The sequence below is a fragment of the Mustela erminea genome, chromosome 6 (assembly GCF_009829155.1).
Source record: "Mustela erminea isolate mMusErm1 chromosome 6, mMusErm1.Pri, whole genome shotgun sequence".
NCBI lineage: Eukaryota > Metazoa > Chordata > Mammalia > Carnivora > Mustelidae > Mustela > Mustela erminea.
The window spans coordinates 31,523,858-31,595,946 of NC_045619.1; positions in this window are offsets into that span (position 1 = coordinate 31,523,858).

The following is a 72,089-nucleotide window of genomic DNA, read 5'->3' on the forward strand; positions in this document are numbered from 1 at the left end:
AAGTTTTCTTACATGTTTCTGGCCCCAGCGACTTTGGTTTCAGGTTAACTGATATTGGCTGTGTTTGTTTATTTTACCTATATTCCCAGATTTTGGGGTGATGTTTTACCATGTAACGTGTATTCTCTAATGGTAAAAGAAGGGCCACTGATTTGCAGTTTGTTTAGCTTCGTCTTTTTGTAGGGAACAAAGTGATGACTTCTGAGCTCTTTACAAATCAGAAGTCTGAGAATCTGAATTTTACCTTTTACCTTTGGAAGCCATGACTCATAATATTGGAAATTCCAACTTTATAGGTATATAAAAATATAAAAAATTATAGGAATCAACAAGTACAGGATGAGTATTCGAAACATGTAAAACTACCACAGATATCCTTGGTGTTTAGTAGACTGCGCAAATCAGCAAAAAAAAAAAAAAAAAAAGAGTTAGAAGTGATGTATGTGTTTAATAAAGTTCATCTTAGCTAGTTTCACACAGGTATTGCTACTGAGACAGAATATTCAAAGTCTGTTGTCTAATGTTCTCTAGATAGTGTTTAAAAGGGCAAAGACGGTATTTTCACGGTGACTTCTTTTTCTAGACTTCTATTGCTGACCAGGTGCCTACTTCTCTGTTCCTTTGATTGACATATTCTTTCTTAGTTAAATTTAGATATTTTGGTAATAGAAAATCCTGGAAGCTATTTTTATAAGGAGAATATTTCCTTGTTTCTGATCTGGCTTATAATATGCGTTATTATATTTTAACAATAAGTACATCGTCTTATTACTTTATTTGCCTTTACTCAGTGTATATGTTACCTTATTATAAATACTGAAAATAGACTAATTTCCCAGTTGATAATATATCCTTAATGCCATTTTCCATTTTGGGCCACTTTTATTTGGAATCTTCTGGAAGAAGAAAAGAAACTTACATAGTCAAACCTGTCCAATATTTGGTTAGGAAAGTATTATGAAGCTCTTGATTTAATGAGGTTTGAAGTTTATCCTAAATTCCATTTCTTCATGCTGTCTTTGCTGCCCCATTATATGGATGAATGTAACCCAAGGGTGGACTGCAAGTACTTGTGACTGACTGAAGCACAAATGTTAGTTGCCACAAAATAAAGTTGCCTACTAGGAGGCAACAGGGTCAAAGCTTTTTACCCTAAACGAAATATTTTTTGACAGTTTTGCTTATAAAAGAAGTTAATAATTTTAACAGGAGCTACAGTAATATTGTTGGCTTTTTCACAGTATGTACAGTATTATTGAAATATGTAAATGTAAGAAGTCTATTTTAATAAGCTCTTTTTAAAGGTATGAATGTGCCCTTTTGATGGGAAGAATAAAAATAAAAGATAATTAGGTTGACTGCTATGAAAGACTCACAGTTCTACCTTGGGCGATAGTGAAACATTCTGCCTGAGTTACACAGCTTGATTTATCCATGAAAATTGCATTTATAGTACTCCTAGAGCAAGGAAGTACAGAAACTAATGTCATGACCTTAAATAAGAATTCTAAATCTAATAAGAGCCTATTTTAATGTAAGGAAGTGATTTAGAAGATGCATTTTAATAGCACTTATTAAACGTAATATATAAGAAAATTTGTACTTGGACTATGTTGTTGAAGCTCTTGAAAATAGGTAGAGAGCTTTGACTTCTAAGGCAGAATATTAACATGAGAAGACATAGTAGTTTCTTGTTCTCCCTTAGATTCTTATCCCTCTGCATAGTCTCTGCCTGTGGTTTGAGCTTCAGGTATGGCCGGATAGGAAACCAGTCAGACCTTTGGAAAAGGAAGCTTCACACTAAATTTGTGGCTGACTCCGCCCTGGTCATGATAACTTAGTTGCCTATAACCAGGACTCTGTGTCTTCTGATGAAGGATCTCCCTCAGTACTCTGGCATCACAAGTAACATTTATAGTTTCCAGTTCTGTAGCAGCTGAGCTGCTGTCATGACATATCACATCTCCAAATGATTGGGTTCCTGCCCACATATTTTTGTCTCTTCTTTTGCTTGATGCTTCTGAATTTCCAATGTCCTGTTTTCATCTTTACTTATATAGAGAGCCTGACTCTAGGATTCATCTTACAGATTTGCTTTCAATACTCAATTTGGGGTTGTAAATGAATCTGGACCCTATAATTTTTAAGAGAGTCCCAATCATAAGAAAAAAAACCCCTATCTTTTATAAAATAGAAGGTAATTTCAAAAATATGAGGTTTGAATATATCTTTAGGGTGACTTTTAGGAGACAAAATGATAAGTTTTGTTTGTCTGCAATAAAACAAATAAAGAACACACAATGTTTGTGGCCCTCAAAGTTACGTAAATGCAAATTAAATATCCTCAACTAAAACAGATATTTGAAGCTGGAAATGTTCAGTCAGTTAAGCTACTTTGTGTGTTTATAGAGACATGAGCTGATAACAGTTTTGTTAGTTTCAACTTTAAAGATTGTTTCTGTTAAAAATATTTAGAAGTGCGAGTTTAAAGTATTCTGTGACTTTACTATTTTTATTATTAGTTAGTTTTGCTCTTGAGAAAGATAAGTTTTATGCATTTTTACCACATTGCTCACAGTGGCTTGGGAACAGAAACTCCAAGGGCGAGGGAAAGTCTAGTTCTGCAACTTTGAATGAAAGGAGAAACTGAAGAGTTCAATGGCAGTCTGTCATCTTAACATAAACTATACCCTAAATTCCCTAGATTCAGACCAAATAGCAAAACATGCTCTGGTATTGGGTTATTAAACTCTGTCTACTTCAGCTTTCCCTATGGAACTTTCCCTATGGAAGGTAAGATGAATCCCTTTATAGGGAGGATCTGCTTTTCCCTAAAGGCAGTGGCTATTTCTAAAGTCAGTTCTTCTGGGGAAAGATTGCTCTCGGGACTATTTTGCAGAATTGGGAAGGGGTTATTAAAGGAGAGTAGCTAACATCGTCAGGAGGTAGTTGCACCCATAATCCCCTATTGTGGGAGACTTGTGTCCCCCCAGTGGCGATAGGTTATAGAAACAGTATTATAGGAACTGGACTAGAATAGGAGAAATTTTGAGGTTATTTAATTAGGGGGAACATTTGCTGGTAGAGGAAGTAGTGGTGAAACTAAGTTCTGGAAATCAAGACTATGGGAGCTGAGTCAGTATAATTTGAGTACTTAATGAAACTGTAGTATTCTTTTGGAATCACATCTTTAAACCAATTTTTTTCTGGACTGATGATCTTGTTTTAGTTTAAGTTTCAGACCATGCCTCAAGGTCAGAGTCCTTCTGAGACTTATTTATGAGCTATTACTTCTAATTATTTTTATTTTTTATTTTTATTCTAGCTATATTAGTGAGGTGACATGATCTTTTTTTTTTTTTTAAATTTTTGTTTTCAGAATACACAGATGACACAGTCGGTTAAGTGTCCAACTCTTGGTGTCAGTTCAGGTCATGATCTCAGGGTCCTGGGATCAAGTCCCGTGTCAGGCTCTGTGCTCAGCGAGGAGTCTGCTTGAGATTTTCTTTCCTTCTCCCTTTGCATCTCCAGCTTGTGCGCTTTCTCTCTCTCTTTCAAATAAATAAATAATATCTTTTAAAAAAATAAATAAAAGTTTTGTTATCTAGTGAAGTTTGTGGAAATTCTTTACATTGCTGCTTGAGTTCATTCTCAAATTTGAGGATCTAGTGTGACTTTGGTTCTATGCAAGAATATGCTGAAATGCTACTCATATGAAATATTCTGTGGCTCCTCTCAGGGAAAATAATTCTATCTTTTGACGGTACCTGTTTTTTTTTGTATCTGTTTTAAGCTTAATTTTTACAAGGGTCTATATTACTGTTAGTTTTGTGCATATCCTATATGTCCTGGGTACTCTACCCTTCTCTAGAGCAGGTATAAAGTAGTTTATTTACTCAGAAAATATTAATTACTTGCTATGTTCTTGTTCTTCTCCAAGCAGTTAACACAGTATAGAGCACCCATACAGTAAGTGCCTAATAAATGTTGGCAAGAAACTTACAAAAGATAATATTTTCATTTTCTCAAGCTCCTTGGAATAGCTTCCCTCAATGTCCTTAATGGTCAGAATGGAAGACTGATACAGTGATATCTCTGTGTGTATATTTTTGGTAATTAAAAAAACTCCCACACCTTGAAAATATCATTTAGATATGTCTGGTTTTTGCTAATGTGGGATAAAACTTTTTACTGAATTACATATGGAAAACCACTCTACTAATTAATAGTTATGAGACAGAGGCAGAATGTATTTATTTGTTCCTTTCAAAGAGATCCCAAGGGGACTTGATGGTAATGCTTAAGAATATTAAAAAAGGAATGAGGGGTGCCTGGGTGGCTCAGTGGGTTAAGCCACTGCCTTCAGCTCAGGTCATGATCTCAGGGTCCTGGGATCAAGTCCCGCATTGGGCTCTCTGCTCAGCAGGGAGCCTGCTTCTCTCTCTCTCTCTCTCTCTCTCTGCCAGCCTCTCTACCTACCTGTGATCTCTCTCTGTCAAATAAATAAAATAAAATCTTTAAAAAAAAAATAAAAAATAAAATAAAAAATAAAAAAGGAATGAAATGTGTCTACTTAGTTATGACTTTAGTAGCCTATAGCTCATTTGGACGAAACACGGATGCACTTCTCAGAGCTCACAATTACACTGTTGACATTGCAAGAACATTCAGTTTTTCATAGAAGAAATAAGTACATGATCTCAGTGCAATACAGACAACTGACAACATTGCAAAGGAAATGGAAGAAATGGGGAAAATGACAACAAAATAGAACTTTTAAAAACTGCGTAAACTTGTCGCAAATTTTGAGTTTCCCATATTAACTGAAGTTGCGTCTATGCTTTCTACAATTCTAATTTCTTCTGCAAAGTATAAAATGAAGTTTATGGGTTGAAGCAAAAAACCTTGGCCAATTGTATATTTAAAATATGTTTCTCCTTTTCTAGGTTACAAATCCCTTGATGACAGGGATTATTGTGTTTTTTCTTTCATTTTGGAATTCCCAGCATTTCTATAATCCATGGTAAGTAATAAATACTGAATATTCACTGAATGCAGTAATTAATTTGATACTTCCTTATTGATCTCTTCACTCCAAGCTTTGTTATTTCTATTAATATGAAGTATTTTATTGCTTGCTATATTTTAAAAAAACTCCTGAAAGTAAATTAAGAATAAACAACATGCAGTTTTTTTCATTTTATTTATTTATGTTTTTTACATCATGCTAAGTGCACTCTTTAATCTCCATCCCCTATTTCCCAGATGCTCTCACCATCTTCCCATCTGGTAACATCTAATAACCAGTTTGTTCTATATAGTTAAGAGTCTGTTTCTTGGTCTCTCTCTGTCTCTCCATTTTTTCCCCCTTTTACTCATTTGTTTGTTTCTTATCCAGATATGAGTGCAATCGTATGGTATTTGCCTATCTCTGACTGGCTTATTTCTCTAGCTCTATCCCTGTTGTTGCAAATAGCAGGATTTCTTTCTTTCTTATGTCTGAGCAATATTTCCGTTTATGTGTATATATGTGTGTGTGTGTGTGTATGTATATATCTCATCTTCTTTATCCGTTCATCTATGGATGAATACTTGGGCTGCCGCCATAGTTCGACTATTGTAAGTAATACTGTAATAAACATAGGTGTGCATATATCCCTTTGAATTAGTGATTTTTGCATTTTTTTTGGTAAATACTAAGTAGTGTGATTCCTGGATCGTAGAATAGTTCTACTTTTAATTTTCTGAGGGACTGCCCACATTGTTTTCTACAGTGGATGCACCATTTTGCATTCCCACCAGCAGTGCAAGGCAGTTCCTTTTTCTCCATATCCTCGCCAATATATGTTGTTTCCTGTGTTATTAATTTTAGCCATACTAGCAGGTGTGAGGTGATAGCTCATGGTTTTGGTTTGCATTTTCCTGATGGTAAGTGCTGTTGAGCATCTTTTCACGTGTTTGTTGGACATCTGGATGTCTTTTTTGGAGAAATGTCAGTTTATGTCTTCTGGCCATTTTTAAATTGAATCATTTGTTTTTTGGGTATTGAGTTGTATCAGTTCTTATGTATTCTGGGTACTAACTCTTTAATGGATATGTTGTTTGCAAATATCTTCTCCTATTCAGGAGGTTGCCTTTTAGTTTTGTTAATTTTGCTTCCTTCATTGTGCAGAAACTTATTTTGATGCAGTCCCAATAGTTTATTTTTGCTTTTATTTCCCTTGCCTCAGGAACTCTGTTTAGAAAAATGTTGCTATGGGTGATGTTAGAGAACTTACTGCTTGTGTTCTCTTTAAGGATTTTGATGATTTGAGGTCTCACATTTAGGTCTTTAATCCATTTTGAGTTTATTTTTGTGTATGACAAAAGAATGTGGTCCAGGAACACCTGGGACACCTGGGTGACTCAGCTTATTGAGTTTCTGATTCGTGATTTCAGCTCAGGTCATGATGTTGGGGTTGTGAGATGGAACCCTGCATTGGGCTTTGAGCTCAGCGGCAAGTCTGCTTGAAATTTTTTTCCCTCTGTCCCTCCTCTGCTCTCTCTTTCTCTCTCTCTCCGTTGAATAAATAAATATGTATTCAAAAAAAAAAAAAAAAAAGAAAAGTGGTCCAGGGGTACCTGGATGGTTCAGTCGTTGAATGTATGCCTTCAGCTCAGGTCATGATCCCATGGTCCTGGGATTGAGCCCTGCATTGGGCTTCCTGGTCAGCAGGAAGCCTGCTTCTCCCTCTCCTACTCCCCCTGCTTGTGTTCACTTTCTCACTGTGTCTCTCTGTTTCAAATAAATAAATATACTCTTTTTTAAAAGAAAGGTCAGTTTCATTCTTTTGCATATAGCTGTCCAGTTTTCCCAATACCATTTGTTGAAGAAACTTTTTCCTATTGTATATTCACTCCTCCTCTGTCGAAGATTAATTGACCATATAATTTGTTTCTGGGTTTTCTGTTCTGTTCTATTGATCTGTGTGTATTTTTATGCCACTACTATACTGTTTTAATTACTATTGCTTTGTAATGTAACTTGAAATCTGGAATTGTGATAGCTCCAGTTTTATTTTTCTTTTTCAATATTTCTTTGACTATTTTAGGCATTTTGAGGTTATATATAAATTTTAGGATTGGTTGTTTTAGTTCAGTGAGAAATGCTGTTAGTATTTTGATAGGGATTGCATTAAATGTGTAAATTGCTTTGGCTAGTTTTGACATTTTAACAATATTTTTTCTTCCAACCCATGAGCATGGAATGTGTTTCTATCATTATTATTGTGACATTATTTAATTGAAAATTGAGGCCAACCTTCATGTACTGTGAGATTATGGATATGTGAACTTTTAAACATTATTTTTCTTTTTAACAAATATATTGAGAGGGGATTCACAGAAAAACCTTCAATCATTGGAAACCTCACTGTGTGGGAAGATACTGAGTGACTGAAAAAATTTTAAAGAATGAAGGTATTATCTTTCCTCTGAAAGATAATTGATGATATCAATGAAAGGAGTTAATTTAAATTATTTAGATGAGATATCTATATTGAGGACAGTTATACAATAAAAAAAAATAATGTGCAATTAGAAGAAGGTAGCATTGTAAAAGCAGAGCACCTATAATACAGAGAAGGGAAGTAGACTCTTTTTTTTTTTTAAAGATTTTATTTATTTATTTGACAGAGAGAAATCACAGGTAGATGGAAAGGCAGGCAGAGAGAGAGGGAAGCAGGCTCCCTGCTGAGCAGAGAACCCAATGCGGGACTCGATCCCAGGACCCTGAGATTATGACCTGAGCTGAAGGCAGTGGCTTAACCCACTGAGCCACCCAGGCGCCCCGGGAAGTAGACTCTTAAAATAGACTCTTAAAGGGCAACATAAAGGCTCCTGATTCAATAAGTAAGACTTATAGTTTAGCTTCCATCTTCCAGTATGATGATTGTGTCTTGTTGAAGGGATGAAAGCTCCACACTGAGAAGGGACAGTTTCATGGACCCTAGAATCTTTAATCTCATTCAGAAGGTGGGAAGACACAGGAATGATATTAGCATATTAGAGAGTTACAAGTTTTGTTTGTTTGTTTATTTTGGTGGGTTTTTTTTTTCTTTCTTTTTTTCTGTGTTTAGTATTAACTGTGGAAAACATACAAGTGATGTGCAGAAACTGGGACCTACTGGCCTCTGAGAGTGATTTGTGCCATGTTTGATCTTGTGATGTTGAAATTGGCCATAGTTGGTATATTTATTTACATGTTAAAAAAGTGACAGTTGCTACATGTCAAGGTTTTTTTGGTTTTTTGTTTTTTAAAAGCTGGTTTATCAGGATGCTACTGATGAAGTCCCAGAACCTAAGTCAGGTTTGGTGGGGTGAGGAGGTTCGGAGCCGACGACTAAAGAAAGAATTCTTAAGACGTCGTTGGTGCAAAATGGTGGTTTATTAAAGCACGGGGACAGGACCCGTGGGCAGGAAGAGCTGCTGCTCTGGGTTGTGAGGGTGGGCATGTTATATACCCCACGGTTGGGGGGATGGTGAAGGGATGGGAGGTTTCAACAGAGTTCTCACATGTTAGGGAGGGCCTACAAGGTGCCGGGGGGAGTCCTTGCCCTTATGGCCTGATCAATGTCGTCTTTAGGTCAGGCACTAACATCAAGATAATTGGGGGATTCTTGGTGGGGTATTATGATCCTGCTGTCATTTACATTCCTTTCTACTCCAGTCTCCTCCAGTTTATGGTGGGAGGGAGACATTAGGGCTTCAGGAACCAAGAGTTATTTGCCTCTGGAAATTTGTGCTATTGATAAGGTAACCTCCCTGTTTAGGTCTCTAGGACATCTGTAGAGCAAGGGAGATTCCTGTTCTGCAGGATTGTGATCCCTGCAAGTTAACTATTATCGTTTTATGGCAGTCAGGGGTGCCTGAGGAATGCTACACATATGGAGGGGAGCAGGTGAAGAGGGGGTGCAAGGTGCCAGCTTTTACTTTGTCCTCAGCCAGCCTCCTGCTCCCTCATCACTACTGCAACAGATTTGGAAAGTTAATCAGAAATTTTAAATTAAAAACAATTACTCGTTATACTTCTTAATAATTTTTTGAACTCATCCTCTTCTTTCTATCCTTGCTCCTCTCTGCCTACCAGATAAAATGCACCCACCCCAGGTTAAGGCACAGGGCAAACTCTGTATTGGTCCCTGCATATTTCCCCAGTGCTTTAGTCACATTTATAAGCAGTCCTTGCTTTCTGCCTCTATGAACTTTTGCGTATGGTGGTCCTTCCGTTTAAAATAACTTTCTCCTAAGTTTGTTTCTCACTAAATTCTCATTCCTTGAAACTAGGCTACAGTATTCATCACTCCTTAAGGAAATCTTTCTTGATATGCCTGACCACTATCATGAGCTAAATTAAGCATCCTGCTTTGTAATCCCATTGTAGGCTCTGATTACCCTTATTATGCCATATTTAGTTATAGAGTCTGCATTAGTTTTCTGTTGCTGCTATAACAAATTACCTCAAATTTAGTGTATTAAAAATAACAAAAATTTATTCTTAAATGGGTCACTGTAGGGAAAAATGGGGCTGTATTCTTTTCCCAAAGCTCTAGGGGACAGTTTATTTCCTTGCCTTTTCCAGCTTATAGAAACTGCCTTTATCTGTGACTCAGTGGGTGTCTTTTATCATAAAACCCAATGACGGCTGGTCAGTCTTTCTCACATATCACTCTGGCACAGACTCTTCTCTCTCTCTTCCATATTTGAGGACTCTTGTGATTATATTTACCCATCTGGATGATCCAGGAAAACCTCTCTATTTTAAAATAAGCTGATTTGCAACTTCAGTTACACCTTATTTATTTATTTATTTTGTAACGTAACAGGATATATTCATAAATTTTGGGGGTTAGAATATGGACCTCTTTGGGAGGCCATTTTTCTGCCTACCACAGAATTACAAATATTATTTAACTTGCGTGTGTGTAGATACAGTTCCAAACCCTGTATAAGTGCTCAATACATACTTTTTCAGTAAATTAGTATTTACAAAATCATCGATGAATTTTTCATAGAACTGTATAGGTTTAAAATTAGAACAACTTTTTTTAAGGTTTTGCTCTTTTACATTTCTTGAGCTGTGATAACAGTTTAAGAAGTGAATGGGTTATACATCCTTGTTTAAGTTTTAGTCCCTGCTCTTGTACTCCCATTCTAACTCTGCTGCATAACAAATTATTGAATACATCACAATGATGACAACATATTTAGAAGAGCTCAACTTTAATAAAAAATCCATTGGGCAAACTTCCTGAACTCCTATTTAAACATTCTCATGAACTGCAGGTATTTTTGAATATTTTAAGAATCTACTCACCACCATTCTCTACAGTTTTTCAACATTTATAAAAAATGTACCATTTTGTAAACAGAAATCTGATCTACTTAGACTCTAGCATATATAATAATCTATAATAGATGTTTGTGTCTTGTTAACATGTAAATAAAAAGTATGCCATGTTTAAATCCGCAGAGAAAATTTCTATCTTTAAGTTCCCAGGTTTTAAGTAGATAATGAAAAGCTGGCTTTTTTGTTTGTTTGTTTGTTTGTTTTTCCCCACAATGAGATATGGGTTGGCAGTTTAATTTGGGCTGATATCCCAAAGGTATTGGAAGGTCACTTCAAAATAAAGAAAATGTAAAGAAATATCTTAATCAGTGGCCCCATGACAAAATATATATTCTCTATCTGTCCAAATGAGAAAGGTAATATTCTCATCTTTATATAAATTATTACTCAACAAAAGTTGTTGCTTAACCCTAGAGTCCTCCATAACTACTGTGATTTTGTGGAATGCTATATTGGAGAAGCTGATTGTAGTGTGAATATATGGATTAATGTAATTTAACATCAGAGTGTTACTATTCAAAAAGACTTCTTACACAATATTTTAAAATTATATTATTCAATACTAGTGTATTGATTTCGATAATGCCTACAGTATGGTTCTAGAAAGGCAAATGGAAAGAGGACATAAAAATTCAAAGGAACTTAATTCTGTTTACAAAGACATGGGGTTCTAATATTGGCAAAATCAGTCAATTATATTAATGAAGCTAGGTAAATAGTCAGCCACCAGATAATTTCTAAGCTTTTTCATATCTAGTTCAAAGTAACTTATTATACTGGATTTCCCTTCCCTCCTCTTTTAGGTATTGGTATCTGTGAAAGCTGTATCTTTCTGTTTGTGTGATAGGATATTTTTTGCAAGTAATCTTTTTTCGTTTGTTTCTCCAGGTTATTGTCATTAAATTGTTCTTATAAAACACAAAATATGCAAAGTACTGTGTTGCATTATGTAAAGAACATTCAGCAGACATGGTCCAGCACTCTCATTTCTGTAATCTTCACAGTTCTGGTACAGAGTTCCTGATTGTATAATTTTGTCCTTTATTTGTTTGGTTTTAATGCTTGTGGAATTGCTGATGCAATTACAGATCGTGGGCAAAATTGTAGACTTGATCATAGGCAGCATAATGAACCAGGGAATTACAAGTCTGAAATTCAGGGGAAGTTACTGAACTCCGAGCTCCAATTTAAAAAAGATAATATATATAAATATTTCTATTTTCAATATATATTTCAAGAAATATGTATTTATGTAAGCATAAAAATTTTTACATAAGATGTATAACAGTACTATAATATCAGTAGATATTAATATAGTATATAAAACATAATTATTAATATGTAATAATAAACACTTCAACATATATATATTATATAATATATAGTATGAATTAATAGATTATCTTTCTCTCAGAGAGAGTGAGAGAGAAAGAGAGAGAGATTTTCTTGCAGGATTAAATGAAATGAAGTAAAATAGCTAGCACAGTTCTAGCACTTGCTAGTGATCAAAACATAACAAACTTTCCTCTCTGGAATGACTGTAAAGTACAACAGTAGTACTTTTTGAAGCACCAAAGCAAAGGTGGGTCCCTGAGGAAAAGTCAAGCATTAAAATAACAGTTGTAAAAGGTAAGGATACATATGAATATTCATTAATGTATTTACTGTTGTACTCAAAGTTAGGAAGAGAATGCCCTGAAGACAAAGGTTAATGGTAATGTTGTAAACAGAAATCCTCAAATATTTTATCCTGTTACACTTTACAGAAAGAAAAATTGGGATAATTAATGACTAACCTACCATTAGCCATCCCAAAGGATGATAAGTATTTTTTTCTGATTGTAATTCTTAAGCATGATTAAAGATGATGATTGTATAAAAATCCATTTTTCTTATGGAATTCTTTAGCCCCTTTATGCCTTTAATTTTAACTATAAAATAAATAGTTTATTTCTATGGTAGCTTTCTCTTTAATATAAAGGAGTTATGTGGTCAACTTTTGATTGAATACATAGAACTGGTCCCAAATCACTTTGTTTTTCTAGCTCAATTAAATCTTTGGTTGAATGCCAAGTCATGCATAGTTTCAAGTTGAAGCTAAAATTCTGGATAGAATTTATGTGTCCCATGTTTCAAGGCTCACCTTGGTATCAATAATCTGAGTAATAGCTCCTGTTTATTGAGCACCTACTCTGAGTAAGAAACTGCACTCAGTGGTTTATTTCCATGATCTCATTTAATGATTACAGTAGGGCTACTAAATGCATAGTGTTAGACTTTGAGAACAGACAAAGAAATAGTCTCAGAAAAGTTTAAGTGACTTTTTCAAAGAAGTCACACAGAAGTCTCTCTCTGTCAAATAAATAAAATCTTTAAAAACACAAAACAAAACAAAACAAAAAAATAAATGAAGCTGTTCTATTTCTGATTCCTTTATTAGTTCTTATTACCAGGTGAGTGGGCCTCTGATGTCAAGGATACATGTCTCAGTTTCTTCACAAATGTGGTGACTCATGAAATGTAAACAAAGGGTAGAAATAAGGGAAATAGAAGCACATATTAGATGCTTGTCAGTTCTATTTCTTCCTTCATTTTAGATCATAGGAGATAATGATCAGTTCTATAGCTGACATTATATAGGTCCATATGCATGGACAATACAAAAATCTTGAATGAAATACTAAATTAAGCTACTTCTGTGCAATCTGAAGGGGGAAAGAGAAGACATATTAATTTAGTAAATAGATTCTAAATATTTTAAAGTCAGTTTCGATCAAGACTTAAGTCATTTCTTGTACTATTAAAGGCAGGGTAATTATTAATAATGCAGCCACTGAATAGGGGCATAAGTAATTAAGTAATTACAAGCCAATCACCTTAATTAATACAAAACACAAAACACTCAATAGCAAAGATTAGAATTGATCCTATGCAAATTACTTTGGATTACTTAGGTGAGATTTAAAGTAAAGAGTCACCGAGTAATACAAACTGGTATTTTGGTCTCAGGCTTGTAAATTTAAGCATTTAAATCATACTGGGACTCTAATAGTTGTTCAGTAGAATAGCTTTAGAGAGATTATTTTAGCTTTTGAAATCACTCACTTTTAAACAAGGCAAAAAATGATTTTAACCTGTAATTTAACAGAGATAGTTTATAGTTTGCTTCAGAGATAACACTGTTACAATTTTTCAGAAATTATCTACCATGACCATTGCAAGAACTGTTGTACAGGTATGGCAGTCATGGTTTTACCAGGTGGGCAGAACCACTAGGGGTATTACAGAACTGATATATTTTAAAGAGTAAGCACTGTCCAGTTTGTGGCTGCTGGTAAAGAACTCTACAGAAGGTTGTTTCTTTCCCATTTAGGAGTGGCCCTAAAGTTACTAGAGGGAAGCAGGGCCAGGAGAAACGAAGAAAAGCTGATGAAGAAGGGGAAAGTCGGAAAAATCTGGCACCCTGAAGAAAAACTGAAACATAAGGGGAAGCAAGGCAAACAGGACCTACTACTTTGTAGATCTGGGTGATGGGCAGAAGCAGCCTTCACCACAGACCTGTCCCCTTACCTGGCCCAGGACTCAGAAAAGATCAAAGTTGCTGAGAGTCTGGTGGCTGTCCCACAACAACGCAATCCAGCATATTAGCCCAGCTAGGTGATCTTTGAGATGCCTGTTTAACTCAATACTGACTTTCAGAGCACAATGGCTGTTGCTCTTCCTTTGCCTTCCACATTTTGTACAACTTCCCTTGTGGTTAACCCTAACTCAGAACTATGCAGAGGAGGAAGTTCTGGGAAATGTAATTTCAGCTTAACTACATGACAGTACAAAACTTCCTTCCCAAATAAAGGAGTGCCTGAAGCTAAAAATAGGCGTAAAGTGATACAGCTTCCACTCAAGTCAGATGGATGGACCAGCACTGGAACCTCAACACCAACGTTTTCTGGTTGTGTGACTTGTTTGTTTTTTGTTTTTTAAGATTTTATTTATTTATATGACACAGAGAGAGAGAGAGAGACAGCAGGAGAGGGAACACAAGCAGGAAAGCAGGAGAGGGAGAGGGAGAAGGAGAAGCAGGCTTCCTGCTGATTGGAGAGCCCGATGCGGGGCTTGATCCCAGGACCCTGGGATCATGACCTGAGCTGAAGACAGACACTTAACTACTGATGCCACCCAGGCATCCCAAGAACAGCTTTATTTGTGTCCTCTTTGATGTTTAATACCTTCTATGTGCATTAACTTAATATTCATAAGAAATGTGTGGAATAAGCAAATATTATCAGACTTATTTCTAAGATGAGGAAATTAAGACTCAGTGATTTTAATGACAAAATCACAGATCTAAGAAGTGATTGAGATGTTTTTGATTGTGTTATTTTTTTGTTTAATGGAAAGCAAATAGAATAGGTAATAGAAAGGCTACATATTTTAGTGTTTTATGACTCTTTCTGAATCAAAGATCTGCAACTTTGACCAAGTCACTTAATTTTCCTCATCTACTTTTTCTGATTTATGAATGAGAGTCATAGCATTGATCTTGCAATTTTATTATGAAAAACCTCCCAGTTTGTTTTGCAGTATGGAATTGTTGCTTATTAAATTTGTTTAATTAGAAGATTATTATTGGCCTTTTAATGAATATTTATTTTATCTGGCAGTATTTACTCCCTATGTAATTATATTACTTTTTAAGGTTATTTTTATCCTTAGGAGTATATATTTAATATTATAGGATAATAGTTCTCAAATTTTAGCATAGAGTTAGAATTACTTTTTAAAACCTAAATTATTGCAACATCAGAGTTTGTGATTCAATAGATCTGAAGTGGGCTCCAAGAATTTGAAATTATAGTAAGTTCTCAGTTGATATTACTGCTGCTGGCTCAAAGGTTCTCAAGGAACCTTTGTTACTGGTGAAAATATCAAAGAAAATAGAATATGATGAGAACTTTATTTTTCAAAAAGAAGCAAGCAAGCAAACAAAAAACTCAAAACCTGTGCAAAGAGAACACCTGACTAAAAATGCACTTTTAAATATACTTCTTTAAAAAATCATTTTAGATTTATTGATGTATTGAGAATATAGTATAGAATTAACCATATCGTACACATCAAGTTTTTTTTAACATTTTTTATTAGTAAGATACATTGTTATAAGTAATAAACCAATGATGATAGGTCATTAATTAACTAAGGTCAATAGTTTATTTAGATTTTCTTAGTTTTACCCAATGCCTTTTTTTTTTTTTTTTTTTTTTGGTTCTAGAAAAACATTTTTGTCTGTTTTTGAGTATTTCCTTTCTGGTTTTGTTTGTGTGATTGTTTTTGAGTATTTCCATATTTTCTGTTATGTTAGTCCATATTCATTTATATTATTTCCTTCCTTAGTCTTAGGCTCAGCCTTTTCTCCAAGGATCCCTCGTTACTTTTTCTAACAACGTTAGAAACCAAGTTCTGGGACTAGGTGTGCTCTTTGCTGCTGAGTTGTTTCTCTTAGACTAGCTCATCTGACAGAGGAAAAAAATACATGCATCTGTACTAACTGTATTTATGTATGTCTTAGCTAGAGCTGATATAACAATAATATAGAGTAGATGTCTTAAAAATTGAATTTTATTTTTTCATAGTGCTGGAGGCTAGAAGTTTGAGATCAAGGTGCCAGCTTGGTCAGGTCTTGATGAAGGCTTTTTTTCCTGCTTTGCAGATGGCCACCTTCCTGCTATGTCCTCATATGGTCTTTACTCAGTGTGTTCACATGTAGAAAGAGACAGAGACATCTCTTTCCCTTTTCTTAGAAGGCCACTGATTCATCACAGGTGGCACATTCTTGTGACCTAATCTAACCCTAATTACTTCCCAAAGTCCCCTTCTTTAAATACTGTCATACTGGAGGTTAGACCTCAACATAAAAATTTGGAGGAAAGGACAAACATCTAGTCTGTTGCATTCTACATGTGTGGGAATGGATGCTTAGGTTGTAGGATAATGAAAAGCTGTAAAGAAGGGCTATATAGTTGGATCAGGTTGACTGTATTGATATGGGCTCACTAAACAGAGATTCTGCATTTAATATTATAGCTGAAGGAGTTAGAGTTCTAACAGTTTGGTGAGTTAGCTAGCTGAGAAATGGACCAAAAGGTGGCTCATAGTGAGTGAGTTGGAAGTGCTGGACCTGGTTTGGTTTAATGTAGGTGAAGAAATTAAAAAGCTTAAGTAGATTGGAATATTAGATATGTCATTTAAGACCTACTCACCTATGTTGGCAATGTCCAGAAGATGTACTTTTTACCAGTACTGTAATCAGTAAATTTATGAAGAGAGCACCAGCATCTGTAAAGCGCTTTTTGATTGCTCTTTTCCAGAAGCCAGACCTGCAGCAGGAATTGCAGTCACTGTATTAGGAAACCTGTATGCAATGGGAATAATTGGTTTTTAGGATGCTAGGAGCCAAGTGGCCACACTCAACCACCAAAGGCAGGATGAGCTTGGTTACTATAATGGAAAGCAGCATCAAAACAGCAATCAGAATAGTCTGACTTGCATAGACCTGTAGTGATGGCTCATGGTGTTCATCAAGGTGTTCCTGGAAGTGAAATACATGGGAAATCTATTGAATTCTTAGTTAATCTGTATAAACAGAAAAGTTCTAAGTGAAGTGAACAGAATTCTAACCTGAATCATAAAAACAGAGAGTCATGGCCCTTCCATCAGTTTTCAGACGTGAGCCAATTTATAGACTTAGAACCCTTTGAATGAAAGGAAAGCTGTGTTCTCCTGAGCAAGGACCCTGATGCACTGACAAAATTTTTTAGTTAATCTTTCTTTCCATCTTTCTAAAAGTATCCTATGGCCTGTGGAAATGAGGACTGAATAGAACATATGAGTCAAATATGTAATAATAGGATATTTATTGATTGTTGATTTGATGGAGTTAATAAACTCATTAAAATGCTATTAGGTATGGAGGTCTTAATGGATAGGACCACAACACTGAAGTGGTGCTAACCCACTATGAGGCACCATTTATTCTTTCAGTTTAAGACTGGGCAAAAGTGGGCTGTCAAATGGAAAAGTAGTTAGGAGAGCTATTCATTAATTAGATCTTATGTATAATAAGTTTGAATTCTTGAAGGTCAAGTTTTGGCATTCATTGGGCTACATTAAGTATTTTAACTGGGAATCTGGAACTTCTACTCCCCCTAAAAATTTCCTCAATATTTAAATTATAAGGGTTAGATAATTAATTTGGGCTTTGCCTCTGGTATCCTACAAGAAGCTAAAATTAGTGCCCCAGAGCATTTCCACAGATAGTATGGACTACCAAGAAGATGAACAGAAAACTGCTTAGTAAATTAAAGCACACTTAGAGATAATAATGAAATCAATAGTATATCTTGTATGATGAAATTTGATAACTTGTCCTTGGTAAGGAAAATCAACATCAGCCAGGAAAAGACTGTCACATATATCTATACATCATCCTATTGGCTAGTTAGTCTTTTTACTCTTGGTCTGGGTGCTTTCATTAGTTGGTGATCTCAAAGCCCAAACGCTCCCAATAAGCCATTGTTTCAGACAAGCATGGTAAATACTGAGGCCCTCATGTCATTGAGTGGCTAAATATAAGCCCTGCAGCACAAGGACCTTGCTGGCTTGCCTGTCTCCAGCTGCACTGACAACCTAGGCAAAGGACTGGTGATGATTAGTTAAATTGGGGGAGCCTGAGTATAAGCTAATATGAAAGGGGCCATCTCAACTGCTGATATTTTAGTTAACAAACAATCTGATAGGCTATTAACAACATATGACTGCAAACCTATTTTTAGCACAATCCCTATCATCTCTTCTCTGAGCAAAACCTTGGATTGTTGAGAGCTTTTAGACTCAGCTACCCTTAACTGGAGTTTTAATTGTGCTGGTCAAGTTCCAGCACTTTAGTCTAATGGTTAGAGTGTCACAGGTGACAGTGTCCTAGATTATGGCGGTGGCACATCACCTTTGCTATCTATGCAACCATAAAATTTCTTAAATTAAAAGATATTTGTAAATCAAGCTCACAGGCCCTATGTTGCCTTAAAATTCCAAATGTAGCTCAGACTTGTTATAATTCCATTATACAAAAACATGATCCACATCATCCTGTGTGGATATCCACTTGGGAAGAGTATCTAGTTCTGTATCCCAGATGGCATCAGCCTGGACTTGGAACTTTCCACTAGAGATGACACTGCATCAAGCAGCAGTGCCCAGCTCAAGTCATCACTGTTGGAGATGACTGCCCCCTATATAGAAATTGACTTCACCCCAGAGAGTTGGACCACTGCCCAGCAAAACTCATGGGCTGCCTCTCCTAAGGGCTGACAAATTGGACATGGGACATTTTGGTTATTTTTCCTCCTCAATAAGGATTCTGTTACATTTCTTGAACTCACTATTTGCCTGGCCCATGATCTAGAATATTCCTTGTTCCCTGTCAAAACATCTACCCCTATACTCCCATGCCTAAAGGAAGATCTTGAGATGGGTGCTACTATCTGTGTCACTTCAAAAAAAAAAAAAAAAAAAGAGAGAGAGAGAGATTATTGCTTTCCCCAAGGGCAGTTGCCTCATGTATGTCCATTCCTCAAGCCTTTGGAGAGGGGTTTCTCACTCTCCAGCACCTTCTCATATTCCATCTTTCCACTGTGGACCTCCCACCCATGTTTTTGATCATGATCATCACAATTACCCCTTCTCTTTGGTTACATAAATAAATAAATAGATTCCAGTAACCTTTGCATGTACATTGCTGAATTATCACTTTATGTCCTCCTACACTATGATTGCTGGACCTACCAACTTGACCCACGGAATACAAAAATACATTATTGTCATGAAAACCTTAGCTGATACCTTTCCACACTTTACAGCTACACCAAGATATTGTAAGATATCCTAGAAATCTGTTTTCTTGACTACTTCCATGTATATGGAACTTGGTTGTAGGCTGCTGTGTAAAAGACTCCTTATATTTCTTATTGTTTTTCTCCTTTTTTTTTTTTCTCATAATAAAATGTTAACCTCTACTTATAGAACATCTTATAACCCTATTCTCTGGAAGCCTCCTCTATTATTCAGGCTACTCAAATACTCAAAATAATTGAGTTCAAAACTTGTGTCAAGACATCAGTGGGTCAATTTCTAATATAGATTTTTTTGAAATGCTGTCTTGACCCAGTTTTGAGGTCCTGGCTAGAGGCCAGTCAGTTCTTTTTTGTGCAGCTGACTAACTCTACATACCAACCACTCCCTTTATGGGGCTCTCACACTCAGGGGCTACTATGTACCTGCCCTAACTGCTTCTAAAACCAGGTTCAGACAACTAGGGACAGCCCCTATGACCTGGAGCCTGGAGAATGACTCAGATTAGCCAGTCCACAGGGAGCTTTAGAAACCTAGCTAACCCAACTCTAAACGTTATATATAAGCTGCCCTCTCTACAGCCCCAGCTTGCTGTTACCCTGTTCCCAGCTGCAACCTCCTATTTGACCCTACTTGGCAGCCTTCTCCTGTTTGAATCTATAAATAATAAAGTTTGACCTTTCATCTCTCTGAGTGTCTTTGTATTGTGTCCTGCCACCAAAAGAATCATTACGTTTTGTAAAATAAATTGCAGGGTTCCAAACCAACTCAAGATGTGACACATTAAACCTGTACACCTGTAATAATACCACCAGAGTTGTAATTCTTTTTAATGGATCCCACATTTACTTTTCTGTTTGTACCAACAAAGAAACAAAGGGAGTTTTAGGAAACTTAGCAGCAAAGTAAATGTAAGCCTACAAAAGGAACTAGGAACACCAGAATATTGACTGAAAGATCCACTTAGGAGGTAATAAATACAAAAGTTTTGATTTTTGACGGCATATTAGGCCTTGGTCATCAACTCTGTCAGCCAATTAGAACCATCAAGAAGATTTTATTAAATACTGTCCCCAGGCCCTTCTTCCAGACTCTGATTCAGTCCACATATTGGTATTCATTAAAGTTTCCCAAGTGATTCTAACATGATGACAAGTGAAGGAATCATTACTAAATCACAAGAAGCTAATTCTGGGAAGCAAGGATGCAAGTGGAGGTGGATGCTAGGCTAAATAAAACAATATAGCAATAACCAGTCAAACACAGCTGGCAGCCACCTAGAGCTAAATAAATACATGATGTGTTTGTCTAGTGATAATATTTTTTTTTCTCCCATCTTATAGAGTCATTGCCTGGTAATGTCGTAATGTCTAGACAATGATTATATTTCCCAATTCTTTGCATTTGGGACTTGTGTCTTGTTCTAAAGGAACACTACAAAATGACATATGACACTCTTAGGCCAAGGTAGTAAACAAGAAGGATGTATCTTCTCCAAACACTTTCTTTTCTCCTTTGTTGGCTGGATGTCAATGTGCAGCATAACCTTTGATCATGTGTTAAATGTGACATTGTCCGTGTCATCCGGAGTCTACAACAGAAGCCTCTCCCGCCTCCAACCTGGAACACATGCAGTAGATTTTTGCATACAGAAGATACGTAGTTCTGTCAAGCCTCTGACATTTCATATGCGTGTATTACAGCAAATAGTATTACCTTAATATACAAAATTGTATTAATAGGGTGCTACTATAACAAGTCTTAAATATGTGGCCATAGCTTGTGATTGGGTAATTGTCAGTGAAGCAAAAAACTAAAGCAGGAAGTCCAGGCTGTCCCCTGATGTCTCCTGATGCTGTGGGGAAGCTGTTGCCTGTGGGAACCTTGAAGGCAGCCGTGTGCCTAATGAACCTCATGATTGAGGAAAAATTGTTGTGAATAGCCAGAATGTCATGGCCTGTGTTGGCTATTATTGGTTGTCTGTAGCACGGTATTGAGAGAAAGATGTGTGTTCAGGAAAGAATCAATTCATTTTCAAACAAGAAAAATTATGTGATTATAGCTAAAACATTCATATTATTGTGTCATTAGTTTATAAGCTTAATATTATAGATTTTAAGAAACAGTTTCATGTATTGTAGAACAGATTTCAAAATATGGAACTCAAATAGTAAATTTTTGTAATTTCTTCTTTTCACATTTTGACCCATCAGTTTATATTGCTGAAAAGGATTATGGTGAAAGTTATCTTTACCTATAATGGGAAAAATACACACTGTGAAATTTGTGGCAGGAAATATCACACCTTGCTGTTTTCTTTGACCCAGAGAAATGACTGCCATGGAATGTGGAAAGGAGTATTTACTGATTTTTATAAGCCAACTATTTTTGCATTGGACTTTGAAGTTTATGAAGTATTTTTATGAACTCATTTGATATTCTAATCCAACATATGAAAAAGGACAGAAATGACACTAATTGGAAAAAAGGTTCATGCTAGGATTAAAAATATGAAATTTCGTACTGGACTGCCTGGATTCTAATCTTTGTTCTTCTAGCTCTGTGACTTCAAATGAATTACTTAACCTTTCTGAATGTCGTCAACTGTAAAATGAGGGTACTTAATAGAACATCGGGATTGTTGTAAGGATTAAATGGACTATATACACAAAACATTTAGAAGAATGCCTGACACAGGGAATACACTTAAAACATTTTAACAATTATTATCTTATTATATTATCATATTATCTGATAATTATTAAACATAACAATTATTATCTGTTTTATTATAATATTATCATATTATCTGTTTTATTATCATCATTATTATCATATCTGTTCAGAATAATGAAATTGTGACCCAAATAATTTACTCAAGATTACATAATGATTAAATGTATGCTCCTAGAATAAACTCAGAATTCCCAGGCCTCTAATTTAAGGATTTTCTTTCTTCCACAATCACCTGTGTTTTGGATAAATTAGTATAAATACTTATTTGCTGATTTTTAAACTATGCTTCTAAATATGGGCTTGAGAAAGATTTATGTACCACATGAAGAACTATTACTTGTACTCATCACTATATGTTTCTCCTTATTTCCTGGGTATATGGAAACTTTCATTTCCTAGCGTTCTTGATAACTGACCACATGACTGGCTCTGTTAATGGACCAAGAGCAGAAGGGATCTGTGCTGTTAAGAGGTGGCCTGTGATTTCCTCGTTATGTCTCTTACAACAGAAATAGTGGATGCACATGTTGAGATGGAGGCTTTACTATGGACACAGCTTGAATTTCTCAGCACTTTAAGGAAGCAGGTTGGCCTGAAATATCACCCAGATCCTCAGCCAACTTTGTATGAAGAAGAAGTAAACTGTAGCTAGATTAAAACATTGAATTTTGGAGGCTACTTGTAATATAACCTAATCAATCTTATCTGTTACATTATATTTTCTTTTTTTTTTTTTTTTAAGATTTTATTTATTTATTTGACAGAGATCCCAAGTAGGCAGAGAGGCAGGCAGAGAGAGAAGAAGGGAGGCAGGCTCCCTGCTGAGCAAAGAGCCTGATGCAAGGCTTAATCCCAGGACTCTGGGATCATGACCTGAGCCCAAGGCAGAGGCTTTAACCCACTGAGCCACCCAGGCGCCCCTGTTACATTATATTTTCATAAAGCTCTTTGATTAGCCAACTTAGATATTTTTTCAGCTCAGAAAATCTTTTCCCTTAATTTCTTTCTTTTTTTTTTTTTGGTAATTATTTTTGTTTATCTTTTTTTTACAAGATAGTAGAGAATAGAATTATGTTTTGATTTCTAGTATATTTAGATTCCCTTTTCTGAATTTTGTCATCTTTTAACTCATACTATTTTAAAAGTTTCACTTCATATCCTTTATTTTTAGAGGTATCTAATTTCTGTAGTTCATATTGTTAATTTCTTCCCCCTGCTACATAGTATTACATAGTGTGTATCTCTTATATAGCCATTTGCTTAATGCTGAACACCAACTACATGTTGCTAAGAGATATTCCTGCTCATCTCCTGTCGACCAGTGGGGAAATTACTCAGCTGCCTATACCTATGAGTAGGATTCTTGGTTTGCATATATGTTAAATTTCACTACAGTATTACCAGAATCCTCATGAAAATGGTCATCCCAAGTTGATACATCTCCCAGTAATTCATGAAGATTCTACTTCTCATTTTGCTGAAAACTGATGTTACCTATTTTCAAATATTCAGCACTATGATGTATGTAAAGCAAGACATCATTTACCTTTCATTTTGCATTTCTATGCAAAAATTGATCTCCTCTATATGTTCTTGTTAGCTATTTGCTTGTTCTGTAAATTGCTGTTTCGTATCTTTTGTCCCTTCTTGTTGATTTGAAAACATATGCATTAGTTTTACGCATTGCATTATCTCCCAGTTAGCATTAGTGTGGATTTCTTTAATTTAAAAGTTTTAAAAAATCTTAACTTTAATTTTTAGGAGTCTTTTTGGCCTTTTTCTTTGAACTTTGCTGATGTGATTTTCACAATATTTTCCCTAGCTGCTTTCATCATGGTTTATAATTTGGCAATGAACTTCCTTAAATTTAAACAATCTCTGCAGGATTTCAGCTGCTTTTCTCTTGATGATTATCTTTGCCATATTTTTAGATACACCGTCGTCTATAATTCAGTTGAAAAATGCTAACTGAAAATCTTCTCTAACATTTATTCTGTTTCCGGAAATATTTTTTTGTAGGTGAGGTATTTTCTTTGATTTTAAAAGTTAATCCACTATCTTGGATGCCAGTTTTTTTTTTTTTTTAATGGTTCTAATTATTTTTCTTTTTGAAATGCTTACAAATAAAAAAGGAAGTTCTTTCTTCTCTAATTCTGAAAATGTATGTTAAAATTTTGAGTCAAAATATCCCGCTTTTTAAACTTACTTCCTCCTATCTTTATATTTCCTTTGTAAGGTGAAACTCTCTGATTTTATCACTTCCTCTTTATATTAATTTTCATCATCTACTACTCTTGACAGTAGTTTCTAATTCTTTCTCTTTAATCAGAACATACGTATTACTACAACTTCTGTCCAATGATCTGCCCTATACTGTTGTACTGAAATTGTGATTTCCTAAATATCATGTTTCAGCCTCTTCATTTTATATAATTGTTGGCCCTTTTCATTCTTTAGCATGCCTATGTCCCCACTTCTTGGTCCTTTTTCTCATTTGGGAAGCTTTTTTCTTTTTCTTTTTTTTTTTTTAAACCTCTTCTAATGTGGCTACCTCTCTTACTTTGTTATGTAGCTTCCTGACTCTACTCTCTCTTTAACATTTGTTTCATTATAACTGTTCGTTATCATAAATAATGGTTTGTTACTTACCTATTACCACTGTTAATCGTGGAAGCTCTTTGAAAAAAAGACTGACTTTTTCTTCATTCATCAATGTATCACCCTTAAGACCTATCTTATTGCGGGACATGTAATATTTGTTGAATGAGCACATAATGATTGGATGAGTATAGGCATACAAGCTTCAAAATGCCTTTTGATTTGCATTGCTTTAAGTCTCTTTCTGTCCTTATTTCGTAAGCTAGGAAGAAATCACACTATTCATTGTGAATTTTTTTCTAGACATGTGAATGTCACATTTAGAAACCAAATATTCCAAGTGGAAAAACATAGTGCTGATTAATAAAGTCTTTTTAGAACACAGACATAGACATACACACACACCCTATTGTTATAACTAACATATTATAACATAAATGTTGTAACTAACATCCTGTTTTAAGTCTTAATTATTAATTTATTTTTGAAATTTCTCTGATGTAATAGATTTCCCCCCTTTATAATCTATGTGGCTATACAGTGGTGTGTAAAAAGCATTACGCCCTAATGTTTTAAATATAAGTATAATTCTTATGAGATATTTTTTAAAAAATTTAAGAAATAGAAGCCAATATATAAAGCAAAATAGGACTCCAGATCTTGTGTTACAAAAGTTTATATCTCTTTAAAAGCTATAACCTTTTGAAGCTAAATCTAAAAACAGTGTTTCTTGAATCTTTTCAGATAAAAATAGAGAGTTGTATGTTTTAGAAAGAACTCTTTTAAAATCAATGCAATATGATACCTAATTTGAAAATATATAGTGTATAATGCTTGTCGGCATAAATTCCTCCCAAGAATGCTCACAGTTCAAAGGAATCCCTTAGGGGAAGAATGTAGTAATTGGTAAAAAGACTTGGTAGAGATATATCTCTGATATTAAAGAACATTTTTTCTAGTATGAAAAGGAAGCAACTAATTGAAAAAAAAAAGTGCTGTGGATTAAATCACAGATATCCTGGGATAACAAAATTTAGACTGGCAGATAAACTGGAAAGTGATTTTCAATTTGCTATATATTACAACTTAGATTTAAAGTGTGTTAAGCAGTGAACCGAGTTTGACTGTCTCCTAGAAAGAGATGCTGCTACCCTCTCTACATTTTAAGTGAGCAAATGCCCAATTTCCCCAGATTTATGAAATCTGGTTTTACTATATAATTATATATGTGAGTGCTGTTCTCCACTTAATCATATGATTTGGGGCCAATGAAATATTCAGTTTAAACCTCTTGACATGATACAGCCAGAGGCAATGGAAACAACTCTAGAATTATAGTAAAAATATTTATGTCTAAATTCCCCATTAGATCCTTCAATTATTAGGTTCTTAGTATATCACATAATCTGTGTTAACTCCGGTTTCATCCTGTGAAATTATACTAGAAATGATACTAGAAATACTGCCTGGCTTTATCAAGGAGATAAAAGTTTTAAGAAACTATAAAATATTTTAGAAATATCATTATCAATAATTGTCAATAATTCACTTGGTTTTATATTTGCACTAATTTGAGTTAGCTAAATAAAACATTTCTTTTGTATTTTATATACAGATTAATTAATTGTGGGAATGAAAATCAACAAATAATAGAGCATGCTTGAGAATTTTAAAATATATCTGGGAGCATTTGTTGGTCTGAAACTCTATTATTTGATTTCCAGACATGAATTTCCTGAGCTAGGAAATTGTGGTTGTTGTTTGTTTGTTTATTAGTTTTTGTTTTTATTTGGCAAGCAGAGACATTAAAAAGCAACTGTCATCCCTTGTATACAATTATATACGATTAAAAAAAATCAAGACCATTTGAATATCTTCCTCCTCTCTCAAATAGGAATATAATCTCAAATTAAAGGAGAATCTGGACAGCATGGTATAGTGTATTTGAGAAAGAGAAAAGGAAAAAAGGAGACTATGACTCAGAGAGAATAGTAAATTTTAGGAGACATTGTGGCACAAGAAGATTGAGAGTTTTGTAACAGGAAGAGAGCAGGTATCAGAAAAGAGAAAAGCTTCCCACTATTACATTGATGAAGGGATTCTTTTTAAGATAGGGAACAAAGTGGGTGAGGCCTGAATTGCTTTCAGTAGTTTATAACCCAGTTCCTAACTGTGACTGGCAGGACAATTTAGATTCTACATAGATAGGATCCCAGAGATCCAACTAAATGTAGGAGTTTGATTACATTTCTGGTTAAATTGGGGAATTTTCTTCACCTCATTTCCTCTAAAAAGCTCTTTTCAAAATAAGATTATATTGAATAGCTGACTCTCTTGCAATATATTAAAATTCATTTTTGTTTACTATATAATACATAATTATAACTTGTCAGAGATAGATGTTTTGTCATTATTTGGGATGGTTACCTCGTCTGATAGAAAGGGTACTGAAATGGCAATCAGGAAACTTATTTTCTATTCTCAACTACTAATTGATTGACTTTATATAAGTTATTTGATCTATCCAGAATAGAATTTTGATAATACAAGCATGATATACTTCACAGTGGATATTTTTTAATAATTTTCTATTAACGTGAACTTAGTCAAATCAAGAAACTCTGAAAATTGGATTTGATTTTTAAAATTCCTACTATATCGAAATTTCTGTGATGACTCATTCATTCAGTACCTGTAGTTTGCTTTCACTGTATTATATAAAAAATTCCGTTTGTTTCTTTCACTTATGTACTAACAACAGACTGGCCAATTTCTTACCACTCCTAGAGATAGTTATATCAGAACATTTGTCAAAAATTTTTACTGTCCTTATCTCTTTATCTGTCTGTACTAATTATAGACTCACATATATTTGGGGCTTTCTAAGATGGTTGGAAAATATGACCTACCTACTTAATTATCTTAGGGACACTGACATGTTTTCTGACTGAGCTCCATTGAGAGCTGTTTTTCCAAGGGCTTTTAAAAATAAATACAATGTTGGGTGGTAGAGTCAGCTAAACATCCAACTCTTGGCTTCTGCTTAGGTCATGATCTCAGGGTTGTGAGATGGAGCCCCAACCTGGGGTCTCTGCTTAGCATGGAGTCTGCTTCAGAATCTCTCTCCCTCTGTTCCTCTCACACCTCCACTCCTACCCCACTGCGCGCGCTCTCCCTCTCTCTCCCTAAAAATAAATAAGTCTTTGAGAAAAATTAAAAAATAAAAATACGAAAATGTAGAAGGACATACACACAAAGCACATACACATGTTTATATATATGTGTGTATAATACATACATTAATATAATGTGTATTCATACATACACCCCTATACATACATACCTATGGTATTTCCTTTCCTAAAATGTGATTTCTCCAGTATTCTCCTTTTACATATGAAGATTTAAGGCAAACAAAAGTCAAACAACTTTTTTTTTAAAGTTACATAATCTTATTATTGGCAGAACTAAGAATGTAATTTATTTATAGGAACTAGTCTGCATACTTATATGAAGTACCATTTTATTTGGAAAGAAAACCCTTTTATGTTGCAGATTGGAATAGTTACCGAAAAGCCAGTAAGAACATTAATTTTGTTTAATCATAATGGCATTCACTTTATTTTGTGCTTTATAAACAGATAAGGGATGAAACAGTCTGTGGATTAACTATTGCTTTGTAACAAACCACTTTAAAACTCAGTGGCTTAAGGGCCACCTGGGTGGCTCAGTTGGTTACCCATTGGACTCTTGATTTTGGCTCAGGTCATGATCTTAGGCTTGTGCAATCCAGCCCCACACAGGGCTCTGTGCTCAGCGGGAGTCTGCTTGGATTCTTTTCCTCCTTCTCTCCTTCCCCCTTCACTCCTCCCTCCATTTGCTCTTGCGCTCTCTCTCTCTCTCTCTCTCAAATAAATACATAAAATCTTTAAAAGCAAAAACTAAAAAACTCACTGGCTTAAAAGAACACCCACTTATTTAATCATGAGACTGTGGTTTGGCAATTTTGGTTGGGCTAATAAGCAAGGTCGTTCTTTTGGTTTTGAGTAGGATTATTCATGCCTCTGTGGTTAGTTGCTAGATTGGCTGGAGGCTGGCTCATTTTTAAAAGTGCCTCAGTGAGCATGATTTGAAAGTGCTTCATGTATTAGCATATGTTCCTAGGCTTGTTCATATGATTGTCACAGGAATCCAAGATTAAGAGTAGAGGCATGCAGAATTTTTTGAGGGACACATTCAAAACTGGCCTGTTATTTCTTTTGTATTTTATGGATCAAAACAAGGCATAATGCCAGCCCAGATTTAAGGGGTGGAGAAATAATAGAAAAGTTGCTTTGCAAAAAAGGAGTGGATATGGAAAAGGATAAAGGACTATGGTCATTTTTGCAACTTGGTATGAATAGCATTTTTGTAACTATAGTATCACATAGGTTTAGTTTCATGGCCTCACTGAGAAGGGCTTGAATAGATTTATTTAATATATTTATATTCTTTTTGGCACATTCTGGCATATACATACATATACCAAGCCCCAGAACAGATGCAGAATAACTGGTACTGAGAGTGCAAAATGATGTAGCCAGCGTGAAAAACAATTTAGCCATTTCTTGTAAAGTGTGTTTCATTAGATGTTTATCTAACTGCCAGTTGAAAACTGCCATTTTCCCGAAGCTAGAAAAACAGAACTACTGCCATGGTGCTAAATTACTGTTGGTACATATGTTTTGTTTTGTTTTTTGATGGTTGTCTGTACTTATGGCATCTCTGTTAGAAAGTTTCAAGATTTGAACAGCTATGATTATGTTACATGATCCAGGGAAATGCACCGTGTCCGTCATTTTTTTCCCATCTCGCTTACTAGCTTTTAACTTTATGGTATGTAGGAACAGGAGAATGAAACCAAAATAAATCAACTAATTAAGAGACTTTGTCTCGGGGGCACCTGGGTGGCTTGGTTGTTAGGCATCTGCCTTCTGCTCAGGTCACGATCCCAGGGTCCTAGGTTGGAGTCCGGATTGGACTCCCTGTTCAGCGGGAGGCCTGCTTCTCCCTCTCCCACTTCCACTCCCCCTGCTTGTGTTCCCTCTCTTGCTGGGTATCTTTCTGTCAAATAAATAAATAAAACCTTTAAAAAAGAGAGACTTTGGAGTAGAAATTGGGCAAACTACTACTTGTGGACCAAACTTGAGTTACTGCCATTTTTTTTTTTTGTAAAGTTTTATTGGAACACAACCATACACATTCAATTTCATATTACCTATGACTACTTCTGCATTTCAGTGAGTTGTACAGTTGTTATACTGACCATTAACCCACAAAGCCTAAAATATTTACTACATTGTCCTTTACATAAAACATTTGTTGACCTGGTAAATTCATTTGTTCAACAAACCCCTTAAATAATTTACGAATTAAAAACAACTTTTTTTTTAAGGGTGGGTCATAGCTGGATGCGCTCAAGCTTTTTTTTTTTTCTTTTTAAAAATTTTGTTTATTTTACAGAGAGAGAGAGAGAGAGAATGAGTAGGGGAGCAGCAGAGGGAGAGGGAAAAGCAGGCTCCCCACTGAACAGGGAGCCTGATGTAGGGCTCGATCCCAGGAATCTAGGATCATGACCTGAGCCAAAGGCAGATGCTTAACTGACTGAGCCACAGGTGCCTTCCAAAAAAGCCTTTTTGATAACTTATGCATTATAAAAACAGAGTCAGCAAGTCTATGAATTAAATTTGTTTTAAACAATAAGACGATAACTTAATAAATGGTATATTCTGAAGTAGGTCTTCAACTTGGCACAATTAACCCATTGACCCAAAAAGTCAATGGTGGGATCAGAAGAAAAAACAAGAAACTGATGTTAGAAAAATATGGAACTTATGAATCAAAAAGAACTTATGAATCAGAAAGAAATGATGTTGAGTTAGGATCATGAAATAAACAAATATAGAGATTTCTGCAGTTTGGGCTGAGTATTTATAAGTGTATTTATGTTTAGTATGAACAGAACTTAGTTATAAATATATGTTATAAGGAAATAATGGAAGATATATTCTATCTCAGCTCAACTGCTAAAATTACTAGGTTAGAGACAGTTGGCCAATTTTATCTTGCCAAGTAGATTATTTTGCCTTTTACAGTAGGATAAAGTTTCTTCTGTGTGGTAACAGATAGGTTTGATTAATTCTCACCAGAGGAGCATGGCATAGCTGTGTCCAAACATTCCATTTCCAGAAAATAATTTATACAATATACAATAAAGGGATTTAATAAAATGTTTTTTTCCAGTTTTTGCATTTGACTATATCATGAAATTTTTGTTTAGTATAAATGCTTGTTACTTTGAATTATTATTGTCAGCGATTGGAGAAAGCCTATCTTCCAGAACCCCATTAAGAAAGGAAAAGTCATAATTGGAAATCCTCAGAGTTTGTCCTTTTGAATTAAAAAGAAAGATACATAGGTTCTGGGGATATAATATGCAGTATGGTGACTGTAGTTAATAATAATTACTGTGTATTTAAAAGTTGCTAAGAGGGTTGTTGTTCTCTTCCCATGAAAAAAGTTCTCTTCACATGAAAATAATTATAACTGTATGAGGTGATGGATGTTAACTAAGCTTACTGTAGTGATCATTTTGCAGTATATTCACATATATCTTCTTCAACTTATGATGAGGTGTTGCACTTCAATAAATATGTTGTAATTTAAAATATTGCAAGTTGAAGATGCATTTAATACACCCAACCTAATGAACATCATAGCCTAGCTTCACATACCTTAAATGTGCTCAGAACACTTACATTAGTCTGCAGTTGGAAAAAACCACCTAACACAAAGCCTGTATTATAATAAAGTACTGAATATCTCATGTAATTTATTAAATATGAATTTATTGAAAGTGAAAAACAGAATATCTATATGAGTACAGAATAGTTGTTAAGTATATGACTTGTTTATCCTTGTGATCATCTGGCCGACTGGGAGCTATGGTTCACTGCCTCTGACCAGCATCACCAGAGAGTGTTATACTGCATATTGGTAGCCTGGAAAAAGATCAGAATTGACAATTCAAAATCCGAAATACTAAATGTCTATTACTTTTGCACCATAATAAAGTTGAAAAATTGTTAATTCAAACCATCTTAAGTTGGGGATTACCTTTATATCAAATCATTATGTTGTAAACCTTAAACTAATACAAAACTGTATGTCCATTATATTCCCAATAAAACTAGAAAAAATTTATTACCAAAAAAAGGTCACCTCATGGGAGAAACCATCTTATATTCATTTGCTCTTCCCTCCTCTAATACATGGAGAAGCCCTGCCACATCGAAGTAGTCAGTAGTTCAGGGACAAGGGCTTCACTGGCAGAAGGCTAATGAAATGGTGTAATATCTAATTTTACACATTTTATGTTGGGTAGAAAGTAGAAAAGAGTCTTATCAAAATTGTTCTCTACATCTATTGAGATAAAAAAGTGTTCTATATAAATCTATTAGCATGGTGGATAACATTTGAAATGTTTCTAATATTACTCTACTGTAGAATACTGAAGTAAACTCAATGTGGTCATGGTATATTCTTTTGTTTATTAGCTCCAGTGTGCTAGGATTCTGTTCAGAATACTTGCATGTATATACACAAGTAAGGTGAACATATAACTTTCCTTTTTAAAAATGCCTTGCCAGCTTTTGTCATGATTCTGACCCATGGAATGAATTAGGCATATTATCATTTTTTTCTGTTCTCATATTATAATTTTTCTCTGAAAAATTATCATTTTTCTCATATTATCAATTTTTCTCTGGAAAAATTTTCAGAAATGGGATTCATGAGTTTTTTTAGAATTAGTCAAATTTTCCCATAAAATCTTGGGCTTGGCATTTTCTTTGTGGAAAGATTTTCAACTATGACTAAAGTTCTCAACAGGGGACCATTCATGCTTCCTATTTCCTTTGAATATATATATGCATATATATAAATATATATATAATTTTAAAAAAGATTTTATTTATTCATTTGACAGAGAGAGACACAGCGAGAGAAGGAACATAAGCAGGGGAAGAGGGAGAGGGAGAAGCAGAATCCTGGGATTATGATCTAAACCGAAGGCAGACGCTTAACTACTGAGCCATGCAGGAGCCTCTCCTCTGGTTATATATTTAATAAATTATATTTTATTGGAGTTTCCAGTTATTCTGAGTTTCCAGAATTACCCTGTAACATCTTTGTTGGCACGCTTACTTTTTTTTTTTTTAAAGATTTATCTATTTATTTGAGAGGGGGTTGCAGCGGGGGAGGGAGAGAGAATCTTAAGCAGAATCCATGCTGAGCACAGAGTCCAGTGAGGGGCTCAGTCTCTCAACCCTGAGATAGGACCTGAGCTGAATCCTACAGTCGGACACTTAACTGACTATGCCACTTAGGCACCCCTGCTGGTATTGTGATTTTTTAGATGAGCACTAAGATATGCCACCTAGATTACCCTTCAGGATTAAAGAGCTGAATCCACTCACTGATCAGCTTATGGATATAAAGGCATCTCCCCTCATGTAAGTTGGGGACCTTCTAGAGGACCGGTCCAGCTTCAGGTCTCCCCAGAAGGTGCCTAAGGCCTTTGTTATAGCAACATAGAAGTCCAGATTCTTCTTTAAGCCATTTCTGTTTCACTCCATTCCCTTCCACAGATGACAGTCCTCAGAACGCTCCCTAGGAGAGCCTTTATCAGGTAATCACCATTTCAGAATTTAGTCCTCAGTATACCCAGTCTGCAAAATTTGGTCCCAGAAATGTTCTAAGAAAGGAATGCAGAGGTCTGTAAATCGGATATGCTGGTTATCTGTTTGGCATCAAAGACCTAATCACGGGAGGTTGGTAGCCTAGTGGTCTGAGGATGATGGAATGGCCCCATCTCTTACACTCCCCACACTAAAAATTAAGCATGATGATTGGTAACTCTCTTAGGAGTCTAGAAGCAGCATGTTCGACATCTGTGAGTAGTATTCCAACCCATATATTGGGTGGCATAAAAGGCTTACAGCTCAGAGAGGGGACACAGAATAGAAAGGGCTCTGCAGCAGTTCAGACTACATTGTAATCAGTTTTCTTGCTTGGGCCTTATAACATAGTAAACCTGTAACTTTAGAGGTATAATGGTGGGAGAGGATCTTATATGGAGCTTATGGCAAGCCACGTGAGACAGAGAGTCACAGAGGAGACCCTAGGGTTCTAGAATATCTATCGCAGAAAATTATATACTTTTCAAAACATATGCTTCTGGTGTGTTATTGGGCCTTGGGAGAGATGGGGTGTCTGATTGTGGGCGAAAATAACTATGAAACCAGAACTGCTAATCATGACCTGGGTTTTGTCAGATGTTACCAAGTCACAGGGGCAGGCTCAGCAGAAATCATTGTAAAAGGAAAGTGGTACATCCAGGATAAAGCATTAATAGGGCCACATGCCGCAAATAAGATGCAGGCGCAGGTAGCCCAGATCCCCGTGTCACCTCTGTCCTGACTCCAAGTGGATTAAAGCCTTAAAATATCAAAAGCAAAACAGAAAATTAAAAAACAAACAAACAAACAAACAAAAAACCAGTGGTAATTATCTTTCTGATCTTGGTCAGGAAGAATTCCTAAGAAGCAAATTAGGAAAAAATGTCTATAAGGCCGACACATTTGAAAATTTTAAAAATAAGAATTTTTATGTATAAAAAGATGCCCTGAAAAAAGTGAAAAGTCACAAATTGTGAGAATATGTTTGCAACATGTAACTAATGGCAGATTATTATTGAGACTGTATAAGAAATTTAAAAATCACTAAGAAAAAGTAATAATCCAAAAGAAAAGTAGGCAAAACACATGAAAAAGCATTTTAGAGAAGAAAACCTGTTTGGCCTCAAATCATAAAAGACTCAACATTGTTTATGGAAATGCAAAACAGACAACAAAGAGATGGCATTCTGTTCGCAAAAAATAACAAACCTGACACTATGGTTGGGGAAAATGGGGAACAAGCATTTCCTTCTCTGTTGCTGAGGAAGGTGTAGTTTGTACAACTATCTTTGAAAAATGTGTCGTCTTATACGTTGATCATTCGTATTTCCTACAACCTAGCAACTCATTTCCTAGGTATAGCCAAAATGAACTTTTATATATGTGTAGTTGGAGAGATACACAAGAATATCTAAGCAATGTATTTTTTTAGTAGCATAAATTGGAAAAAAACTCAAATGACCATCTTCAAGAATGGGGTAAATATGTTGTAATGTAGTGGTGAAATGGAATGATAAGTTACAATTATATGAGTGAAATCATATGAAGGAATTTAAGCAATGCAATTTTTAGTGAAAATAAGGTCTTGAAAGATTTCAAACATAAGGATACCCATTTTATAAAGTTTAAAATAAACTATTCTAAACAATGTTTTATTTAGGCATACATATGTATTTGGTAAAATAAAATAAGCAAGAAATTAAAGAATCTGGGCTGTTGGGGAAGAGGCAGGGGTATAAGAAAGGAAAGAAACCTACAGGTAGGGTTATTTATTTTTAGTTCTTTACTTGGGTGGTAGGTTCTCAAATACTCATTTTTCACAGAAAATAAATCAGTCAATTATACTAGGTTTTTTTTTTTTCTGGCTGTGTAATTAATTACAACAAATTTAATAGCTTTAAAAACAACTGCTTGTTAGCTTGCAGCTCATTTAAATGAGAAGTTTGTTCCACTGTGGCAGGATACTTTTTTTTTTTTTTAAGATTTTATTTATTTATTTGACAGAGAGAGATCACAAGTAGGCAGAGAGAGAGGGGGAAGCAGGCTCTCCGCTGAGCCGAGAACCCAATGTGGGGCTCAGTCCCAGGACCCTGAGATCATGACCTGAGTCTAAGGCAGAGGTTTAACCCATGAGACACCCAGGTGCCCACAGCGGATACTTTTGTCAGAGTGTCATGAGGCTGAAATCATGTGCCATCTGGGCTGAGTTCATGTGTGCAGTCTCTGGTGAAAACCACTGCTTCCCAAATCTTTCTTGCTATGTGGCTGTAGGGTTGATCTCCTCCTTGCCTTGCTGGTTTTTAGTTGAGGGCCCTCTTAAAGCTACCAAATGCTCACTGAATGCTTCTCAGGCTTGGAATCTCTAATTGCCTGTTTTGCAACCAGGTGGGAAAATTTTATTTTTAAAGGATTCGTGTAATTAGTTCAGGCCTACCTAGATAAGGTCCCTATTTCAAGGTCAGCTATGCCATACCATATCACATAACGTAATCACAGGAATAAAAATCCATGACATTCATAGTCTGACAGATTATGCGAGGCATGTACAACACAGGCTGGGAAATCTTAGGGGCCGTTAGAGAATTCTGCTTCCCACTTCAATAAACCAATAAAATCGACTAACAAGAGACCAATAATTACATTGGATTTAATGTGTGCAGTGAAGTTGCACTCAAAAATAAAGGCAAAGAAATGAATAAGAATTTATCATCTATTATCTGATTGATGTCTGAGCCTTTCCATTCCTATTTTATTGAGTTTTAAGTTTAAGATCAAGAGTTGGATGCCCACTTAACTGCGCCACCCAGGTGCCACAAACGTTAAGGTTCTCTTAAGTGTGAGAGAGTTTCTTTTGAACTTTGGCTAAAACTTCCCATGTAAAAATGATGTTTGATTTAAATAATTAACTTTCCTGGACTAGTGTGCTAATATGTGAAATTTGTTGTGGCTTCCTCTAAAATATTATGAGTCTAGTAGTCTAGAGACTACTTTTTCTTTCTTTTTTTTTTTAGAGATTATTTTCTTAATTATCTTTTTTAGTATGTTTTAAGTTATCAGGGGCATGAGATGTGGAAATAAGGTGTATCCAATTCATTAGTGCATCAAAGCACTAAAGATCTTGAGCTCTGGAGCCTGACTTTCTAAGTTCAAATACAGATTTTGTCACTTATTAGTTTGGTGGCCTTGGACAGGTCATTTAATTTCTCTATGTCTAAGCTTCCTTATTTACAAAATGGAAAAAACATTTTATTTTCTGAGAAATAACACTGATACTCCACAAAAAGAATGTAACAAGTCATACAGACTTTATAAATACTAACTATAATGATTAAGCTCATAATCACTTTCATCATAAAGCTTTATTTAAAAATGCTGTAATGCAGGGTATCTTGGTGCTCAGTTGGTTAAGTGTCTGTCTTCCTCTTAGTCATGATCCCAGGGTCCCGGGATCAGATCCTGCATCAGGCTCCTTGGTCCTAAGGGAGTCTGCCTTTCCCTCTGTCCCTCCTACCACTCAACTCTCCATCTCTTTCTCTCTCTCTCAAATAAATAAAATTTAAAAAATAAAATAAAAATGTCCTAGGGCACATAACAGCCTTTTCAAAAGATGCAAAACAAAAGATAGCTTACTCAATGTCTCATAAAGTTAATTATATCATTTGTCCCTTTTACTGTTTTTTAATATTCACATGCTGTTAAATATATGTCCTTTTTTATGGTGATTCTCTTGGCCAAAAATCCCTTTACATTTCTTTAACTGACTTAAATCTCTTTAGTTGCTGTCTGATGTTCTTAAAGTAAATCCACTGAGGTTTTGCCAAATCCTTTCTGTGTTTTATACTTTTTGAGATTATTTTTTTCATTGATGTAATATATGTGAACTGACGGGCTATTTGTTACAATTTTGCTCATTTTTCTATCAATGGCTTATTCTTTATTAAAAGGGAATGGGAAATTGAATGAACTTGTGAAGCATTTTCATTTTGTTTGCCTTTTATACCTCCTTTTATGGAGGAGAATTTTAGTATACTTCTCATTTTAGTCTTAGAAGATATTTTGATAAAACTCTATCATTTTATAGTAAAACATGAAAGAGAGCACTTCACTATTGAAGAAGTCAGCATTTTCTATAAATCTTTGTGCCTTGATTTTTTAAAGGTTTCATGAACCCAGAGTGGCAGCATTGCTTTTGGTTAGTTACAACACAGTGATGTGTTTCTTTTTTTGTCAGGAACTGTGGATATGACAACTCAAGGGAGTAAATGGTAAAATGAGAATTAGAGAAACCAAGCCAATTTCCTATATGAAATTACATGCCATATGCTCAACATTTAGGTCAAAAAGCTTGATTTAAAAAATAATGAAAGAAAAAATTATCTCATTTATGCAAATGAATTCTCATAAAAGTAACTGAGTAAATATAGGATGTAAAATATGCATTTCTGGAGTTCTTTCTTTTTGAGATAAATATGGACTCAATTCTAGGACTTTAGAATTAGAAAGCAAGCAGGTCATCTTTTATAGACATTGCTTAGAATTCAGTGCTGCAGGTGGAGTTTTGTGCCCTATGTCATACTCACCCCTGAGAAACAGATGCACATGCATAAAGGGTGCAGATATAGTGGCAGGGTCAGGGTTATTTGGGTTTGAGGGAGACCTTGGTAATGGGACAAGTTGTAGACTTCTGCCATTTCTATTAAGGGCTGGCTGTGGAGAAGAATGCTGCCCCAGTGGGTTGTGGGATACATTGGCGGCTGGGAGTCTGGAAGAAAGCATAGAGGTTCTTGAAGATTTTAGAGTGGAAATGACCTTTGTCAATATATCAGCAGGACTATGTGGAATATACATTGGTGGAAACATACTAGTATTCAGAAACAGGCGTCATCTATAGATAAGCTGGTAGAGTTAACAAGTAATGACCAGCTCTAACCCTTTAGGAGGAGTGTATAAACTGGTTAATCCATTCCTATTGATGCCATCTCATGTTTTGATGCTAAACGACACAGGCAGGAAAAATTAAGGGAATGGATCTGTGAATAGATTTCCTTTCATTGCATCCTCAAATTCATTCCAGTCCAGTAAACTAGAAGAGAGGGGGGAAAAAAAAAAAAAAGAAAGAAAGAAAAGGTAATTCGTTTTTTTTAAACTTGTAAAGCACTGAAAAATTGTCATGCTTGGAAAAGTGTTGGGAAAAACCTCCAGGGCAATGCTTTCTAATAGGAATATAATGAGAGTTACAAAAGTGAGCCACATGTTTAATTTGAAATTTTATAGTAGTCACATTAAAAGAGTAAAACAAAACAGATGAAAATAATTTTTAAGTTATATTTTATTTATCCCAACATGTAAAAAATTATTTCAAAAGATAATCAATCTAAATTATTGCTGAGTTATTTTACCTCATATTTGTATTGCTTTATAAATTGTGTGTGCATTTTACCTTTATACCACATACCAGTTTTGACTAGCATATTCAGATGGTCAAGAACCACATGTGGTAAGTGATCACCGTATTGACAGGTTATCCCTAGGGGATAACTAGCCCATTTCACATGTGGAATTTATGACACAAAGAGGAAAAGAGATTTTGCCACTGCTACTCTTAGCCAGTCACTGGCGTAGGCATATCTAAGCATCTAGTTTTCCCCTACACTGCACAGCTAATTAAACAACACTAGATGAATTGAAGATACTCTATTATGTCATCATATGTTTGCACAGACAGAGTAAAAACATTTTTTAAAATACAAAGTACTTAACTCACAATAGAAAGATGATTCATTTTGCAGACAGATATTTTATTTGCAGACAGACACAAAATGCCATATCATAAAGATTTCGTTAGTGATATAATTTATATATACATTAAAGTATATTTTAGTAAAATCTGAAAATATTTCATTCACTCACTTTTACCAACATATCATATAAGATAACAGATATACTTCTGTGTTGAAATGTTGTTTTTACCTAGGGGATATTCCAAGTAAGACTCTGAGTGGTAAGGGACAGAAATCATTTCCAGTGAGTTTAATAAAGAAGGTGGACATTATTTGCCATCTGATCATGTTTTATGAAATGCATAGGATGCTAATATTAATATGTGGCACTTTATAGCTCATGTGACTTCTGGGCAATTTTTTGGCCCCTTCAGAGAGAGAGATACACAGGTATCATCTCTTTTTGGACCCATCCTACTTATTCATCATGTCATGTGAGGTCATTACACAGAGGGCTAGGCATTTTCCCTTATCTAGACTGTCAAATTCTTCACGACAATGATTATTTCTTATTTTAGGAGTGCAGGTACTATAATGCTTAGCCATGGAAACACACTTTTAAATAAGTTAAAAAAACAAGTTTTGTTCTAGATATAAACTGTTCTATAAAAGGTAAGGATAGGACATATTTATAAACAGTAGATAAACACCGACACGGGAAACTAAGCACTAATAAACTGCATAAAAATAAATACTTGCCCATGATTATCTATGCTAATTTCTGTCTCAGATTTAGGATTATATTATTTGTATTTTGTATTCTTTACACAGCTTTTAAAAACTATTTTAAAGTGATTTTGCATATTTTTCCAAGTGTCCTTGTTTGTTTTTCTTGTATAAATAAATGTATTTTGGATTATCTTTTGTATAATATGCCATGTATTTCTGTCTGGATTTGATTTTTATGTTTGGAGGGGTGGGGAAGGCTAAATGTTTTGAAGGACAGATATCGGAGTTAACTGCCCCCAACACACCCATGTGTAAGAAGCATGGTGAATGGATTAGAAAATAAGAAGTGGCTTGGCCCTCATCAAGAATATTTTGAAAACTAGTTATTCTGTTCTTTATTTTTTTTTTAACTTTTCTCAAATATCTCAACATTTAATAACCCACAAGTGCTGGCAGTTAATACACTGGAAAACTGTCTAAGGAGTTCAGTGTTAGGCTCTAGCTCCATTTTACTTTTTATAACATTCTTCTTCAAAACTAGAGACACTGGGCATCTTGTTAAAGACCCAATTTTGATTCTACTTCTAGGAATAAAACTCATTTAAACTAGAAGATCTCTGTGGTTCTACCTTTAATCTTCCATTTGGTGAATTTTTTTTAGTCTCTACATTTAAACTGACCTCTGGATTGTGCTTATGTCCTGAGTTATCCTAGCAAGGATCAACAACCTCAAACCCCAATGATATAGCAGCTTGCATTAAAATTTATTCAAAAGGCATTGTTTTGATGGGTTTAAAGGTAGGCCAACTTAATTTTTTTTTATTATATTTCATGATAACCTCTGTGAAGAAATTCTATAAAATTGAAAATTTCATTCTCTCTTGTATTTGCAGTGCTGTTATTTTCTTAAATTTAATGAAAATGTTGAAATATAGAAAACAAGATTTCCTGAACATTTCTCAAATTCTCCTCATCCTGTGATCTACAGCCACAGGATTCTCCTTTCCTTGCCCTCTGCCTATGGTTTTCCATTCATAGTTTGTGATTGTTTGAGACTGAGGAGCAAGCACTCATTGGGTGTGTCCCATTCTTCTTTTGTATAATGCTGTAAGATACACTGTGAGGAAGATAGCACTGTCTCAAGTGTACATGTGTAGAACATGTCACATTTTCGGAGTTCAGTAGCTTGCCACAGGTATCACAAGTAGTGAATCTGACCGGTTCTCACCATCTGTGTCACTCTCACCCGTACATCCTCCCTTTCTTGGATGTTTGCAGTAGACTTCTCAGCACAGAATCTAGGTTTAAATGCTTTAAAGTTGTAAGCCAGATAAAATAATTATTCTGCTCAAATCCCTTAAATGACTTCCCATTCTCATTAATAGCCAAAAGCAAAAATCTTTACAATGATTTTCATAATCTGGCCCCTTACAATCTTTCTGAGTACGTATCCCACTGCTGTTAAGTTGCTAGTGGCTGTCCTGAGACTCTTTGAGGCCTGGCATTGAAGAGCCAACATGCATGCACAGAGCAAAGAAATGTGTATCAGCTTGTACTTCATGGTACAGTTTACTAGTTATGTGTGGTGAAATAACATATTATCTGAAGACTTAATGGTTTCAAACAATGATCATTATTTAATATCACCCACAGTTTTATGGGTAAGAAATGAGCAGCTTGCCTGAGATGTTTTGGCAGGGGGGATCTCTCATGAGGCTGCACTTGTAATCTTGTGTTGGCCAGTGTTGCAGTCATCTGGAGGCTTGACTGAGGCTAGAGGATTTGCCTTCAATGAGGATCACACACATAGATGGGGAATTGGTGCTGGCTGTTGTCAAGCCAGCCTTCTCTTACTTTACTACTAGGTGGTCTTCTCCACAAGACTTTCATTTCTTTTTTTTTCCCCCTATATAGCTATTTCTATATTATTCAATTAATCATACCAATAAACCCTGATTCATTGTGGAAGGTCATGAATACTAGGAAACTAGAGTCATTAGGAATCATCTTTACAGCTGGCTTACTGCACAGAACTTGAGTCTTGAATAAAACTGTGTATGAAACTTTGAACTTTTCTGTTAACCTAGTTTGGGTTGATTGTTACATCCATTTCAACACATGGAATCCTTAGTGGTACCTTGGAATCCTAACTGGTTCATTGATTTAAGAGGTTTAAGAGCTTTCAATTAGTGGATTAGCTTAAAAAGTCAAATGGTTACAAATAGGAAGACCTTTGAGCGTTCATCCCATCCAACTATGAAATAAAAGATCACTAATGATTAATCATCAGATAACCTTTATGATAGACATATTTTGCCTAAACAACAAAAACTGATACAGCATGATTTATAATAATTAAAGATGGTATTAAACTTTTAGTTTGTCTGAGCTAGATTCCTGTAGATTACATGACAGCAAAAGTTGGAATGTGACTTTATGGCCAAGTTATATTAGTTCTCATTAGGATGTTAAGTTTTGAGAGAGCTTTTGAGAATGCTTGTTCTTATGCAAATATATCTTGTCAGTTTGGGGAATGGAGGCTTGGTTTTTTCATTTCTCTGTAGCCTTTGGTAGGTGTTTATGTTTTAAATTAGTTATTCTACTGTCATGAATCTTCTAAGACCTTTCTGTACACTGGTTCCATATCGTTTTATTACTCTAAGACAAAGAAGTTTATTTTTAGTGAATTTTTAGCACAATATTCAGTTTTGCTATAAAGCTGTATCTATTCCTTAATAAGTGTCCTTTCTTAACATGTCGAAGAAAATATAAAATTTGTTATGAAGCAGATAAGAAATACAAAGAAAAAGAAAAAAAAAGGGATGATTTAATTAATGTTTACCATTTTTAATTTTTAAATTTTTTTTATTTTTTTAGGAACTTATTTTCAGACTATTCACAATTGAATAAGCCAAACCTTGTTAATTATTCTGGCATGAACAATTAGGTTTTGAGATTTAAATCAACTAGATAGATGAATACTTTACAAGTATTAATTTTAAGAATGTGATACCATTTTAAAATCCTTTTGCAGACATTTGAAGTTCTTTGTCCATTTATAAGATAATAATTAGAAATTTAAAAAAACAAAATGAGCTTTAAATGCTACTCTCTGCACTCCATTTTGTTTTATTTTTGTCTTTCTTTAAACCTCTATATTTGGTATACTCCTTTATGCATTTAATTTGCTTGCTTTTGTAAATGCAATTAAGATTTTGGCAAATTTACAAAAGAGGCTAAGAAATTGCTGTGAACACAAAGGCAGACATAAAAAGGAAATAGCCATTTTGGTAAATTTGATAGCAAGAGAACTAAAATTTCTCAAGGTTTTCTTGGAAAAAATGGATAGGAGAATGTGAGAGGTGCTTTCAGCCAGCTCTAATTGAAGATGTACATAAAATAAAGAAGCTGGAAGCCATCATTATGACTCTTTTATTTACCAGCAAACAAATACATTGGCAGTAACTAAACAGGGGCATATGTCTGTGAAAGATAGTGTATATATGAGCACTTTCTAGAATTTTGTGTAGGAAAAAATAGTAGGGAAGAAAGCCATTTAGCACAATTTAGAAATATCCTATGTAAAACAATATATTTGTTAGGAATTATATTTACAGCAACAGTCCTTGGCCAGATTATGAAGTTGGTAAATTTTTGATCTGTATTCATCTTTCTTTCAAGCTTTTCTCATCCTGCTTTTACTCCTAGATCTGTGGTATTCCTTGCAATTCCTCAGAAATAAAATTAAACATAATTTCCCACTTTCACTTAGAGCCAGATAAGGGTGTGAGTCAGCCAGTCAGTCAGGTCTCAGGAGTCTTACCTATACATAAAAAGCAACTTAACTTTAGTAAGGTGCTAGGACATGGCTGGTAATATAATTGGATGAAGAAATTGTATTTATGAAAACTCCTATAAGGGACAGTTTTACCCAGTGAATTTGCATGTTATATGAATTGCCTTCTGGGGAAGATGACTCCAGTAACCACAGGGCTTTTGTTTAGATGTAGGGGATCTGAGAGGTTTGGGTCAGTACCAAATGTCTTTGAGTAATGGTGTGAGGCAAACCCTTTGATTCTCTTCTCTTGTCCCACTCAAACTCTCTTATAAATAAATATTTAAAATACATAAAGAACTGTAGTTTAAAGTGGTTCCAAATTTTAGACTGCATTTTGGGCTGTCATATTTAGGACAGTTTTGTCTAATTTCGTGGCTAAGCAATCCCCTCATCCTCCACATCTGGCAGTTTATGCTCTTGTTTCCCTGTTTCATTTTGTTTCCTTTAGCACTCATCACTAATGTGGTTTCTCCTATCACTAAGTTTCAACCTAGATGACATTTCCTATAGAAAGCTTTCCTTGGCTTGGCTAGTTGCCTCTGCTCTTTGATCTCCCTTTTGACCCTTAATACATTGGCTTCTCCTTATTGAAATCCTTTTCATCTGGTGGAAGTAAATTCTAGTTGCATTGTCTAACTACCTTCTTGAGTCATATACCCTGTGAGAGCATATTTTATCTTTTCTACCTTGTTCACTATTTTATCCAAATATTAACATGGTAACTCTGTTTTTAATATATTTTATCAAATAAATTAATGATTGATTCCAAATAATAGAAGCTCTTAAGTCTTCCTGGCTTGAACTTCTGGATTTGATACTTTAGAAATTCACAAGCTCTTCACATTGCTTATTGGTTCTCTCTTGTGGCTGCTATGGAAACATACACCCAGGTTGTTGCCTGTAAGAGGATTAACTCCACCCTGAAAATGCCTAGCTGTACCTCCTTTAAGTTTGGCTTTCTGTAGGTCTTCCCTTTTTTTTTGCCATCTGAATAATGGCATTTAGACGGCCATGATCAGGTGAGGACTTAGGACAAAGCTTTTAATACGGAGTTTATGAAAATATTTTCAGTGGTAAACACAATACCAAAGGATGGCATTTCTTGATGATAAATTTCTGCCACCACACCCACCGAGAGGTGTACTTTATACGTTCATGTGATGTACTGTATTTCAACAGGACACCACCTTGAGCTTTGAGACTCTTGTATGGAATAATCCCATTGTGTATATTCCTCAAGAATCTGTGACCATGGTAGGTATCTGGTTGAGAACTAAAGATCTTAAATTTTACTTCTTTCTTTCAATTTATTTTTTGCCATGTAGGACTAATATGAGACCACAAGAGCAATGTGAATTAAGACAAAAGTAAATAAACAACAATAAAAAAAGAAAAAAAACCAAAGATGACAAATTTAAGGAGGGTCAGGCATGAGAATGTGAGCCCAAAGAGCAGTCCAAAATTATGGCTTTTGTGGTTTGAACTAGTAGAAAGGCCAGGGGAAGGAAAACATATTTGTCGAAGGAACTGATAGTTATAACATTCTTCTAGAGTGAAAAGAGTGGGGGGAGGGGCTTCACTGAAAGACCTGTGGATTTATACCTCTCGCTGGTGTTTTTTTTTATTTTTGTTTTTTTAAGATGAAACACTCTCTGCTTAAGAACTGTGGAGGTTTTTAGACAAAAGTCTTATTTTTTTTCATTTTTAAAAAGGTAAGGCAAAATTTGTGGCATGTGGTAGGATCTTAGAGAGTGATGATGATGACTGCTAACAATAAGAGTTTATTAGGTGCCAGAGATTTTATTAAGTGGTTTATCTGATTTATCTAATTTAATTTTAAGAACAGCTCTCTGAAGAAGGATTATTATTGTCCTCATTTATAAATAAATCAACTGAGTTACAGAGAGGTTAGAATAGCAATCTAAAAACAAGGGGCAGGACCAGGGTTTTAAGGTAGGCAGTGAAATTCAAGAGACCAGTCTCTTGAGCATATAAATGTGAAGCAAAGGACATTCTAAATAAAGGAATATTATGAACAGAGACAGAGAGTTATCAGCCCATACTTTGTGCTGTGAACAGAGATTGTACACATTCAGTTGGAATGTGAAGGGGGAGAAGGGCAGTGGTAAATGAAACTGAAAATACAGGTTTGGACCAGGTGTAGAGGACTTGTCATACTAAACAATTTGTACTTTTTATTGTGGGGTGTATAAGTGAGAAGACATTTTCCAAAGGGAAAACATAAATTGACAAATTACCAGTGCTAAGAGTATTACCAAACCTAGTAGTCTTCAGAAAACAACTATCCATTGTAGAGATATAAAGGCATTTATAGTTGTAGAGGCCATTATGAAGAACAGAATCAACATTGCTTTTCTTAGGGGCACCTGGGTGGCTCAGTGGGTTAAGCCACTGCCCTCGGCTCAGGTCATGATCTCAGGGTCCTGGGATCAAGTCCCGCATCGGGCTCTCTGCTCAGCGGGGAGCCTGCTTCCCTCTCTCTCTCTCTCTGCCTGCCTCTCTGCCTACTTGTGATCTCTCTCTGTCAAATAAATAAATAAAATCTTTAAAAAAAAAACCAAAAAACATTGCTTTTCTTAAAGTATCAAAAATAGGGAGAACATTAGGATAATAAAACTGGAGGTATGAAGTTAAAAGATGTTTAGGGCTGTCATATCTAACTTCTCAGGTACTAATAAGATGAAATTTCTTTAAACATTTTTTTAGAAAAAAATGGTGACAGACTTTGAAATGGTCAAAAAGATAATGCAATAAAATGTTGGCCATTGTCTAGTGGATCCTTCTAGGGTTATCTTATTATATATGGATCTGTACTTCTAATTGTCTTTGAAATATTTTATAATTTATAAATTGCAGAAACTGTTAGTAATGCACATGGTTCTTTTTTTTTAATGCACATGGTTCTTATCTGTAGAAATGCAGTTGAATTTTTTTTTTGGTGGAGATGTAGCTTTTTATTTTCTTATGTGTATTGACTATATATATTCAATAATTTAATAATATATTGCACCATGTAGGAAACTCATTTCAGCTTTCTTGATCGCATATGTGCCTTTCTTCTTTAAATTATTTCTGTTTTTTTACATCATACTGGTTCCCTTATTAATTAATATGATAAATTTTTAAGTATATATTTTATACTTGCATAAGTCATGATTTTTCCCTTAAAGACATTTTTTAACATTTCTAACTATAGTTGACCCTTGAACAACATGAAGGTTAGAGGTGCTGAACCCTCACCCAGTCAAAAACCCATGTATAACTTTTGACTTCCCCCAAATTTAACTACTATTAGTCTACTTTTGATTGGAAGCCTTACCAGTAACATTAACAGTTTATTAACATATATATATGTATTATATACTCTATTCTTACAGTAAGTAGGTTGAAGAAAATACAATATTATTAAGAAAATCATAATTAAGAGTTAATGCATTTACAATACTGTACTATATATTTTTTTAAATCCTATATTAGTGGACCCATACAGTTCAAATCTGTGTTTTTCAATGGTCAGCTGTATTTACTCTCTAGATTAGTATTGAAAATTTATTTACTTTCTATATTGTAACTCCTATTATTGCTATTATTACTGGTTGACTTACCCACAATACTTATCAGTAAAACATTTAAGTTAAACTGAAGATAATGACAATATTACTAGCTGTTAATATTCATTATACATTGGTTTCAGGGACATTTTCATTCATTATTTCATTTAACTCTCACAAAATATAGTGGGGTAAATACTATTATTAGAATACCTATTTTACTCATAAAGAAAATAATGCTTTAAGAGTTCAGTAACACCAGGTAGCAAAAAAATGTCAAACTCCGCTAAGTAAAAGTTTTGTGCTTTAACAACCAGACCATATCCTTTTTGTAACTTAATCTACAAGACACACTCTCAGAGCAACGTCCCTATTAATGGAACATAGTCCAATAATGAAAAAGGAATTCAGAATAGCTCATTGTATATTCTTGCTTTACTCAGTATAATACATACATAAACCCACTACAATAAACCAATGTATTTTTTAAATATCAGTATTAGAGTTATGTCAATTACAAGAGCCAAAAAAAAACAATTCAGACTGGCTTAAATTTTAAAAAGAAAAATGAAATAAAATTTTGTTCATTACACTAAAAGGTCAGTGGAGTCAGCTGGTCCATTTAATGAACCAGTTGAAAGAGCTAACACAATGTTTTGAGGGTTTTCTCTCCATCTCTTGCCTCAGTTTCTCTATGTGGCTTTATCCTCTTCAAATTAAGAGGGCTAGCTCCATGCCTCAGGGAAGATGGTTGCATGCAGCTCGAGCTTACATGTCTTTATAATCCAGAAAAGGAAGAGGCATCTTTGCTGATAGTTCTAGGAGAATAATCCAAAGAAGGCTTTTGGCAATGTATTCCACCAGACTAATTTGTCAAATCTTCTTCTGGTATATTTCCAGTTTATCCAGATTACTTGAGTAATTTTCTTTCCTAAGGATTAGCCCACAGATGTGGATAACAGCTGTCTCTTGTTCTTCTAGCCCTCCATTTTCTCCTCTATTTTCTTTTAATTCTGTGTGACAACTTCTCAAATAACCACTCTAATGATAGTAGAAATTTCAATGAAGAGTAAAACAGGAAAAAATTTGAAGGCAAAAACAGTAAAGAATTAATACATAGGAACCCATCCTACTCTCTTTTCTATGTAATGGGTATACTTTGAGATTCCATTTCTCTTAAAATTTATATCTAGGAAGGGAGTATCAAAGGTGCCATGGTGCCAACTAGAAAGCATGGAGAGAGAGTATTTATATGGTTTGGACTTGAGAAGTGGCATTAAGAGGTGTTTTGACAATCTAAGCACCTGGGTGGCTCAGTGGGTTAAGCCTCTGCCTTTGGCTCAGGTCATGATCCCAGGGTCCTGGGATTGAGCCCCACATTGGGCTCTCTGCTCATCAGAGAGCCTGCTTCCCCCCCTCTCTCTCTGCCTGCTTCTCCGCCTACTTGTGATCTCTGTCTGTCAAATAAATAAATAAAATCTTTAAAAAAAAAAAAAAGAGGTGTGTTGGCAATCAAGGTTCTGCTCTTCGATTTGATATTAATGTTTTCGAATCAATTCATTTTATTTTTAAACACTTTTAAAAATGTCTCTGCCCTTACCTATGTTCCCAATATCAAAAGAATACCTAATGTCTGATGTGGGTGGAATAATTGGCTCTAGTTCATTGATGTCATAGTAGGTTAATTATCACCTCCCTATACATTCAGCTCAGGCCCTTCAGTGTTAATAAATGTTTCAGCATTTGTAGTTTCCTGACACAAATTGTTGGCTGAATTCAATGTTATGAAGCTTAAATATTTCTAATTCTTCTGAGATGAAATATGGTGGATCTAAGCTATTTACTCTCACAGGGAACCACTGCAGGCTTTGAATCAGGTAAGTGATGTGATCAGTGAGATATTTTAGGCAGAATAATTTTGTGTTTGTGAGAGGAATGCACTGGAGAAGGGGAGGCTGAGTGTTAGGAAAACTAGTTAGGAGACAACATCAATAATAGCTAAGAGGGCATGTTATTTGCACTTTTATTTTTTCAGGAGACTGGAAAAGAGGGGATCAATATAAGAGATGTATTGGAGGTAAAATTGACAAGACTGGGCAAGTAACTAAATGGGGTTTGAGTGGCAAATATGTCAAAGACAATTTTCAAATTTTGAGCTTGGCTGACAAGGATAGATGGTGGTTCCTCTTGTTTTGGCACATAAATAGATCCCTTTCTTAGTCTTTGTAGAATTTAAAATATAGGTATTGGGTAACATTCTCTAGCAGAATTCAAGTTGGGTACTTCTGTGTATAAAATTCTTATGATTTTCTGTTACTTAGGAAAAAGATTTTGTCTTACTTTTTGATGGCATATCCGTGGCCAGGAGTTAAATATATATACAGCATTCATGCAAATAGAAACAGCATGAATTAACAGCAGGAGAACTTTATGAATAAGATTCTTAGTACATTTTTGTTAGAAAGCAAGTAATAAATCAGTTTTGTAGAAAACCTTTGTCCTGATACAACACTTACCCTCAAGGTAATGAGGATGGTTTCCTCATTTATTACTTGCCTAAGTTCTAACCTTTGCAACTTCCCCTGAGTCAACTTACAGTTCGGGTTTTAGTGTGATGATTTATGTATCACATTATTAAAAAAAAAAAAATATTCTGTATAAAATACACTTGTACTTAGTATCCCCTAATGCCATTTTAGCTAGTGGTTTTTTGTTTGTTTTTTGTTCATTTATTTTTCACTCAGTCTTTCTTTACATCTGAAATTAAGATTTCAGATTTTTTCTTTTCCTTTTGGCTCCTTAGGTACTACAGTATTTTTCTGTAGGATAGGAAAAGGAAAAAAACTTTTATACTTTTGTAGAGATGGAGGGCCAATTCTCAGATTCAGGCTTAAATCCATAGGTAGTTTCTCACTGTGACCTTGTAGTTGACCTTTGGCCTATGAATTCATGAACGGAGCCACAGAAGTATCTTTGAAAGAATTAAATCACCTATGACTATAAAGTGAAATATAATGCTGTATTTAGATAACTCAAGCAAAAATTATTATCTCAGGTAAACTAGCCTAAATTAGGAATCTTTCATTTCATATTCATAACTAGCTATATGATTTTAGTCAGTTGCTCTGACAGTACTATAATTTTGACATGATACTAATAATGGCACTGCCATCTATTGAGAACTTACTGTTTGCCCTGTACTATGTTTAGCAATTTATGTACCTCATGTCACTTAATGCATATAATTACTCAAGAGTTTGGTATTATTTTTCTTATTGACATTTAAAGTGACTAAGGCTCAAAGACATGAACTTGCTCATGGATATATAATTTTCAAGAAACAGAGCTATTTTATGTAATGTCAAAGGCTATGCTCTTGACCACTATAGTTAAATTACTTGAGAATGCCTTTATTTTTCTAATTACTGTGAGTGTCCAAATTCGTACTTTAAATGAGATTTAAATGCATTGATTTATTTTCACTGTGTTTCTTACAGATTATCCAATGTCCTATTTTTGCTTCCTCTGGCTTGTAAATGACTATTTGATTCATGCAAGTCAAGATGCAAGTTTTAATAGAGGAAATGAATGTGTCAATAAAACTGTCTTTATTCTGCATTAAAAATTTCAACTTCAAGAAAATAATACCGTTTTAAAGGGAATTTATTGACAAGAATGATACATTATTGGTTGTTAAAACAAATATCACTTCTATAAGGATAATATTAGAGGTGGTGCCTTGCCAGTGATCTGTCAAGTGTATTTACAAATGCTATCCTTTCCCAAGAGAGAAGAGAGAAACTTGTACATTAACTCAAAAAACTTTCAGTTTGAAATATTAATAATTAACATCACAGTAAGTAAAAGATTGATAACTGGTATAATTTTCATGGGTTTGGGGAATAGTGTTGTCCATGCCTAACTGTCTGGTGGACTAGAATTATAATACTCACCCATCAAAGTAAGGGCTCTCAGTTATCCCTTCCCAACGATCACTTCCCACTGATGAAAGTTGAACTGTGCATATGAAAGATGGGGTTGGTGCTTCTCAATTGCCTATTATTTACTTTAAAGGCAGACCTTAGTAGTTTTAAAAATCATTTCAGATAAAAGTTCCATGAGCTTGGAGGGGCCTATTTTTTCTTGAGATATTTATTGGTAATTTCACTATAAAACTAATATCTGCAGTGTGAGAGATTGAGTAAAGATTTCGTATGTGAATCACTTGGAAATATGTATTGTGTGTGTGTGTGTGGGGGGGTGTGTGTGTGAATGTGTTTGTATGTATGTGAATGTGTATGTGTTTACACATCCATAATAAGTCTCTTATATTAAATTACCTGGGTTTGAGATACTGGTTTTAATACATGGCGTTATGAAAAAAAGAATCAAATAAATAATCAAATGGAGATAAATCATCTTGAAAGTAGTCTTGCCTTAATATTTATTCAGTGCCTACTTGAGCCTGATACAGAGAAAATTAAGTAGATATGATCATTGGGCTACAGCATATAAGCCTTAATAAGCATAAAAATGAAATAGAGATGTAAAAAGGTATACACACTGTTATAATCACATCTATGGGAAAAACCATGAGAAGAACAAAAATGATAGATGGTAAAATAAAATGTGTTATAATTTCTTCAATGGTTCATGCAGGCAGAATATTTGGCAGTTTTATAACATGACTATTCTATTTCTTGCCTGATAAACCTTTTTTAGATAAGATGGAAACAGAGTCTGTCTCCTTTAAGTTTACAGAGTTAAAAATGGCTTCATAAATTATTCTTATTTACCTCCTATTGTTGTTTGAGGAGTTATTTTCCAGCCTTGCTCTTTTTGGTGGCTATTCACTATTTCATTAAAAAAATTAAATACGTATAAACTTTCTGTGACTGAAGTACAACCTTTTTTGTGGTTCTATTGGACCAAACTTGTTTCTCAATTTGAGAGAAAGTGTATCTCTCTGAAATTTCTGCTAAAATCTCTGAAATCATTGCTCTGATTAACTTTCTGAAATAAGACAAAATACTGCTATTCACAGAAACCTACAGATAAAAAGATAACTAACTTATTTCTCTTTACTTTTCTGCTATACTAATTTAAATGTGTATTTTTCTTACAGCACATACTTTTAAGAGTGCTTCAGTGACCACCATACCATTGTCAGTGTCCTTTTCTGAAAGCAATCCCAGGATTTGGCATAATGCTGTACATATGCTTTGAACAGAATGTAATTGAGGAGAAATGTTTCTTCTTGGCAATGGGCTTGAAATTCTCATCAGTTTGAACAATTTGGAATTCTGATGCATTCTCTGAGAAGGATATAATCCTAAACTTTATAATAGGATATAAATAATTTTGGGAAGCTTGTTTTTCCTCAAGTCCTGGAACATTATTTTATCTGTATGCTGTGATTAGAGAGAAATGAATGCATATTTGTTTAAGTCACTGTCAGTCTGAGTTTCTAAATCAAATTGCTAACAAAGACTCTCCCTTAACAAAACCAGTTAGGTTCTTCTAAGCTGTCTTCTCAACCTTGGTCATTTTGCCATGTTGGCATTGCCCAGTTTTAGCAAAATTCTGCTAAGTCTGTTTAGCAAGAAGTCCCCCACTCTTGATATCTAATGACTCTTGGTATCTGATCAGGTTTCTCATCCCCACCTTCGATATGTGAGTGTTCGACCTGCCTTTAGCAAGAATCTTATTTTCACTTTGGCAAGAATCCCCTGTTGATGTCTCTTAATATTTTTTTGTCTACTGGCTCCCTCTCTGTGTTCCTTGGTTACAAATCAGCTGCCTTTGGTGTATTTAGAATTGAGCCAGATTTCTCTCCCTTGTTAAGATAGTCTTGACATCATTTGCAACTTCCTAAATAAAGTCTTCCTTACCATTTTATCAAGTATGAGAATAATTTTTAACACTACTAGACCTAATATTTTCTGTCTCAGAAATTAACCTTTGAGGACTCAGTGATGATCATGCATCTAGATTGATTTTAGAAGAGATTTTTTCTTTTGTATTGACTGCTTTACCATTATCTGCATTAATGGGACCATTAAGCCTGTGGGGCCCCATCAATAGGAAATAGCTTATTATTTTATGAGGAGGTAAGGAAAGTAATACAGGATACAGACATGTTTTAATGTCTACTTTCCCAATAAGTATGTTTCTCTTTTAAGAAATAATTGTTTGAGAGTGTATTTTGATTGTAGAGGTTACTAGAAATTGAAAATGTGCAGAGAAAAATATGCAGTACCTTCTGTTTATATCCCAGACAAATCTGGGACATCTATTCACTTTTCTCAATTTCTGGACTTAGTCATCCCATTGCTCCAGCTCCAGAAATTTCCTCTCCAACAAAATTATCAACCAAAAGCCAAATTGTTTGGTTTTGGCTCTAAGCCACAGATTTATAGAATTTACGGCACCTTTTGGGATTTCTTTTGTGTTGTCTCTCTTTTCCCTTTGGTCTTCCCAGCTTTTGATAGATACAGTCTTTTATTTGATCTGGAAAAATCAAAAGCCTGGATCCTGGCCAGAGTAAGTCCTGTAGGGTAGATATTTAGGAGAATTACATGGAAATAATGCTAGTAGGTCAACGAAATGAAAATACAAAGTCAATTTTAAACAAGAAGGTTCTATGTTAGTAAATATCAGTATCATTAAGATGTCAGAGATTCTGCTGGGAAATATTTACACTTTCTAGAAGAAATTGTTATTTTAGTACTACCAATATTTTAATTTTTAAATACGACTACCAATATTACTACCAATATTTTAGTTTTTAAATAAAGCATGGAATCATAGCATGTAAAGATGAATATATACTATAATATATTAAGGGAAAGATTTATATAATCTTTTGGGCAAGATAACAGATCTAGTTATAGATATCACTAATTATAGAATGAATTAAAATAATTTCGGAAAAAAAAGAATATTTGGAGATACACATTAGGACAAAACCCCATAAAGAAGGTGAGTTTTAGAAAAATAAAATTCCTGTTTTCCCAGTAACCGTGGGAAAAATTAAATCTGATGACTAAAGTTTAGACAAAGTTTATTATGGATTTTTCAACAATGGCTATTGAATTTTTTTTTTTTTCTAGAAAGTCTTTGTAGAAGAATGAAGAGAGTATCTGTAAAGTAGGGGGAAATGTCTATTTCTGGGTGGCTTACAAGATTAGAGAACAGGATGAGAGGAGTATGGGGAAGACACAGAGACCGAGTAGCAGGTTTATAGTAAAGAATTAGGTTGTTGCTGATGCTGCCCTGATCATTTATTTCACAGCACTTTGCAACGCACTTTTAAAAGCCCGGTTGCCAATTGTGAAAGAAGTGGAGAACTGAGACACTTACTCAGATAAAGCTGTTTCTGCAAATGTATTACTAGCTTGAGCTATCTGGATAGTTGTTACCTGGATAGTTGTTTTTTGCACATGTAGATAATTATTTTTGTGTTGTTGAAGTAAAGACATTTTTTAGCTTTCTTTTAAATATGTCTGGTGTGTGGAAAATGGCTTTTTGTAAAATAACTATTCTTTATAAATGATTTCCAGGCAAAATGCTGTAATTCCCTGATCCACTGGTTGTGATATGGGACCCGCCCATTCCATGTTATCCTGGAGGCTTTGTTCACCTCAGGGAGCTTGTTGATTTCCCAATCCCTGAACATATGCTTTCACAAGAATGCACTCTCTGTGTTTAATTTTGTTTACCTTTGTGTAACTCAGCACACACATAAGACTTTTCTTTCCCAGATACAAATGCTGAATGTCTTATGGATATATATGAGGCAAAAAAATCTTTGGGGATGTGACTTTTATTTTGAATGAATGAATAGATGGATGAATGAATGAATGATTGAACAAATGGCAAAGTCCCAAAAGAACCAGCAAAAAGAGGATTGGCAAATTTGCAGGCTACGCTGTCAACACTCTAATTCCTTTAGGAATTAAAAGCTAGCAGCAAAAATCCGCTCTCTGAATATATTATGAATCATTATTTATTCCTTTTAAACAGAATCAAAGTAAGGAAAATATTTCAAATGCATATCTAATTATGATTGTTCATCATCTTCCATCTTGACCTGAATCTTCACATTAACCCTCTTACCCTGACAGAGAGGAATCAGGAGATAGACTTTGTTTCATCTAGTTCTCCTTGGACCTCATTTATTTCAATTTCATTACAAAGAAGACAACATCTGTGTTGTCTTCCCTTTTACCTCAGTTCTTAAATTCGTCTTCAGAAATTGTACGAGGAGATAGTGGAGAATTTCTTAACCTCTTGTTTCCTTCTCTGTCAGCGTATTCAGGAACAAAGATCTTCTCACCTATTTTTAAATTTTATGAATTTCTTAAACCAAGCAAATGATGACTCCATTCTGGTTAGTAATTATTTTGAAAGCACCTTAGGTTGCATTGATTACATTTGCCATAGAATATAAAAGTTGTCACTCATGAGAATATTTAAAAGATATTTCCATTTCAGTGTTTTACATTTTGATTTACAGTTATTTTAAAATCATTTCAGAAAGTAAAAAATATTTAAAATTTCTACCAAAGGTCAACATGATCTTTGATTTACAAACATGTGTTTGCAGAATCTAGTAAGTGGTGATATTTCATGCTTTGGGCCTTTGCAGGTCATATGCTTAGTCAGAATCACCTCCCTTCATCTGTACTCCTGGAAACCACTAATAAACTTTAAAATTATCTCCTCTTTCTTCCTAACATTGCGAAAACAGTACCAACTATAAGAAAACTTATACAAACATCTGCTTGAAATTTAATGTATCTGTATTTCTATTAAATGATTAAAGTGCTACCTAAACTCATTCCCTCCACCTGTTCTTTGAATCCATCCCTTGTCGCTTATTTCAGGACATGGCTTCTGCTTTGTCCCTAATAGCTTCCACTCCAGTTTATTTGTTCCTCTTTATAGCTAAACTCCTCAGAAGAGTGTCATTATTAGCTGGCTCTCCATTTTCTATTTGTATTTCCTCCTGAATCCATTTCACTTGGACTTTTTGTCGGTGTTTACATTGAAACAGAGCTCTTCATTGTCATGTATAAACTTTAAATCAGCAAATCCAATGGCCATGTCACCTTGAAGCAGTCAAGCTATTCGTGGTATTTGACCCATTTGAACCATCTTTCTTTTGAAAATTTTTCCTTAGATTTCTTTCAGGACATAATTCGCTCACTTTTCTTCTTAGATAATTGGCCACCCCTTCTCAGTCTATGTTGCAAGTTCCTCTTGTGTCTTCATTCCTTAAGTATTAATGTGTGCTGGGACTCCAGCTCTCAGATCACTTTTTGCCCTATTTATATAAATTTTATTAGATGATCTCATCTTGCTTCATGTCTTTAAGTACTGTATACCCATTGACAGATCTCACATTTGTATTTCTAGTACTGACTTTCTCCTGAACTCTCTAATTGTATATCCAATTTGATATATTTTGACTTAGATTTTAATTGATTTATTAAGCTTAAATTTCCCAAAGTCATACTCATAGTTTCTATGTTCCAAACTTGCTTCTCCCATGATGTTTTCCCTCAGTAAGTGATAGTGAAAATCTACCAGTTAACGAGGCCAGAAAACTTAGAATCACCCTTGATTCCTCTTCTTCTTTGATAATGCGTACCTAATCTATCAGCAAATCCATTCTCCACTACCTTTGATATAATACTCCAAATCATACCACTTCTAATTCCCACCACTGCTACCCTACTATAAGACATTGACCTTTATCACCTGGATTATTGCCATATCTTCCTAACTGATACCTCTGTTCCTATTTGTTATGTTATTAAAAATTAGGTAGAAGAAATGACAAAGAAAAGTAATGTATATATAGGTGGATCCTAATTACACTTAAATTGATCTAAAGTATTTTTATTTTTAGAAGGAGTAGAGTTTGGTGTTAGTTTTTGTTTAAACTATGCAGAATGCAAAAATCTGCATAGGGATCTCCTTAAGTCTTTGAGTACTAAACCATGCATGAGAAGGGTAAGATTCCTTAGGGCTATGTGAAGAATGAAAAGTGGAGAAGAATCATCATGTTGAAACTTCACAGTAAATAATTATCTGGAACAGGGCTGAGAGACTCTTGAGTCTGGTCAGTCAGAATGGAGAATTCATGTTGAGAACTCAGGAATTTCCACAGGGAAATTAGTCCATGACAAAGAAGTGGAGCTAAACTAAATAGAGGTACACAAAAGAGGATCTATCCAAGTGGTAAACATGTCAGTAAATATGAAAGACTTCATTGTATTTTTATTTTTTAAGATTACTCTGAAAAAATATTATGTATTTAAAGCAAAATAATAGCAGCATGTATGGGGAGAAGTAAAATTTATGACAATTGTAATAAAAAAATGAGACTGGAGACTAATAAGTTAAATATGCATATTTTGCCCCATAGAACATCTCATAAAAGGTAATTAAACAAAAGCCAAAGACAAGATTTAAAATAACATCAAAATACTCAATCCAAATGATGGAAGGAAAACAAAACAAAACAAAGGAACTATGAGATAAATAGAAAGCTGTTGCCAGGATAAACTTAAATCCAACTATATCAATAATTATATTAAATGTAAATGAACTAAACGTGCCAGTTATAAGGCAGTGGGCCTCAGAATGGTAAAACAAAACCATTTCCAACTATATATATTCTCTTTAAAAAACACATTTTAATTATAAAAACACAGATGATTTCAAGGTAAAGGGATGGAAGAGAATATATTGCTCAAACTCTAATAATAGGAAAGCTGAAGGGGTACCTAGGTGGCTTAGTAGGTTGAGTGTTTTACTCTTGGTTTCAGCTCAGGTCATGATCTCGGGGTTGTGAAATTAAGCCCCACGTGGGACTCTGTGCTCATTGGTGAATATGCTTTAGATTTTTTCTCTTCCTCTTCCACTGCTCTTCCCTCTTGCTCTTACTCTAAATAAATAAATAAATAAATAGATAAAATCTTTAAAGAAATAAGAAAGGTGAAATGCCCATATTAATATCAGACAAAGTTGACTTTAGTACAAGAAATATTACTAAAGATGGGTGACATTTCCCAATGATAGAAGAGTAAATTAATTAAGAAACATAATAAGCCTAAATGTCTATGCATAAAACGTAAAAACTTTAAACACATGAGGCAAACACTGACAAAGCTGAAAGAAACAGATACATCCACAATTAAAGTTGGTAATTTTGACTCTCTTCTATCAGTAATATAGTAGGTAGACAGAAAATCAGAAAGTGTGTAGAATACTTGAACAACACCATCAACCAGTTTAACCTGATTAACATTTATAGAACACTATATCCAGTAAGTTATTACTTTCAGTTGTACATGGACCGTTAACCAAGATAGACAATATGGTTGACCATAAAATCTCAGTAAATTTAAAAGAATGGAAATAACTTAGAGCATGTTCTCTGAAGACACAAACGTAAATAAGAAATAAATTAAAAAATATATCTGGAAAACCCCAAATATTTGGAAACTTTGCACAATAGTTCTAAAAATCTCATGGGCCAAAGAGGAAATTATAAAGGAAATTACAAAGTATTTGAGACCGAATGAAAATAAAAGTACCACCTATTAAAATTTGTGGACTGCAGCAAAAGCAATATTTTGAGGAAAATTTGTGCTTTAGTTTCTTATATTGGAAGGGGAGTTTGAGATCAGTGATCTAGACCTATGAGCTCACACTGTAAGAAGCTCAAAATACAGTAAATACAACACAAAAGAGTATAAGGAAAGAAAAAAAAATAAAGACAAAAATAAAACTAAAAGAGAAAACTGTAGAAGATGGAGAGAATCAATGCAGTTAATAGCAGTCAATTTGAATGACAACTCTCAAGCCTTCTCAAAATAAAGGTCACGAATGTCTAGTATGTTACTATACAGCATGTAAAGTTTACACATCATTAACCTTCCTTTGATTTTGCTTATATGTTGTTTGGTTTAAAAGGTTATAACACTGAAAGGTTAGAACACTGGCAGATGCTAAAATCTTACAGGAAAGGAGTTATTACTTTTATGATTCCCAGCTTACATTTTATATTAGATTAGAAAAAGTGGTGGCATTTTTTGGTCAGATGATAAGTGCTGTTTCTGCAAAAGCAGGAGACACTGAAGAGGAAGGAGAGGGTGTGAGTGTGAAAATGCCTGCTGGAGCACTACCTCAGCACAGGCCCAGAGGAAGGTGGTCTCTTTATGATCTCAGAGGGTTGGCCTGGACATGATAACGTTTCCACAGTTTTCTGGGCATGGAGTTCAGAGCTCCTGTACAGCATGTTCTCCAAGGTCTCTTGTCCAAGCCCTTAGCACCTGGACTTCATCCACCAGCCAGGTGCCACCTGCTTGCAGACATTCCCCATTTGGCCTGTGTATTCCAAAGGTCTCCTGTCCATACTAGCACCTGGACTTTCACTTCATGCTCATGCCATCAGTTGCTGATCCTTTGCATTCTGACGAGTGTTCTCTTGGTTCCTAGCAATCCAGAGTAGCTCTGGCCTAGCCAAATTGATAACTTCTCTGCTACCTGGTAGCTGAAACATGCCTTCTCTAGAAGTTCTAATTTGACCTCCTGAAGGTACTGTCCCTCAGCAGTACAGTGCCACATAGCTTCCTTATATCTTCCAGATAGTCTTTTGTTATAGATAACCATTCATTATAGTAAGTGCTTCCTGTTTAACCTACTGTGGAGTTTTTAGCCCCTGCCTGGACCTGGACTGGTATGATGGATACATGTCAATGTTCATATAGTAATTTCAGAACAATCCTTTTAGAATTATAACAATCTTTAGTTTAATTTTGAGACCTCTTGAGTATGCCACCATCCTCACCCCTCACACCCCCTAAATATAATCAGAATCTCTGGCATGCTTTTGCTCTAAGGGACATATTTAACAATGTAGGTATAAAGACACAGCTATGACATCTGGTGACCATGGGACTAATATTGTATAATACTGGATATTTTTCTCACTTTTTATAAAAGTCATTTTTAAGATGAAGCTCATTTATAAATCATCTAAGGACCTTGTAAGACTGAGACACTCAGATTTGTGAACCTGAAAAATATTTTTCAGCTTTCTTAGTTGTCTTTGATACCTATAATAAGGAAAGACAGTTTTGTTAAAGTTTATAGGCTGAATCTGACTGTCCGGGTTTTTAAAAAATAATATAGAACTTAAGTGTTCACTTAATCCACATGGACAAAAATATTGCCAAATGATGACAAGAACAATGTTATTTAGTGTTGCCTGCAAGCTAGCAACATCAGAATCATCTAGGTGTTTTATGGAAAAGCAAATTTTCCTGTCCAAACCCAAACCAAGCTCCTAGGAGTGGGTGTTTCAACAAGTCCTCCAGGTGACTCTTAGTCCAAATTGTAAGAAGCACTGATGCCTGTCATTTTCTCCTAGATTTTTAACGAAGTGGTTTAATATTCATAAACCTCTGGAATCTAGTAGACTTCTAATAGAAAGTCAATGAAAATTGAGCTAAACAACTCTTCTCTGTCCCTGGATTTTGAAAGAAAGAACAAGAGTCTATCAAGAAACAATTGATTATGAAAAGTTTTTTTTTTTTTTTATGTCGTTGAAATGATATGTCCCAAGAGCAGACTTCTTTACTCTCCCAGAAATATGTTTAACTAATGCCTTTGCTGTTTGTTTGTTTTCTCTCTCCCTCTTTACCCCTTTTCGTCAGCATCTCTTGTTTATGGGGAAACACCATTCACCACCTGGCAATGAAAATGCCACCTACTTTTCTAACCCAAATATATAGTGTAATCTGGGAGTCGTAAAAATAGCATCTCTTTCCCCATAACATTATACTATCGGTCAATATTACAACCTTTTAAACCAAAACACATATAAACAAAATCAGGGGAAGCTTAGTGATGCATAAATTTCCCATGCTATGTATTAATATGCTGGACACTGTTGACTATTACTTTGATGGGGCTTGAGTGTTGCCATTCTAGGTGATTCCTACTTACACTGACATGTCATTACTTTTCTTTAATTAACACTCTGGCACTTGGGGGATCGTGTGGAAATCACATATTCTGCACAAAAAGCTCCCTTTAGCTCATTTATTTTTATGTCTAAAGTCTTTTGCTTTGTGTGTGTTTTGTTTATGCTGAAGAGATTAGTTCAGTATGCAGTCAGTGATAGAGGAGAGAGAGTCCAGTGTTGCCGTTTCTAACCTCTCACATTCTTCTTAGACTTAATGTTAAAAGCTGTATTTCTTACCCTTGCAGAGCAAAAGATAAAATGTTGTGTCTGCCAGGAACATTGAAAATAGTCTAAGTTAGTTATACAGCAAAACTATTTTCCAAATACGATTTCACTGTATAGTATGACTTGTATTTGCATACTGCCAAAAGAGTGATTGTTAGTTTGTATGAAATTCTATAGTATTAGCCTTAAAATGGGGAAATGCAGCAAAATTATAATCATATGATCACTAAGGGCAATATTTCAAAGCAGTATTTACTGATAGAACTTTGTTGTGCTACTGCTCAACCATAATTCATTCACCCTTTCAACAGAAAATGGGGAAGGCTAACTCCTTTGGGAAGCAGAATTTATCATGCAACATGTTTTGTACTATAAGGGAAATAATAACAATGCTCTTTCTACATAAAGCCATTTTCTCCTGAATGAAGCAAAGTGGTTTATGTATAGGTTGTGCAGAATCCTCCTAGGATCTCAGTGAGTAAAGGACCAAATTCTGTGTACTTCTACTGTAAATACCTGGGACACCGAGAGCAAAATGACAGGCAGACCCACCAAGAAAATACTAGATCTTCTTGAATCCAGGTTTAGTACACTGTTCGTGTTATTTTTAATTATCTGGTAATATGAAGGAAATGTACATTAAATTGGAAAGTTTTAAAAATTAGTTATATATATTGCATGGATAGAAGTTAAGAGTATTTCTTTGCTAGCCGAGCAAACTAGAAAATGCACCTCACTTACTGGATCCTTCTGATTAAAACATCGGAGTTATTTATGGCTTAATTCTATCTTGAATTGAAAACTGTTCAAAAAATTTCTGAAATTGTGCAATTTTAGAATTAGGAGGTAATTATTTTAAAAAATATTTTTAAAAAGGTTTATTTATTTTAGAGAGAGTGTGCAGGGGGAGGGACAGAGACAGAGGGAGAGAGAGTCTTTTTTTTTAAAGATTTATTATTTTAGAGAGAGGAAGAGAGAGCATGAGTGGGCGGGGCAGAGGGAGAGGGAGAGAGAATCTCAAGCAGACTCCATGCTGAGAGCAGAACCCAAATGAGAGCTCAATCTCATGACCATGAGAGCACAACCATGAGATTATGCCCAGAGTAGAAATCAAGAGTTGAATGCTCAACTGACTGCACCACCCAGATGCCCTGGTAATTAATTTATTTTTAAGATGAACATAGTGCTTGGTACAAGGTAGGTATTCAGATTTACGGAACAATATTCAGAAATACTGAATGATGTGGCCAAGGTCTCATAATTAGTTGTGATAGTTCCAGGGCTCCTATGTCATACCCAGGTGCTCCTTCCTTTAAGGATACATCTTGTTAGAAATTAACTTCACGAAATGACTCTTTGAAGACGCTAAATGCAAAACACCAATACAGTTTTATAACAAAGCCATACAAAAGACTAAAGAGTCATGAGAATTATGCATTTGGAAGGGCTATTTTGAGATTGTAGTGAGTGAAACATAACCTAGGCAACAAGATAAGTATCTCTGACAACTAGATAGGTATACTTTACATTATTTGTTTTGAAATGTTAAAAACTAATTGATTTTTTTCCAATTTATTATATTTCTCAGTGATTCAATTCATTCCAAATGTCTTATATTTGATTAGGATTTGGCAGTAGAGTCTTATAAATTAGTTTGAAATTTTCTACTACAAATAATTTTAATTATTTATTTAGAAATAAACACCTGTTTTGTTGAATTGATTCTATGATTCACCTGTGATTTAGATTTTAATAATTTTTCTTAGCTTTGAGGGGCACCTGGGTGGCTCAGTTGGTTAAGCGACTGCCTTTGGCTCAGGTCATGATCCCAGAGTCCTGGGATCGAACCCCACATCGGGCTCCCTGCTCAGTGGAGAACCTTCTTCTCCCTCTCCCTCTGCCTACGTGTGCTCCCTCTCATACTCTCTCTCTCTCTCTCTCTGTCAAATAAATAAATAAAATCTTAAAAAAAAATTTGTGTGACATTAAAAAAAAAATTTATTAGCTTTGAAATACAGGAAAATAGAAGCTAAAAAAACCCAAACAAACCATGACACCCCATCCAGATAACATCATTTAAAAAAATACATGTACATCATTTAAAAATTCAGTGTAGAAAGCTTTAATATGAAAGATGATATCCTTCATTTAAAACAAAACCATAATTAAAAGTTTCTTAAGTATTCTTTAAGAATTTTTTCTATGCTTATACCAGTGTCTACATTATATCTGTTCTTACAATGAAGAAACATTCATTATTCTATGTATGCTTTTCAATTTTCCAAAATCTGATTCTCTTGGGGCACTTGGGTGGTTCAGTCCCTTCTCTGCCTTCAGCTTAGGTCGTGAGCACAGGGTCCTGGGGATCGATCCCTGCATTGGGCTCTCTGCTCCTCAGAAAGCCTGCTTTTCCCTCTCCCTCTCCCTCTGCCTGCCGCTCCCGCTGCTGTGTTCTCTCTGTCAAATAAAATCTTAAAAAAAAAAAAAAGAGAGAGAGAGAGAGAGAGAGAGAGATCTAATTCTCTTTATCAGGGGAAAAATGTACCCATTTTAAGTATATAATCTTAGGTGTCTTGATATATGAATTTGTATAACCGTGACCACACCCCCAAAACTTTCCCCATGCCTCATGTTCATGAATCCCTTCTACTCAGGCACTGTCACTACAGATTTATTTTTCCTCTTCTAAGGATTCAAATAAATAGGATCATGCTGTATGTACTTTTGTGTCTGGATTCTTTAGTTCTTTATCCCAACACCATTTATTTAAGAAGCTGTCCTTTTCCCACTGTATGTTCTTGGCTCCTTTGTCATAAATTAATTGGCAATATATGCATGGCATTATTTTTGGAATCTATTCTGGACTCTGTTCAGTTCCATTGATCTGTATGCCTATTTTTATTCCAATACTATACTGTTTTTATTACTATGGCTTTGTAGTATATTGAAATCAGGAAGTATGGTATCTCCAACTTTGTTCTTCTTTCTCAAAATTTCCTTGACTTTTTGCAGTCTTGTGTTTCCATACAAATTTAGGGTTGTTTGTTCTGTTTCTGTGAAAAATACTTTTAACATTTTGATAGGGATTCATTGAATCTGTGGACTCCTGTGGGTAGTATGGCACTTTAACGGTATTAATTCTTCTAATCCATGAACAGAGAATATCCTTCCATATTTTTAGTCTTCAGTTTCTTTCATCAGTGTCTTACAGTTTTGTGTGTACAGGTTTTTCACCTCCTTCATTAAATGTATTGCTAGGTATTTTATTCCTTTTAATACAGTTGAAAATGGGATTGTTTTCTTAATTTCTCTTGTTGGTAGTTTGTTGTTAATATATAGAAACACACCTGATTTTTGTATATTGATTTTATGTCCTGCATCTTTACTGAATTTGTTGATTAGTTCTAACATGAATTTCTTTCTTTTTTTTTTTTTTTGTGGAGATTTTTGTTTGTTTGTTAAGATTTGTTTATTTATTTTAGAGACTGGGAAAGGAAGAGGGAGAGAGAGTCCCAAGAAGACTCTGCCATCCTGAGTGTGGAGCCTGATTTGGGGTTCAATCCCATGACCCTAAAATCACAACCTTAGCTAAAACCAAGAGTCAGTGGTTTGGTGACTGTGCCACCCAATGCCCTTGGTAGAGTTTTTAGAATTTTCTCTATATATCATGTTGTCTACAAATAGTGACAGTTTTACTTCTTCTTTTCTGATTTGAATGCCGTTTATTTCTTTTTCTTGCTTATTTGCTCTTGTTGGACTTCCAGTACGATCTTGATCAAAGTGGTGAGAGTGGCCATCCTTGTCTTTTTTTTCTGATCTTGGAGGAAAAGTTTTTAGTTTTTTGCCAGTGAGTATGATGCTATCTCAGAGAATAGATACTTTTTTTTTTTTTTTTAATAGATGAAGACATTCTCTTCTATTTTTAGTGTGCTGGACTTTTTTATTGCAGATGTGTGTTGAATTTTTTTCAAATGTGATTTCTTCATCTATTGAGATGATCACATGCTTTTTCTCATTTTTTTGTTAATATTGTGATAAAATATTGATTGTTTTTTGCATGGTGAACCAACCTGGGTGTTCTGTTTCATCCTTTCTATATTTGCTAGATTCAGTGTGCAAATATTTTAAAAAGATTGTCTGCATTGGGGCACTTGGGTGGATCAGTCTGTTAAGTGACCACTCTTGGTTTTGGCTCAGATTGTGATCTCAGGGTCCTGAGCCACCCTGCCTTGGCTCTGCTCAGCAGGGAGTCTGCTTCCCTTCTCCCTCTCCCTTTATCCCTCCTTCCCCACCCCCATGAATGCTCTGTCTCAAATAAATAAATCTTAAAAAAAAAAAAAAAGATTTTCTACATCTATGTCTACAAGTAATTTTGGTCTATGGCATGTCTTCCTTTTTAAACATTTTTAATGTTTTTGGTTTTGGTTTTATTATGAGAGTATTATAAAGTAAACTGGGAATTATCCTTCCTTAATATATTTTCTGGACAAGTTGCTATAGGCTTTGCACTATTCTTCCTTAAGTGTTCGAGAGTTGTCTGCAGTACAAGCATCTGGTCATGGAATTTTTTTTTTAGGGATATTTTCAATGGCAAATTTAATTTCTTTATTTAATATAATACTTTGTAGATTTTTAAATTTCTTCTTGTGTTAGAAATTTGTTTTTAAGGGTATTTTACATTTTAGGGCATTTTTACAATTTGTCATTTATTGAATTCGGTGGCATAAGATTGTTAATATAATCTTGCATTCTTTTTAAGGTTTGTAGGAGCTATAGAAATAGCTCTTTGATTCTGGGTATTGGTGAGTTGTGTTTTGATCAGTCTAGTTAGAAGTTTATCAATTGTCATTGAAATATTTCAAAAATGAACTCAGCTTTGTTGACTTTTTTCTATGGTTTATTTACTCTTTCACTGATTTCTGTGTTAATTTAAAAAATTCTTCTATTTGACTATTTTTCTTTTTTTTCAAACTTCATAAAGTGAAAACTCAGTCCACTGAATTTGAACATTTCTTTTTGGTTCATTTATGAAACTATTTTTTTTCTAATTTCAGTATAGTCGACCCACAATGTTAACATTAGTTTCAGGTGTACAACATACTGTTTCAACATCTCTATATAAGTTTTTTCTTAAAACTGCTTTGCTTGTATTCAGCAAATTTTATTTTTTACCTTTTCATTGTGATTCAACAAAAATATTTTTTGTTTTCCTTGGTGAATTCTTTGATACATGAAATATTTAGAAATATGCTGTTTAAGATACTATTTTAGGGACTTTCTTAGTAGTTTGTAGATATTTAATTATATTGTAGCCTGAGAATATATTCTTGTACCAGTATCTAGCCTTGAAAATTTATTAGGGACTCTGTTGTTTATGCAAAAAAAATGTATATTTTTGTAGCTATCTGATAACAATCAGATCATCTTTATTTTTAGTACATTGTTCAGGTATACTGTAAACTTATTTATTATCCATCTTCTCTATCTGTTTTGTTAGAGGCATTTTTAAGTAATACTATAATTATGGATATATATTTTTCTCTTTTAAGTTTTATTTTCTTTATTATTTTTATTTTATTTATTTAATTTAATTTATTTTATTTTATTATTTGCATACATATTTTTGACTGATACATTTTCTAGATGAATTTATACTTTTATCATGATAAAATTCTCTGGAAGCCTATTTTATCTTAAATTAATATGGCCTGCATAGCTTTCTTATTATTTGAATTTGCATGATATATGTTTTCCTTCTTTTCACTTTTAACTTATATCTGACTTCTCATTAAAGGCTTTCCCTTATAGACAATTTATAGTTTGGTCTTATTTTTTATCCAATCTGACACTATCTGCCTTCTAATTAGTGTGTTTAGACTTTTTACGTTAATGTAATTATTAGTAGGTGAAATTTCATCATACCATCTTATTTGTTTTCTATTTTTATTTATTCATTTGAGAGAGAGAAAAAGACAGAGACAGAGAGAACACAAACCAGGGGAGACGCATAGGGAGAGGGAGAAGCAGGCTTCCTGCTGATTAGGGAGTCTGACATAGGGCTTAATCCCAGGACCTGGAGATCATGACCTGCGCCAAAGGCAGATTCTTAACCATCTGAGCCACCCAGGTGCACATGTCCCACCAATCCTGAATTATTATTATTATTATTATTATTATTATTTTTTTTTTTTTTACTTTTTACTGCTGTGATGGTAGGTTTTATATATTAACTTGGCTAGGCCATAGTCCTTAGTTATTCTACCAAACAGTAATTTAAGTTTTGCTGTATGGGTATTTTGTAGATGTGGTTAACATTTACAATCAATTGACTTTAGGTAAAAGATATTATCCTTGATAGTCTGGATAGGCTTCATACAATCAGTTGAAAGATCTTGAGAACAAAACTGAGATTTTCGTGAAGATTAAACTTCCTCTCTGTACTATAGCATCTGCTCCTGCCTGAGAATTTCCAGTGTGCCATCCTGTCTAAAAGAATTCAAACTTACCTACCCAGACTCCATAATTGCATAAACTAATTTCATGAAATAAATCTCTCTCCTTCTCTGTATATGTATGTGCTTACACATACACTAAACATATATGTACATGTATGTGCCATATACATATAGAGACAAACACATTTGTCTATTTTTTAAATTTTTGTTGGTGAACCCTAACATGGATTTTATTTCTGAGAGTATTTCTAGAAGGACAGAATCTTAAGGTTGAGTTTTTCTTTCTTTTTTTTTTTTCTTTCTTTCTTTCTTTTTTTTTCTTTTTTATGACATTTATTTATTTACAGAGAGAGAGAGAGACAGCGAGAGAAGGAACACAGGCAGGGGGAGTGGGAGAGGGAGCAGCGGATTTCCCACTAAGCAGGGAGCCTGATGGGGGAATCAGTTCCAGGGCTCTGGGATCGTGACCTGAGCCAAAGGCAAATGCCCAATGACTGAGCCACCCAGGCACCCCAAGGATGAGTTTTTTTTTTTAGTTAGTTCTGCGTTTTAAAAAATCCGTTATCTAATATGATTGGATTTATAGACATTAATGACTCCCTTTCCAGTAGTAAAGAGGACATTAGTGATCTGTGATATGAATGACAATAGAGATAAGTAAAATATCATCATTGGATATTACTAAGCAAACACTGTTATGGACTAAATATTTGTATCTCCCTTAATGTAAGGGTATTTGGAGGTGGGGAATTTGAGATGGATTTAGGTCATGAGGATGGAGTTCTCATTAATGGGATGAATGCCCTTAGAAGAAAAGGCCAGAGCGCTAGCTTGCTGTTTTCCAGCCACATAAAGATATGCATAAGAGGACAGCAGTCTGCATTCTGGAAGAGAGTCTTCACTAGAACCCAACTGTGCTGTCACCCTAATCTCGGACTTCTAGACTTCAAAACTATGAGAAGTAAATCTGTGTTTTTTATAAGCTACTCAGTGAATGGTTCTTTGTTATAGCATCCTGAACTGACTATGATAAAACCTATAGAAGGCAAGCTGACCATGTGCTCAAAATTAGAAGCAGAATTTATATGTTTAAATTTTATATATCAAATGCATAGCATTTGTACTTATAAAGTCAATCTAGGAGAATAATAGGTCACTTGTACTGAATATAAAAATATTACAAATTCAAGTTAAAAATAAGTTACCATTTCGTTAGTTTTATTATTTTATTATTTCTTTTTAAATTACCCTGTGTTGTATTTATTCTTCTGTACTTCCTTTAAAATGTCAGATAATTAAATTTATTCATTTCTGTTATTCAGAAGGGATCCCAAATTCAGCCTGCTACCTCTGACATGTGATAATGTATTTTAAAGCTGAAATTGCAATTTCTTCATACTCTTCAAATACACAGGCACAGTAGGAGAATTTTTATCTCAAGTTTCCCTCCAGGTTGAATTACCTCCAAAGTATAAACCCAAAACTGATGACAAATAATCTGTTGGTATTTAGTGTATGATATTTCAGCATGCATATAATATGTTACCATAGGTTTTAAAAATAAAGTTTTCATAAACATTTGTGGAATGACCCAAGTTTTATCCCAGGTTCACAGGAGTTCTGCAACACATCTTTTGGTGTAAATAATATCTTAGGACCCTCCCTTCCAATTATAAAATATACTGATTCTAAATTTTAATTTTTAAAATTAAAAAATTCTAAATTATGAAAATAAATACAGCATTGTTGGTAACTACTCACGGATTTGCTTTATTTACCACAATTCCAGCTTCACAAACAATATAGTTTTTATATTGAACTTTCACATTAAGATTAGACCCTGCATTTTCTAAACAGTAGAAGTAGATGAGGGATTTAATATGACAGGTGTTGATTTAGTAGGCTCCAATGGAGAGTGAATTTTCTTCTTGACTATGTGCCTAATGCTTTTGGAAAGCATTGAGCATTTGCCTGAGGCTTGTAAACATTGAACTTTTAGTTCAAAATGCTAGGATATATATTATGCAATTTTTTATGTGTGCTTGATTTAAAATAAAAGAAATTCCTGTAGAACTTTTCCTCATTAATCTACCCACTTTGATTCAATAGACTCTGACTCAGAGCTATGAAATTATGTGTTGACATAAGTAAACCTAATACTTGAAACCTGAGGGTAACTTATTTTGACTTTGCTAACTAAAGATAGAACTTCCCAAGATTAAACATGCGTGTTAGTCCCATTCATATATTTTTGTTGTTTCTTATTCCACTATTACTCTGAGGAATATAACATTATCTTTATAGTTTTAATATTGAAGAAAGATTTATTTGAAGGTTAATATGACATATTTTAAAGACCAACAATAACCATCTTCTGTTTCTTTTCCAAATATAAACTAATTTTAACTAATAACAGATTCTCTGTATTTTTTGCAATGGAGGATTTTCATCTTATGCACATGAGCCAAATCCATATCTCAAAAACTCTAGTTATCATTTCTTTTTCGTATATCAAATCCAATTTTTCTTTATCTTCTGGACATTTTTATGTATATTCTCTACTGGGCACAAACCCAATTTTGACTGTTCCTACCTCAAAACTACCTCTTTCTCCTGAATTCCTCTGCCTATAAACTCAATATTTTCTCAACCACCCAAATTTGAAAACTTAGTTATTTCTACCTCTCCCCATCCAATTAGTTGTGGTGTCTATGCATCCTAACTCTGTAAATCTAGACTTTTCTTTTGGATATGTTCTCCTGGCTTTCATTACTTTTCACTTGGTCTATTTAAATAATTTATATTTTCCTTCTGCTATAACTTTGACATTGCTGCCAAATTGCTTTCAGCAATATTCAGTTCTGATATCATTTTTCTGTTTGAAAAATGTCAGTTCCTTCCTGTTGCCTACTAAGGGGCACCAGGTCAGGCACAATCCCTTGGAACTGTTTCTGCTTTTTGGTTTTAGTCTTTCATAGAAGTTTCAGTGAGGGAATGCCTAGGCAGCTCCTCTTACTTTGTCTTCTTACCACTCAAAGGTATGTCTGGGGAATATTTGCATAGATCTACAGTCTGCAGATAATAAAGCTACAACTGGTTAGCATAAAAACAAACAAAATAGAGAGTAGCAATTCCTGATTGTCTACAACTCTTTAGTGAAGCTGTCATGTAGATGGTTGAGATGCCTGAGGAGAACATGTGATTTTACCCAGAGGTTAATCAGAGGTTTTTAAAATATACAATTAGAGAGAAGGGATTTTTGGATTGGCTAGCAGCTTACACAAGTATCCTCTCTGTAAAAGAGTAATATTAAAAACAAACAAACAAACAAACAAACCCCTCTTTTTTCGGCCAAGGAATTTTGTTCATCCAGATGGTCTCCTTTGGATAGAGAATATGACCACAAGATGGGGGCTTATAGTGGCAGCTCTCTAACGTTTTGAACAGAAACACATCTGGTAATTAAGCCAACTGCAATGCATTATTATTCCAACAATTACCTTGTCAATAGAGATATCTATTTTATAGAATACAGCCCTAAGACTCATGTAAGATTCTCCATAATATAGCCTAATCGTTTTTCAGATTTAATATTTGTAATTTCTTTCAATTTTAAGATTTATTTATTTTAGAGGAGAGGGAGGCAAAGAAGCAGAGGCAGAGGGAGGAGAGAGAATCCCAAGCAGACTCCACAGCTGAGTGCAGGGCCGACACAGGGCGCGATCTCACAACCCTGAGATCGTGACCCGAGACAAAACCAAGAGTCCGATACTTAACTGACCATGCCACCCAAGTGCCCCTGTTGTTTATAATTTCTTTATAAATGCCGTGTATTACAGCTTTGGTTACTTTTCTTGCTCTGCCTGGGCAATGTTCTTAGAGTGTGTGGTAAGTCATTTATTTGTTTGTTTTAACTTTTTTTTTTTTTTTTTCCTCAGTATTCCCTGGGTATGTGCTAAGTTATTCAATCAATTATTTATTTCACTTTTTTTTTTAAAGATTTTATTTGTTTATTTGTCAGAGAGAGGGAGTGAGGGAGCACAGGTGAGGGCAGAGGGTCAGAGAGAGAAGCAGGTTCCTGAGTGAGCAGGGAGACCAATGTGG